This window comes from Spermophilus citellus (assembly GCF_964194105.1).
Source record: "Spermophilus citellus genome assembly, chromosome: 3".
Taxonomy (NCBI): Eukaryota; Metazoa; Chordata; class Mammalia; order Rodentia; family Sciuridae; genus Spermophilus; species Spermophilus citellus.
In genome coordinates, this window is record NC_138184.1 from 84,188,614 (window position 1) to 84,259,313 (window position 70,700).

General features: G+C 49.8%; 1 protein-coding gene across 2 annotated transcripts; it reads right to left on the reverse strand.

The window, feature by feature from the left end:
* Positions 1 to 36,462: 36,462 nt before the first annotated feature.
* TBX3 (T-box transcription factor 3) lies at positions 36,463 to 49,721 on the reverse strand. Of its 2 annotated transcripts, XM_081283788.1 has the most exons (8): positions 48,134 to 49,721; positions 46,282 to 46,549; positions 45,325 to 45,384; positions 44,919 to 45,065; positions 43,015 to 43,091; positions 41,740 to 41,897; positions 39,620 to 40,293; positions 36,463 to 37,920 (listed from the first exon to the last, which is right to left on the reverse strand). In XM_081283788.1, the coding sequence occupies exons 1-8, from the start codon at positions 48,520 to 48,522 to the stop codon at positions 37,459 to 37,461; spliced, it is 2,235 nt and encodes a 744-aa protein (XP_081139914.1). In that variant the 5' UTR covers positions 48,523 to 49,721; the 3' UTR covers positions 36,463 to 37,458. The 2 variants fall into 2 exon arrangements, with proteins under 2 accessions (XP_081139914.1, XP_081139915.1); XM_081283789.1 differs by lacking the exon at positions 45,325 to 45,384 and having other exon boundaries at positions 48,134 to 49,711.
* Between the last annotated feature and the right edge of the window lie 20,979 nt (positions 49,722 to 70,700).

Genomic DNA, 70,700 nt, shown 5'->3' on the forward strand with positions numbered 1-70,700 from the left:
CGCCTCTGCTATAAGCAAATCAATTTTTGAAGAACCCAGGACTTCTGGAATCAGATCATATTGGCTGGTCCTTAGTCTCCTTGACTTTAAAATATGGATAATGGGCTATTTATCTGCCTCGCACATTGTTGTAAAAATTGAGATCACATAAAGTGCTGCAGGCAGGGTAAGGACCCCCCCACCCCACCCCCCCGAACAAGAAACAGTCATTAAAGCCAAGCATTTGGGGCTGGGCTTGTGGCTCAGTGGTAGAGTGCTTGCCTCACATGTGTGAGTCACTGGGTTCAATTCTCAGCACCGCATATAAATAAATGAATAAAATAAAGGTCCATCAACACTAAAAAAATAATAATAATTAAAAAAAGCCAAGCATACAATGAAGTTTTTCACCAAAAAGTTTTTTTTTTTTTGATAACCTCTGCTTTAGATCATAAGTGCTTTTTAAAAAAATTGTATTTTTTTTTATTGGTTGTTCACAACATTACAAAGCTCTTGACATATCATATTTCATACATTAGATTGAAGTGGGTTATGAACCCCCAATTTTACCCCAAATGCAGATTGCAGAATCATGTCGGTTACACATCCACAATTTTACATAATGCCCTATTGGTAATTGTTGTATTCTGCTACCTTTCCTATCCCCTACTATCCCCCCTCCTCTCCCCTCCCATCTTCTCTCTCTACCCCATCTACTGTAATTCATTTCTCTCCTTGTTTATTTTCCCATTCCCCTCACAACCTCTTATATGTAATTTTGTATAGCAATGAGGGTCTCCCTTCATTTCCATGAAATTTCCCTTTTCTCTCCCTTTCCCTCCCATCTCATGTCTCTGTTTAATGTTAATCTTTTCTTCCTGCTCTTCCTCCCTGCTCTGTTCATAGTTGCTCTCATTATATCAGAGAAGACATTTGGTATTTGTTTTTTAGAGATTGGCTAGCTTCACTAAGCATAATCTGCTCTAGTGCCATCCATTTCCCTGAAAATTCTATGATTTTGTCATTTTTATTGCTGCATAGTACTCCATTGTGTATAGATGCCACATTTTTTTTATCCATTCATCTATTGAAGGGCATCTGGGTTGGTTCCACAGTCTAGCTATTGTGAATTGTGCTGCTATGAACATCGATGTGGCAGTATCCCTGTAGCATGCTCTTTTAAGGTCTTCAGGGAATAGTCCGAGAAGGGCAATAGCAGGGTCAAATGGTGGTTCCATTCCCATCTTTCCCAGGAATCTCCAAACTGCTTTCCAAATTGGCCGCACCAATTTGCAGTCCCACCAGCAATGTACAAGTGTACCCTTTTCTCCACATCCTCGCCAGCACTTGTTGTTGTTTGATTTCATAGTGGCTGCCAATCTTACTGGAGTGAGATGGTATCTTAGGGTGGTTTTGATTTGCATTTCTCTGACTGCTAGAGATGTTCACCAAAAAGTTTTAAGACTTAAGAAAAAAAATGTACTAAAGGATTATTGAGAGATTTAAACAAAGGTCTACACACAAGGATGTTCACTGCGGTATTGTTTATAATCCCAGGGAAAATGGAAAAATTAAAAGTCCCCAAATTCCCAGTTCAAAAGGAATTGGCTACAGTAAATGGCATAAGGCATGCTAAGCTAGGGTGGCTAGCCTTGACCTTGATGCTGGCAGAAGAGAGAAATAAAGAATAAGTGCTACAAGTCATTGAGCCTAGTACACACAGCATCCCCTGGGTGTGTGATCGTGCATGTGTGCACACGTGTGTCAATCCTTAAAGAGCTGCGTGGGCAATTGACCCCATGTAATGCTGCAACTTCTTTTGGGTAATGGGATTTTGAGGTCACTTTTAACTTTCCACTTGAAAAAAAATGTTTTTTCAGATTTGAAAGAGAAGTTGTGGGTATATTTCCAGGGACTCCTGTACCCGCTTCAACCAGATCTGGCTTTTACCAGCACTGTGGGCATCTGGACCTATAATTCATCTATACGTGTGTTAAGATGATGATTTTTGTGAGGCCATTTGAAAGTGAGCTGCAAAATCATCAAGATGCTTCTCCCCTTAAGTTTTTTAGCATGAATCTCCTAGGAGCAAAGGTTTGCTTTTACAAAATCATGAAGTCATCTCTATTATCAAATGCAAATGTCATCGATAATATGTATTACAGACACAAACACATATGTACACAGATATACACCTAACATACATATATATATGTATATATACACACACACATGTATTTCTGATATTTACTATCAAGGTAACTGCTATTTTCCTTCTTATATGTTTTAAATATGTTTTATACTTTTAAGAATTCTATGGCTGACTGGGGGCGGGGGGGGGGGGACGCACACCTGTGATCCCAGCACCTTGAGAGGCTGAGGCAGGAGGATCTCGAGTTCAAAGCCAGCCTCAGCAAAAGCAAGCAACTCAGTGAGACCCTGTCTCTAAATAAAATACAAAATAGGGCTGGGGAGGTGGCTCAGGGGTCAAGCGCCCCTGAGTTCAGTTCCCCGTATTTACCGCCCCCCAAAAAGAAGACTTCTATGACTTTTTTGTTGCTGAAGACATGAAAGTCATCCTCCCAATAGGTCCCTGGAGGTGTTTGCAGCTGAGGGTGAGAAACTAGAGCTCAGACCCCAGGTGGGCCAAAGGCATCCTCAGGACTGCCCACCCCCCAGCTGCCCAGCAAGGTTGCTCCTCGAGATTACTGTGCTGCCTGGGAGCGGGAATGGGGCTGGGGCCTCTCAGCTGGGATCTTCCTGGCTGAGTCATTCCCAAAGCCCCAGAGACATCCACCCTCATGATAGGCCCACAAACATCGGTTCCTGCTGTCCTGCAGGCTCTGCCAGTACCTGCCTCAGCAGGTCAAAGGAAAAGCCCTGCAGCTATTTGGGATTAAAAGTTTTCTTTCTCTTTCTCTCTCCTCCCCATTTTTTTCTAGTTTTTTTTTTTTTTTTTTTGGTACTGGAGATTGAACCCAGGGCACTCAACCACCCAGCCACCTCCAAAGCCCTTTTATTTATTTATTTTTTTTTTTTGTATTTTATTACAGACAGGATCTTGCCAAGTTGCTTAGGGCCTCACTAAATTGCAGAGGCTGGCTTTGAACTTGTGATCCTCCTGCCTCAGCCTCCAGAGCAGCTGGGATCACGGGTGGGCACCACCTTATTGCCTTTTTAGAGAGGCTGAGAGAGCTTCCAGGAGCTCCAGTTCTCAGCCAGGAGACCAAGAGTCAGGCACCATGAGCATGTTAGAGGACCGTGTGCCTTTAGGTGGCAAAGCTAAACGCTAGCCTCCTGATGACGCGGCAACTCTACTCCCGGATCTGATCTCTAGAGAGATCCAGGCCCAGGGCCCCAGGGAGCACAGCCTGGCCTTAGCTCTAAACCAGGATGACCCTTGAATCGAATCAAAAAAAACAGAGAGACAGGGCCAGGTCCCTCCAGCCCCTGTCAGCATCGCAGCTGGATCTCGGGAGCGGAAGGTGGAGGGGAGGAAGCCAGACCCCCAAACTGCAGACAGGGAGCATCACTTTATGTGCACAAAGCTTAAAAGCGGCAGAGGCCAAATTAAACTCTACATTTAAGGATCCTTGTGTGACAGTTAAACCATAAAAGGTGCCAGGGGCACAGTGGCACACGGCGCCTGTCATCCCAGCAGCTTTGGAGGCTGAGGAAGGAGGATCGAGAGTTCAAAGCCAGCCTCAGCCATAGCGAGGCCCTAAGCAACTCAGTGAGACCCTGGCTCTAAAGAAAATACAAAATAGGGCTGGGGATGGGGCTCGGTGGTCGAGTGAATACAAACACACACACACACACACACACACACACACACACACACACACACACAAGGGAAGCCAATGATGGTCCCCAATGCAGAGGAAGCTTTTCTTAGGGCTGAGGCTCCTGTTGACCCAGAGAACACAGATTCTGTCCTGAAGGAACTTAAAATCTAGAGGGGAGATAAGTCCACAGGCAGGCGTCGCAATGTCCCATGATAAGCCCTGCATGCTGGGACAAGCTCAAGGGACAAGCTCAAAGACTTCCTCAAAGAAGGGCCTGAAAAAGAACAAAAGAGCAAGAAAGATGAGTCCAGGGAGACAAACAGCCTGCTCCAGGCGGTGACCGTAGAAGGCAGGGTCCCAGGGGCAGGGAGGGATGACGACGCATCGTGAAGTGTGGGCTATGGTAAAGGAGCAAGATGAACCGGGAGGCCACAGAGGGCAGAGTCCAGGAGGGGGAAAGCCACATGGAGAAGTTAATATAGAGCAGGGGTGGCGGCTCTGTAGTAGAGCACTTGCCTGGCATGTGTGAGGTACTAGGTTCGATTCTTAGCACCACATATAAATCAATTAATTAAGTAAAGGTCCATCGACAACTAAAAAAAAGTTAATACAAAGTCAATAGGGAGCCATGGAGGGATTTAGAGTGAGAACATGTTGGATTGGTCTCAAAGGAGCTCATGATCTGGAGTTGTCCTGACCATAGGCAAATGAAAACCAGACTCCGCTCATACCCTGCCTGCATTGCTCACCAGCCCCTGGCCTTGGCTAAGTCTTGTGACCACATTCAGCCTTGGTTTCCTCGCCTGTAAAATGGGTGAGCTGGTACTCGTCCCAACTGGGTGACTGTGGAGGCTAAACTCAGGACTTGGCAGACGGGAGCCCTGAATTTTCGTCTGCTCCAGTCTGTGATTGTTTTCTGTTAAACCAATAGGATCAGCTGCTTCCTCAGCAACCTGAGCCAAGTCAGTAGGCAAACAAAACCTCATCAAACTGACCTCAGAGCCCAGAGTACATGACCCGAGACCTGGGACCTGGGACTACTTGGGGGTCCTCTGCCGCGCTGCCTTCCTGCTGAGGCCAGGGATCTGATTAGGGAGCCTCCAGGTTCAGGAGGGTCAGGTCAGCTTGGGCCATTGAAGCCTCTTCTGCCTTGGCCGCAGGGGCTTCTTGGGGTCCTCTCCGGGGCACTAGGTGACATGGCTGTCCTTGCTGCGGGGAAAAGGAGATCTAATCATCCTTCCATCCAGGATTTTTTTTTTTAAAAGATGTCCATTTATTAGCTTTGATCTTCTTTTCATGTTAAAAGGGCCATAATGTCTGCCGGATGCAAATGATGTGATAATGACTACCGAGCCTGGACTCCCTCCAAACACTTCAATTCTCATTTCTTCTTCTCCTCAGCGTCCCCCAATCCTACCTGCTGTGCAGGGGTGAAGCCCCGGGCTCCTGCATGCTCCACCACAGAGCCACCCCCAGCCCCCGTTATCACTGCTCACCCCTACAAGGGGGTCCCAGATAGTATCTCATTTTGCACAGGAACAAGGGGATCTCGGGAGATGACCTTGCTTGCCTCAGGTCACACAGCTGGTGAGCAAGGCGGCTGGGCAGGCCGGCCCGGTGGCCCCTATGGCAGAGAGGCACCTCCAGTGTGTGGCCCAAGGACTCCTGAGCCATGTGAAGGAACAAAGGAAATATTTTGCTGCTTTTCCCCAAGTGTCATTGGGTACCGATTTTTTTTTCTTTAATGTCTTTTTTAAGCATATTATGGCTGTCTTTGGAAGCATACAGTTGGTCTTGTTTAGAGCCTCCCTAAACTGCAGAAACTGGCCTTGAATTTGGGATCCTCCTGCCCCGGCCTTCCTTCCTGAGACTACAGGCCTGCACCACCACAAGGACTTGTCCATCAAGGGATCCTTTTATTTGCCCAACAGATTTGCACACCTGTTCTGTGCCCCGCCTTGGGCTTGGCTATGGGATCCAAGATGGGTAAGAAAAGGGCCTTCCCATGGTGCAGCTGGGGCTGTAGCCAAGGCCACAAAATCACCTTAAACCCAAAGAGATAGATGCAAAGGACAAAGTAAAACTCGCCTGCTTTGCTGTACCAGAGGGAAGGCCCACCCCGGGGGGACCCAGGGTTTGTACAGGAAGGGAACGGGGAGTCAGGCTTTCCCAGGGAGGAGAGAAAATCTCAGGAATGAGCTTCAGATGCTTCCCAGATTCCACCACCGGGTGGAAGAGACCTGGGGATGAGAAGCCGGCATCAGAGTGGGTGCCATTTTTTATTTTTGGGGGGAGGACTTTGTCACTCCCTGGACACACTACTTTAGTGTCACACCCAAGGATAAGGGGGTGTTAATTTGCATCCTGTGGGCACAGATGAACAAATCAGCCTCACGCAGCGCAGAACCATCCGCTCCAAGAGGCCAGGAGCGCCCAGCTGGGGAGCCCGCGGGGGAGGTGGGTGAGAAGGGTGGGTCCCCTGGCACCAGGTTCCCGTCAGCCCTTCCCCCAAGGGGGCCCCCCAGGAAAGCCCTCTGCCTCTCTAAGCTCAGCTGGAGGCGGATAATGGGGAGTGTAGTGGCCCTGACTCAGGACTCTGAGAAGGACCCCTGGGTGAGGAGGGCCTGCCTCAGTGTCCGATGCCGGGCAGGTGCTGCATAAATGCTGGGCGACAGGCAGCGTGGGGGTAACAGGGGCTTGGAGAGGAATGGGCAGCGTCTGCAGCGCCCCAGGAAGATGCTGCACGTCGTGTTCTTCGAAGGAGGGAGGTGGGGTGCTTGGACAGGGTCCGGCGTTAAGATACCGCATCTGATTTTCAAAACCCCCACCACAAGGCTTGATGCGGCTCCCCTACTAGGGAGGCTGAAGCAGGAGGATGTCAAGTTGGAGGCCAGCCTCGGCAATTTAGGGAGTCCTGGTCTCAAAATAAAGTTTAAAAAGGATCGAAGGTGTGGTTATGAGGTAGAGCAGTTGCTTGTGGAGTGGGAGGCCCTGTGTTTCACCCCTAGCATTAATGATAATAAAATAATAATAATAATGATAATAATAATCTTTAAACACACACACAAAACCCTAAGATGTGGAGTATGGAGACTAAAGATAAGGAGCATGTTTAAATTTTTTTAAACAAGACATATATGTATAAATGTATTATATATTATATATGTATATGTTATATATTATGTATACATATATTATATATATATATTATATATATATATAACTTTCAATTAAGGCATTTAATATATAGGTATATATTATATATTACATCTATTACTATATATAACTTTTATTACATATATATATATATATATATATATATATATATATATCTTTTACAATTAAGGCATTTAACTTGAAAACTGTCCAGTTGTGGGGGGGGGGGGGAAATCTGTGAATGGAAAACAAAAACTGAATATGAAACAAAAATAAGATTAAAATAAAATAAATTAATCTCTAAAGGTTTTTCTTTTTTGGGTGCTGGGAATCAAACCCAGGACCTTGTGCATGTGAGGTAAGCACTCTACCACCTGAGCTAGATCCCCAGCCCCTAAAGGTATTTATTTTTTAAAATATCTTTCGGCCAAAGAATTCAATTTTTCAATAATTCGCCATCCCACCCTCTATCTCTGTGACACACAAACACACACACACACACACACACACACATACACACACACATAGATATTAAGCTTCAGGGCTATTCCAACCTTATTTCCAAAAAAAATATGGAGTTCTATATCCATGGTTTTTCTCCACTGGGCACTGAACCCACCTCTTGCCCACTCAGGTTTTGGTCATGTCAAAACTGACTGCTTGCCGGGCACACACCTGTCATCCCAGCTGCTCTGGAGGCTGAGGCAGAAGTATTGCGAGTTCAAAGCCAGCCTCAGCAACAGTGAGGCCCTAAGCAACTCAGTGAGACCCTGTCTCTAAATAAAATATTAAAAAGGCTGGGATGTGGCTCAGTGGTTAAGTTCCCCTGAGTTCAATTCCCAGTACCAAAAACAAACAAACAAAAAACCTGATTGCTTTGCCTTGCACGCCTGTAATCCCAGGGGCTTGGGAGGCTGAGGCAGGAGGATTACGAGTCCAAAACCAGCCTCAGCACCTTATCGAGGTCCTAAGCAACTCGGTGAGATCCTGTCTCTAAATAAAATATTAAAAGGGCTGGAATGTGGCTCCGTGATAAAGGGACCCTGGGTTAAATTGCCAGTACCAAAAAATTTTAAAAACACAAATAAAACCCTCACTGCTTTGCCATTTGAGAAAAGGCTCTGGAGGCTCCTGTGGGCGAGCCCAGGTGGCAGGGAGGAGAGCAGCTTGCTCTAGACGTCTAACTTCTGGGTTGCTGTGACCTTGTAAGCCTTCCCGCAAGCCAACTGTCAGTCACAGGAGCCCTCAGGGACCTCCTGCTTCCAACTTTCCCATCTCTCCTGAATCTCTGGGTGGGTGCCCGTGCCCAGAGGCCCATGGAAAGCACTCCACCCCTGGGTCCCTTTCACCCACAAGCAGCCTGGGACCTGTTTACTTCTAAACCAGCAACCGGCAAACAGGTCTTTCCTGAAAGATCTCGTTTCTAGCAGCAGATTTTAAATATAGGACAGTCAGGTCCGCAGGTGTTGCTCGGTGGGACAGCCCTTGCCTTGTGTGCTCCAAGTCCTCCGTCCAATCTCCAGTGCCCGCCACATGCACAAAGAATATAAATAAATATACGACAGTTAGTGGAGCAGGGGACTCACGCAGAGAACGGAAGACCAAGAGGTGGAACCGACCAGTGTGTGGAAAGTTCTGGGTCTTCATTCTGGTTCCACCACTTAAGCGACCTTGGGCATCACTTAACCTCTCTGAACTTTGGTATCTTCTTCTATTCCAAAGGGCTCATTGCCTAGCAGCCCTGGAAAGCTGCTGGGAACGTCAAGAGAGATTTAAAAAAAAAAAAAAAAAAAGCAGAGAGTTCTGGAAAATGTCCAGTGCCTAGGAAGAAGGGGGTGGTCACTGTCACGTGGGAGGCTGAGGCATGAGGGGGTGGTCACTGTCCTTCAGTGTGCCAGGCAGCCTGGGGATCCCTGAAGAACCACCAGCCCCCCACAAGCTCTGCCTCCTGGGGAGGCTGCTTAGGTTCCGAAGAGGTGACTGACTCCTTATCAGACAGGAGGCTGATCAGGGCACGTCCCCAAGTAGCACCACCTCCCGGGCTTCTGAGGTCGGAGATGGTAGATGATTCCAGGATTCGATCTTGATTTTGTCTTGAAAGGGTTGGCGGCGGCAAGATCGCCTATCTGGAGCCCCGGCTGGACACACCAGACCAGACCGCCCTGTGGGTGCCTCAAAAGTGGGTGTCAGGGAAAGATGGAGACAAGGAGAGAAGGTTCAGGAAGCTTTTCCCAGGAGATGATTCACAGTCAGGAGGGTGGGAGCCCCTGAGAGGCTCCGGGGTCGTTGCAATCCCCAGCAGGATGCCTTTCTCTAAGGCAGGGGCTTTCTCCCAGTCTGGCCTCAGCGGGGAGCCACCTGGTGGTCACTTGAGTACTGCCTTCCTGATGGTGTGCCTCTCCACCTGGCCTTTTTTCTTAAAAGAGAAAGCTTCTCCCAGACCACTAGGAGGAAGCTGGGTGTAACTTTTGTTGTGTGGGTCAGAAATGTTATGGAAACGGGGGTGGGGGGGTGGGGGGGTGGGGGTGGTGGTGCATGCCTGTCATCCCAGTGGCTTGGGAGGCTGAGGAAGAAGGATTGCAAGTTTGAGGCCAGCCTCAGCAATTTACCATGGCCCTCATGGCTTAGCAAGACCCTCTTTCTATTTCTTTATTATTATTATTATTATTATTATTATTATTATTATTATTATTATTTTGTTGTTGTAGATGGACAGAATACCTTTATTTTATTTGTTTATCTTTACGTGGTGCTGAGGATCAAACCCAATGCCTCACACGTGCTAGGCAAGCCCTCTACCACTGAGCCACAACCCCAGCCCAAGACCCTGTTTCTATAAAAAAAAAAAAAAGGTTGGGATATGGCTCAGTGGTTAAGCACTCCGAGTTCAATTCTCAGTGCCAAAAAAAAAAAGAAAAAAGAAAAGAAAAGAAATGTTACGGAAACTATCCAACAAATGTTATCAGCTGCAACTCCTAATTAGCCAATCCAGTTAGTGCTGTTCCCTAACAAGTTAGACGTGTTACTCTCTTAACAACAGTAACCAAGCAGAAACATGCCTTTTGAGCAATACGCTGTTCTTTAAATATATGTTGGGCAGGGGTGTAGTGGTGGAATGCTTGCTTAACACTCTGCAAAACAACAGTGGTAAAATATATATATATATATATATGTATGTATATAATATCACTTAGCCCTCATCAGAATTTCTGACTGCAGCTAGGCACGGTGGTGCACACCTGTAATGCCAGCAACGTGGGAGGCTGAGGCAGGAGGATTGCCAATTCTGAAAAAAGGCCACTGTCTAGGAAGAAGGCCAGCCTCAGCAATTTATCAAGGTCTTGAGAAACTTAGTGAAATCCTGTCTCTAAACAACAACAACAACAACATTTTTTAAAAGGGCTACAGACTGTAGTTCCAGGGTAAAGCACCCCAGCACCAAAAAAATCAATCAATAAAATAAAATTCTGAATGGAGAGCCAGGTCCACCTGTCCTCTCAACTGCTTGAAAGACTGACACAGAAGAATCACTTGAGCCCAGAAGTCCAAGGCCAGCCAGGGCCACTGCACATAGAGACTCTCAAAACAAAATCGCATTCCGTTGCAATAAATTTAAATAACAAATAAGGACTGGTTAATGCCCTACAAGGCAATCACATCTTATTCTTTGAGGATCTCTATTCTCCTGGACAGAGATGATTTGTATTTGTCCAGGGCAAAAAATAATCAATCTCAGCTTCTCAGTCTTCCACAGTGTAACCCCAAACTTCCCAGAAACTGGGTCCTAATCAATAGCAAATGGGCTGGACTGTAACCCCAGCCACTTGAGAGGCTGAGGCAGAATCACTGGAGTCCAGAGGCAAATCTGGACACATAGGGAGACCCTGTCTTCAAAAATAATAATAGCGGGATGCAGTGGTGCATGCCTGTAATCCCAGCGGCTTGGGAGGCTGAGGCAGGAGGATAGAGAGTTCAAAGCCAGCCTCAGCAAATTAGCGAGGCCCTAAGCAACTCAGTGAGACCCTGGCTCTAAATAAAATATTTTCAAAAAGGGCTGGGGATATGGCTCAGTGGTTAAGTGCCCCAGGTTCAATCCCTAGTACCAAAATAATAATAAGAAGAACAACAGCAACCTGATGGTATTCTCAGTTTTGAGGCAAGGAAAGTGCATTTTTACTAGGAGATTATGGGTAGTCATGGTAGGTCACTAAGAAGAGGAGGGAGAGGGGCACAGGGTGTCCCGGATGTGAATTTGGTCCAGGATCAGGTGGGTTGAACTGTGCCGTGTCTGCCCAGCCCCCTCTGGAATAGAATCTGCAAATGTGAGATGGAGAAGCTGAGGTTCAAACTGAAAGTTTTAATGTATCTCCTGAGGTCGTAAAAGCAGGGTGAGCATGAGAGCCTTGACCTTGTACAAACCAAATAGCTCACTAAGCTCTAGAGGCCTGATTGGGGGACCTTGGAGTCAGGAGCCGCATAAATAAACCAAGGATCCTGTTCTGATGTCCATGCAAACAAAGGGATTAGCACCTGGAAGGCCAGTGTCTGTGTCCTTTAGTGGCCCTGCGAGGGAGGATGCCAGTTCAGAGATCATTGGCCTTCACTCCCTATCCGCTCTGTGACCAGTGACAAGTTACCTAACCTCTCTGTGCGTTCATTTCTTCCACAAAATGGGTATAATATAATACCTACCTTGTAAACTTATAAGGATAAAATTAAAATAAGGTTGACTCTCACTGAGTATTTACAAGGTGCCCAACACCAATCCAAGTTCATTTGTTGGGGCTTGGAGTGTAGCTTGGTGGTGGCACTCAACCCCGGGTTCATTCACAGCGCCACAGAACAGCAAAACCAAGTTCATCTATAACACAAACTCAGTTCTCACGCCTACTAGTGTGTTCAATGGAATATTATAGCTGGGCACAGTGGCACATGCCTGTCATCCCAGCAGCTCCTGGGGCTGAGGCAGGAGGATCACCAGTTCAAGACCAGCCTCAGCCAGTTAACGAGGCCTAAGCAACTCGGTGAGAACCTGATGATTAGCGCTTCCAGATGCTCATCCCTTTGTTTGCATGGACATCAGAATAAATAAAATATAAAAAGGACACCAGAATAAATTTAAAAATATATATAAAAAGGGCTAGGGGTGTGGCTCAGTGGTAGAACGCTTCGCCCCTCAGGTGTGAGGCACTAGATTGGAGCCATAGCACCTCATAAAAAATAAATTAATAAACAAAGATATTGTGTGTCCATCTACAACTAAAAAAATATATTTTTTTAAAGGAAAGGGGGTGGGGATGGGGCTCAGTGGTTCAGTGGCCCTGAGTTCAATCCCCAGTACCAAAAAAAAAAAAAAAAACAGGAATATTATATAAGAGAGTGTACCATTCAATAACAATTAAAACAATGGATGGGAAATCTATCTGGCAACCTGGGAAACACATTATAAGGAGTCATAACAAAAAAAAAAATAGATAGATCTCAAAATGGCAGATACTCTTGAGCAATGCCTGAATTCCTGAACACGGGTCAGGAAAAGTGGTCCAGTATGTCATTGATTGTGGTTATGAAATTGCTTTGGCAAAAAGCAAAATATGTGCAGTATCTATAATATTTTTAAAGAGATTTTTAAAAAAAATAATGTTTGTGCCAATTTGATTGAGGTACAATTAACATACAGTAAGATTTGCCAGTTTTTGTGTGTGCATGTGGTGCTAGGGATTGAACCCAGGGCCTTGTGCATGCGAGGCAAGCCCTCTACCAACTGAGCTCAATCCCCAGCCCTATAATATTTTAAATAAATATATAGGAGTTAGCCAAGGGTGGTGGCATGTGTCTACAGTCCCAGCTATGTAGGAAAGTCCCTTAAACCCAGATGTTGTAAACCAACCTGGGTGACATAGCAAGACTCTGACTTAAAAAAAAAAATCTACACATATGTAGGGCTGGGGATACAGCTCAATTGGTAGAGGGCTTGCCCCGCGTGCACAAGGCCCTGGGTTCCATCCCCAGCACCAAAAAACAACAACAACAACAAAAAACAAAACTCATTTTGAATCTAATTGCATGTAACCAAATAGCTGTATATATTGCTCTTATCACTGCACATACAATTGTTCTAGAATTAAACAGCAGCAAGTGTTCATGCATATCACTTTATTACTGTGCCCCTTGAGGAAACTTTGCCAAGGAGCAAATTTCGTGGGCAAACCCTGCTAGCAGGACTCCTCCCACATTTTAATGAGGCCTAGACCTTAGGAGGCCCCAGTCCTGCTATTCACCTCCTAGGAAACAGCACAGCCCAAAAGGTAACTGGCCTCCCAGTCACAGGAATTCCTAGACCAACCCCCAAGATCCAGGTCAGTAGCTCCTGGGGTCCTGGGGCTTGGAACCCAAGTGATCTCATTCATGAATTCCTCCCTCCCTCCCTTCCTGTAAATATTTAGAAAGACACTATGCCTGGGGACAGGGGAGTGAGATGTTAAAATGTCACCTGCCAGCAGTTGGCCCTTCTGGTCCCCTGGTTTACAGCCCCTTTTAATCTGCTTCTGTCCTTCCTTTGTGAAAATAGCAATAGAGGTCGGAAAAATAGCCGGGAAGAGTTTGTTGATTATAGGATGATCTCACACACCACCCCCTGGTGTAAACCTGTGACCACTGTCGTACCAGTAAATATTACTATTATCTTGGTGTAGCAGGAGGGACTCACAGATGCAGGAATGAATGGCAGGTTTGTCTGCAGAAAATGGAAGCCACATTCTGCACCTAGGGGTCTTTGACTGCAGAGATCCCAGGAAAACTGATAAGTCTGAGCTCTCTGACTCCAATAATGCTGTGTGACCTCAGAGCAGTGACTTCAACTCTCTGAGCCTGTACCCTTCTGAAAGCCATAAAGATGAATATCCTTGGCTTGAGGATAGAAACAGCAGAACACATACATGACTGAGAGTTTTCAGTGCCAACACTGGACCCCATGCTGTTGGTATCAATGCCTTTGATAGAATGTGATCATGAAGAGGACAGCATAGTTAATTAAAGGGGCAGGCAGGGAATATCCCTTTCTTTTCTTTTCTTTTTTTCATTAGTAGGGAAAGTTTGCCTGAATCTCCAGCACCTCCTTCTCTGGCCCCCGGGTCTCCAGTCCCCCTGGGTCTCCAGCCCACTGTCTTAGGAAATGTTCCCAGAGGGAGTGCTGTTTTTTATGGATGTAGGTGTGATTCTTGCATATCTAAACCAGGGCCAATCTAATCTTTGGGCACAAAGAACAATCTCCCCCAGATGACTCAAAGCGACGGGTAGGCAGTTTGCCGGATTAAAACTGATTAAATAGCAATGAAATGTAAACATGCCCAAGGGTCCCTGGCTCAGTGCTCTGGGCCATATAAAATTGTTATTGTGGGTGCATTTTGAGATGTGGGGTAAAGGGGTCCCCAAAGTCAGAAAGCTTGGGACCTACACAATCTTTAAAAAGCCTCTGTCCCAAACTATGATAATTGTTGAAGCCGTAGGCTGGGAGGTGGGGGATGGGGGTGGGGGGGAGGTCCTTATATTTGGGCTTGTTCAAAATTTTCCAAAACCTGTTTTTAAAGGTCCTTATCCCCCTAATTCCACCTCTGCTCCGGTTCATCTTATAAAGTGCTCCTTGTCGCCTGGAATTCCTGTCTGAAGCTTCCCTGGAGCCCCAGCCTCAGATCACTAGATCTGGAGGTGGTGTGAGACCTCAGGAGACAGCCCAAAGAATGAATAAGCAAATGTTTGTTTTCCCCTCTTTTCACATTCCTGCAGGCACGAGGCGGGAAGCGCCTCAATGAGTCCATCTCAGGGGCCCAGGAGGCCCCAGGGCCGCTGCCCGCCGGCTCCCAGCTCTTCCTCCCTTTGTTTTTCTAAGACTCTGGGGCTGTTGTCCCGGATCCATTGAAAAGCCGTCCCCTCCCCTGTTTTCAAAGAGAGGTTGCATTTCAATGTCGACTCCCCAGACTGGGATTCCCCGACCCAGTGGCGTCTGGCTGTCCCCACCAAGACGGAGAAATCATTAGCCCTAATTAAGTCCAACCCAGCAGGCTGGCCCGGGCCTCTTCAGGAGACTCCACGACCTCCCTTCCCGGTGGGGCTCCCTGGACGGTCTCCTTGGGGTCCTTGTGTGAGTGGGGGAAGGTCAGTTTGGTGACCTGTATCAGCCACCTTAAAACTAGGCTTCATGGGCCTCCTGCCCTCCCTCCCTCTTCTCAGGATTTCCCCATAAGATGGGAGGAACCAAGGCCCTGGAGGGTTGTAAGAGCTGAAAGTGACCAATTAAAGTGCAAATTAGGTATCTAGGCTGGCCATAGGAGAACTGGTGACAGAAGGTGAAAGGCCTTCTTTTGGCCAAACTTTGCATATATCGAAAGAGTGGGGAAGGGGGGTGGGGTGCAGCTCAGTGCACGCTCAAGGGCCTGGGTTTGACCCAGAACTCCAAGCCCAAGAGAGAGAGGAGAGAGGCGCCCAGGGTCGGGATAGGGAGAAAGAATATTGGAAGGAAAAGAAAACTGGGTGACATCCCATCCTGAGCACCTGGTTGTGTATTCGCTTATTTAAAACATCTCTCTTTTTTACTTTGAGCCCTAATTCCTTTTTAATATTTTTTTTCTTTCACTGTGTTGTGGTGCTGGAGAGGGAAACCCCGGGCCTCACAGGCATTGAGCAAAGGCTCCAACACTGAGCCCAGCCCCCTGATGGCATTTCACTGTGACAACAGCAAAGCTATTGGGAAGGGTGGCAGAGAGCTCTGATTGGGACAGTCCCCCTGGCCATCCACCTCTTTAGATTGCTTCTCCAAGGTCACCTCCTAGAGCCCCTTCCTGGACCGCCCCGTCTGAATGGCCCCTTTCTGGCTCTGGGTCTCCTGAGTTTCTTTGTAGTCTCTTCAGCATGCTTATCACCTGTGATATATATATATATATATTTTAATTTGGTTTCCACTCTCCTTGTCTCTGCCCCTAGAATATGCAGGGACCTTGACTGTGCTGTCCCTTAGCTGCCGGTCCCAAGCAGCCATGTGAAATGTCCTGAGAAGCAGCTCGTTGAATGAAGATGGTGAATGGATTTGTGAAGGGCCAAGGTGGCCAATGAGGCAATTGGGGCCGCCCGTGGGAGGCGGGGAATGAATGAACGAGGAAGTGAATGGATGCATGGGTGGACGAGTGATTGAGCCCGTGGGGAGCAGATGAGTGGGTGGCCAAATCCTGGGTCAGGCATGGGGGAGCAGGCCGTGAGCGAGCGGGTGTGCGGCTGAAGGGGGCAGAGTGTAAGCAGGACAGGAAATCTGACTTGGGCTGTCCCAACTTGGTCACCCTGCACAGTGACAACCGAGACCAGTGGGCCTCCCGGGAGTCTGCAGGCCCGGTCCAGCCCCGGCCTCTCCAGTCCTTCAGCCCACCCTGCTGAAGGCTCCAGAAACATCCTCAGAAGCGGCCCGTCTTCCCACATGTTTCTCATGAGCATCTGAAGCATGAGCTCTTCCTTTTGCCTGATGCGATCATCCCTGTTTTTACCTGGTGAAGAGACCGAGGCCCCGACAGAGACAGAGGAAGGGCTTTGAACTCACAGAGGCTCTCCAGGCTCTGCCTGCCTGAGGGAGAGAGGGACAGCACTGTCACGGCCTTTATCTCATCTGATTCTCACTTCCCAGCCATATTTAGGAACTGCAGGGAAGGGGTGAGGGATGAGAAATCAAGAAAGAAAACCCCTGAACAGACAGACCACAATTGGACAATCTCGGTGTCTTAGATTCTCACTGCCGATTTGCTTGAAAGAAAAGAAAATGGGCCGTGTAGGTGACCCAGGCCCATCATCCCACAAACTTTGGAGGCTCAGGCAGGAGGATCACAGGTTTGAGGCCAGACTGCGCAAATTAGTGAGACCATGTCTCAGAATTTTAAAAATGAAAAGGGCTGGGGATGTGGCTCAGTGGTAAAGGGCCCTGGGTTCAATCCCTTCTACCAAAAAGAAAAAAAAGAAGAAGAAATGAGCCATCAGAAGCACACTCTCAGGGTCAGGCCTGGATGAAGTCCTGTCTTCCCCACTTCCCTGGTGTGTAATCACAGGTAAATGACGTTTACTTGTGTGAGCCTCAGTTTCCCCATCTGAAGAACGGGAACACAGGAATGCCGTGCTGACTGCGCACTCTGAGCGCCAGTCCTGCAGCACCCTGTGACTTAGAGCCACTCTGCAGTCTCCACACCCTTTATTTTCTATATTCACCTTCAGTTGGAGGCTGCCCTGTCTTGAAGACACAGCTCTGTCGAGAGCTTTGGAAACAAGGAAATCTGGACTCAAGCAGGTGTCTGCAGGGACGGACTTGGACTCCTTGTGTGGTGGTGGAGACCTCAGGCGAGTGCCTCACCCCCACCCCCTTCCTCACCTGCCCATTGAGATTCCACCCCACAGGAAGTGGTAAGGTTTCCAGAGAACACCTCCAAAGCACCCAGCACAGAGCTGCCTGAGGGTCAGGGTTTTGGAGGTTCTGTGAGGTCCTCAAGAGCTTCGCCAGGGGGTGGACTGGAAATGCAGCCAGATCCACAGGAGGAGGAGGAAGACAGAGCTGAACTGGTGGACCCAACAGCGGTCTCAGAGGCCTTTCCTTTCCAGCACCTCGTGTTTGATAGGCATGGAGGGCATTTGATGGGCCAGCATATAGGTCATTGCATAGGACTTTTGGTGGCCTGTGGCTCTGAGCCTCAGAAGCAGCATGCCTGATAATTAAACCCTGAGTGAACCAGTTTTCTAACAATCACCTCGTAGCCAGGATCTAACAATCAAGCTGTTGGGGCAACAATGTAGGATTCAAGTTAAGTGTTATTAGAAAGCTTAACCTCAAATCCTGGAGGAGGTCTGTCTTGGCCTTGAAGAAGAAGTTGATCCTGTGAGTTCCTGATGATAAAAATGACTCATGGTGACAAAATGCTTGCTATAGATGTCACACATTGGTTTAGCCACAATGGACATTAAGAGTTTTTTTTTTTTTTTTTTTTTAAGAGAGAGTGAGAGAGAGAGAAATTTTTTTGATATTTATTTTTTAGTTTTCGGTGGACACAGCATCTTTGTTGGTATGTGGTGCTGAGGATCGAACCTGGGCCGCATGCATGCCAGGCGAGCGTGCTACCACTTGAGCCACATCCCAGCCCGATATTAAGAGTTTAAATCCATAGACAGCATTGTATTCTCGTATCTATGTTTCATGTGAAAACGTAGCTCAGAAGGGTTAAGTAACTGGCTCAAGGATGCACAGCTAGAAAGCAGGAAAGGTGGATTTTGAATGTACCAGAATCTATATGCTCTAGGTCAGAGTTTCTCATCCTTCTCATTATTGTACACCATAAGAGACCTCTTCAGACATTTTCCCCCTAATTGCTCAAACCTATGAATATTTTTTCTTAGATTTTTTTTGAGGGGTACCAGGGATTGAACTCAGGAGCACTCAACCACTGAGCCACATCCCCAGTCCTAGTTTGTGTTTTGTTTAGAAACAGGGTCTCACTGAATTGCTTAGTGCCTCCCCTTTGCTGAGGCTGGTTTTGAACTCTCGATCCTCCTGCCTCAGTCTCCCAGGCGGCTGGGATTACAGGTGTGTGCTACGGTGTCCATCTTTGCTTAGAATTTTTAATTGAAGTATAATGAGTATGCATTTTATGGGGTGCAGTGACATTTCAGTACCTGCATACAATGTTGCCGTGAGTGATGATCGGATCAGCGCAGCCCGCAGAGCCATCGCCTCAGTCATAGAGCACGCTGCTGTGTCAGGAAGGTTCCACGTCCTCCTCTCTGCAAGCTTTTTTTGCAATACAATTAATGGTGGTCAGCTGGAGTTACCCCACATGCTGTTCGAAGTGGCCCCCGATCTGCCTTGTGCAATGACATGGGTGAGCCTGGAGGACCCTGGGTCAAGGAAAAGATGGGGGGCACCGAGACATGGCCAATGCAGGCCCCTGTGGGAGAGCGGGAAGTGTCCACCTCCAGGAGCAGAGAGCTCAACAGCGGCTTCCAGGGGCCACGGCGGTGGAGAGAGGGGGCCCGAGGGAGGGCTGCGGGAGACGAGGAGTAACTCGGTGCAATTTTATTATCCGCAGTGCACTGTGCATGTGTGCGGACCCGTGTCTCTCTTGCTTTATGCACAGAGTCTGATTTTCAGCATCCCCAAGAATCAAGTTTCACCCCATCTAGAACCTTCGCTATCGCCCCACCCCTCCTCGCTACAGCCCCCCCCCCCCCAGGTGCTCTCTGCCTTCCCATCCTGATGTGAGACTGGCTAAGGGGCAGGGGGCTGTTGTGTCCCCCTAGATTAGACAGGCCGGGGGCAGCTGGCACGGCGTGCAGAGCGTTTCTTTTCAAAAAAATTGGATTTGTCCCTAGTGCCACCCCTGGGTGGCTTCCCAGTCTGTTTCTTGGTTGCAATGCCTCATGCATGGAGGATGGGCACCTTCTTTTTAAAGTAAATGTGTGGCTGCTTCGTGATTCCCCAGTCAAAGCCTCAGCCCTGACCCGAGCTGGGGAGCGCAGTGCGCAGGCTCTGGCTTCCCACTTGACTTTCAGCAATCTGCAGGACTCAGGGGCCTGTCTGAAGTGGGGGTCAAGAGGCTCCTCCAGAGCCTGCGGGGGCCACTTTGGCCTCCCCGGCCTGCGCAGGGACGCTGCATTCTTCCCCCACTTCCGCCCAGCCAGGGCCCTCTCCTGACCCTCAGAAAAGAGAAGGACATGGAGGCTCCTTTTGGACGTTGTCCTGCCAGCTCCGGTGGTCTCCCCGGTGTCAGCAGGATCTGCCTCCACACCGCCCCCGCTCCATGGCACTTCCTCCCCACTCCAGTCCCTGATGTCAGTTCCAGAAAGAATAGATTGTTCTCCAGCCCGTTGGATGGTCCAGGCCTGGGGACAGGTGGGTGTGGAACAGAGGAAGCACCCAGATCCCTGGAGGCTCCTTAAACCTCATGCCAAAGACCACCCCCCCCATCGAGGGGTGCCCATCCTGCCTTCGACAACAGAGCAGGGGCCTGCTGGTATTCCTGACCAGGGAGGGGAACCTTTGTTGTCCCTTCTGAGCTCGTAAAATGAATCCTGCCACGGGAAGGAAATACGGCTTGTGTATGTTTTGAAGCCCAGAGGAAAGAACAGAGGATGGTGTTGGGGTTCTCTGGCTATAAATGTGCCACTTCCTTTCATTTATCATTTTCTCTGAAGTCCCACGGTTTTCAGACAATTAAATATCATTCAAGAGTTGGGTGCTCACCAGCAAAGAATCTTGTAGAAGAAGGAGAGTCGGAAGTTTGAAGCCCCCTGAGCCTTGAATCTGACCTTGACGCTTTTGGCAAGAGCCTTGGGTATTTTCCATGGGTCCAAGGTGCCCATTTCCCAATAATAAAAATAGAGGACCCAGGGAGAGGAGGGAGCTTACCCGAGGCTCCTACAACCCAACACAGTCATTCTGGGGTCCTCATGGTGATATCTGTTTCTGCGACTGGTCTCTCCCGTCCAAAGGTTTCTATTGCATCTTGTATGAAGGCCAAATCCGGATTCTGTCCTCCTTAGAGGATGCACAGGGATACAGCATAGAGTCTCTGGGATTTTAATCCACTTATTCACTTTGTGAGCTTGGATGATCATTCTAGCTGCTCAAATGTTCTGTCTTTCCACCAAGAAGGAAAGATCAACCTCATTATCAGGTCAGTGAGATAATTAAGAATGGCAATGTATCCAGGTGCAGTGGTACATGCCTGTGATCCCAAAGGCTAGGGAGGCTGAGGCAGGAGGATCTCAGGTTCAAATCCAGCCCCAGTGCCTTAGCGAGTACCACAGGAAAATAAAAAGAATGATATTGTATGAGGATGTGCCCAGCACACAGCATGTGTGTTTCGGGGCTGCCCTTACAACCTCACAGACTAGGGGGGCTTACACAATAGACACTTATCTCCTCCAGCCTCCAGAACTGAGATCAGGTGTCATCAGGGTTGGCTGGAATCAGCTCTCCTGCTTGCAGTCTCGATGGGCTCACGTGAAGGCCTCCCTGTGCATCTGTTCTGACTTCCTCCTACAATGGCACCAGACATATGGATTAGAGTCCACCCCAATGACCTCATTTTAACTTTTGTTTTTCTTTTGGTACTGGAGATTGAAATCAGGGGTGCTTCACCACTGAACCACATCCCCAACCCTTTTTTTGTATTCTATTTAGATACAAGGTCTTACTAGTCACTTAGGGCCTCAATAATTGCTGAGGCTGTCTTTGAACTTGTGATCCTCCTGCCTCGGCCTCCTGAGATGCTGGGATGCCACTATGCCTGGCTTAATTCCCTTTTTAAAGACTGTGTCTCCAAATAGACACATTCTGAGGTACCTGGAGTTTAAATCTTCAACATACGAATTGGGTGGGGAATGAGTGGCAGACCCTGGCCTGTTACTTCCCTGGGCCTGCTGACTTTATTTGTAAGTCCTTCAAGCTGAGAGTGGTTCATACCCCTTTTAATGGTTGGAAAAAATCAAAAGAAAACTATTACTTAATGTAAAATTTACAGTGTCTTTAAGTGGTCACACATCTTTGTTTGAGCCCAGCAGTCATATCAAAGCCTGGGTGGAGTGTGGCTTATGAAACCTGGAGTATCACCTACCAGGAAGCCTGCAGTATCAACTAGGGGCCCTTTGTAGAAAATGTCTGCAGACCCTTTCTTTAGAAAAGCACCAATAGAACCTAATTTAAAATTCATATCCTCAAGCCAGGCATGGTGGTGCATACTGTAACCCCAGATACTCCGGAGGCTGAGGCAGGAGGATTGCAACTTGGAGGCCTGCCTGGGCAACTCATGAGGCCCTGTCCCAAACACACACACACACACACACACACACACACACGCACACGCACACATACACACACACACACAACATGGGAGTCAGATGTATCCAGTAGAAATCCAAATTATGAAATCACAAGGAATTCTACAACTGCCAATCAGTTCCTTCAGAGTCCCCTGACCAAGGCATCCTCTTCTAAAAAGAAAAAGGAGAAGGAGGAGAGAAAAAAATTTCAAAAAAGAACCAGACAGCCATTTCTTTAGAAAAACCCTGTGGGAACTGGGTGCAGTGGCTCATGCCTGTAATCCCCACCACTGGGGAGGCTGAGGCAGGAGGATTGTAAGTTCGAGGCCAGCTTGGGCAATTTATGGAGATCCTGTCCCAAAATAAAAAAAAATGAAAAGGGTTGAGGATGCAGCTCAGATGGACCCTGGGGTCAGTCCCCAATACAAACAAAACAGAGGAAGGAAGGAAGGAAGGAAGGAAGGAAGGAAGGAAGGAAGGAAGGAAGGAAGGAAGGAAGGAAGGAAGGAAAGGGGAGGGGAGGGGAGGGGAGGGGAGGGGAGGGAAATAACTCGGGAAACATGCAATGCATTCAGCGTAAGGAATGACTGACCTGGAGTTTGTCCAATAGCCACACATCTGGAGCAGGGTGTGGAGTGCATGTTGTCAACCTACCGTGGCTTGCACCAAGGACTTGACCCCTCATCTGCGCCTTGGAGATACAGTCATCTTCTAAATCCAAGCAAAGGCCAAAATAATCCATTTTCTTTGAAATCCTCTGTGTTTAATGTTATTCATTTAAGAACATTCATCAGGGGGCTGAGCTGTAGATCCTGGCCTCCTATGCCCAAGGCTCTGGGTTCAACTCCCAATACCATGAGAAAAAAAAATCCATCCGCAAAGGGTGCTATTGATTTCCTAAATCCATCAGACGGGTCGATGGCTCAAAAAAAGGTAAAGGAATTCCAAGAGGTGGACAGTCCTTCCCTAAGTGGGAAGTGACAGCAACAAACTCCCAGGAGGAGAGTCTGATCATCGCTGTGGCCATCAGCCACAATGAAAGGCATACAGTAGGTGCTCAATAGCCATCAGGGGACAGGTGATGGGCTCTGTCCCATCCATTTGTGGCTTCAGCCAAACTCCCTCTGGCTCTGCGCGAGGCATTTGGCTTCTCCACTTCCTTCGGCTTTCCCCCAGGATGCCCGATGGGTCAGAGGCTGCTCCAGGGTTCCTGGGTCTGCTGACCACCGTATGCTTCATCTTTTCAATACCTACTCATCACCCACTGAGCGCCCATTTGTCATTCACATCTCAGCCCTGAGGACAGACACATCCAGGAAAGCTTCCCAGGCCCAGCTTATTCTTAGATACCTCATGGATGCATCTGAGTTCAGGGGGCTTGGGCATCAGTCTGGGTGACAATTTGACCTGAATCCCATTGTCCCATTTTTGAGATGAAATCCTCATAGCACATGGGTGTGTTTTCATAGGGGTGTGTTTTCCTGCTTGGAGACTCTCTCCTCCTGCAGACTGGGAACTCCTTGAGAGCAGGGGTCTATCTGTTTGGGACATTCCTGAATTTTTTTTCTCTCTCTGTGTTGGGAATGGAACCCCGGGCCTCTTACAGGTTGGACAAGTGCCCTGCCACTGAGCTGCAGCCCAGCCCCCATCCCTGGTGTTCTTAGCACTTGGCACAGGGCTTGGCACGAAGGCGGGATTCTGCAGATACTCGCTGGATGGATGGATGTCAGTCAATAATGGAAGAATGCAGAAGGGCAGCATTCAATTGGAAATTCAGCTTGGAAAGGAAAGACAGATTCAAGCTGATTGGGCAGTCCTCTGTGTCTGTGGGCTCCCGGGCGGGGATTTGACCAAGCTCGAATCGAAAACCTTTGAAAAAGAAATCACATCTATACTGAACACATAAGGACATTTTTAGAGAATAACAACTAGACAACACAGTGTAACAAATGTTTGCTTAGGGTTGGCAGTGTCGTCGGAACTCTAAGCAACAGATGATTTAAGTAGGCAGAAGGGTGTGTAGGTTGTATGCAAATACTATGCCATTTTTTGGGGGGAGGTACCAGGGATTGAACTCAGGGGTGCTTAACCACTGAGCCACATCCCCCACCCTTTTTTCTATTTTATTTAGAGACAGGGTCTCGCTGAGTTGCTTAGGGCCTCTACAAGTTGCTGAGGCTGTCTTCAAACTCACAATCCTCCTGCCTCGGCCTCCCAAGCCTCTGGGATTATAGGCTTGTGCCACCACACCTAGCCCTATGCCATTTTATATAAGAGACTTCAGTGTCTGCAGATTTAGGTCTCTGAGGGGGGTACCTGAACCGGTTCATGATGGCTATCATGGACTACACTGGCTTTGAGGGTACTGAAAGGACACTACGTGGTTCTGGAGGTCAAGAGAAAGATCTGCCCAGATATGGACCTTTAGAAATGACCGGCATGGTGACGTTTCTTTCAGGAGCCCTGGGAACAAGGAGAGCATGAATACTGAAAAGACAGGGGGACGAGTCTCGGCTAACTCTCTGCACCTCCACGCCTTATCTCTGCTCACGAGTAGGCCGCCAGCTCCGGCTGCCCGACTGGTGGGTGCAGTCATAAATAAACAAGAACAGAGACAAGAAGTTTATGCCCTTTGGGGCTCCTGGTTCTACTTGATGTCATTGGACACCAGTTTGCTTTTCTCTAGAGCCTGTTTCTTTTGAACTGGCCGCTGCAGTCTATAAAATTTTAATGCATGGATTTCCCATTGTTGGAGTGTCCGTGGAGCACCAGGCTTCCTGTTTCCCCGTGGCATGCCTGCGCCAGCCAGGAAAGGAGCTGGCTGGGAGGTCTGGGGGTGGCTGCTCTGTTTTTGGATATGCAGATGGAATCTCAATCCCCATAAATAATAGCAATGACAGGCGTGCGTCAAACTTACTGTGTACCCGGGCTGTGCGCCTGATCTGTATTATCTTCCAACAACCCTATAAAGCAAGGATCATTATCGGTCCTATCTGAGGGAGGGACAGGGTGCTGGGGATAGAACCCAGGACCTTGTATGTGCTACCATTGAGCTATAACCCAGCCCCCTGATACTGTTTTAAAAGGAAGGTAAAAAGTTCTGGAAGGGTCCTACAGCTGGTAAGCAAACTGCAGGTGGGGGTGGGGGACACAAATATTGGACTCCAAAATTCCCTCTCTTTTTTTTAAGAAATTATAGAAGACTTTTTTTTCAGTTGCTTAAAATTCTGCATCTGTGCTGGGCATGGTGATGCATACCTGTAATCCAGGAGGCTGAGGCAGGAGGACAACAAGTTCAAGGTCAGCCTGGGCAACTTAAACTGAGTTGCTGGATATGTCTCATTGTTACTTTGAGATTTGGGAGTGTTTTCATGATGCAGAATGGCTAGGGGCTGGGGGTGCCTCCTGAGTAGGGTTTTGTGGAGTTACAAAGGTTATTGACCTCCAACTGCAAATTGGCTTGGCCCTCTGGGGTCCAGCCCCTCCCTCCCTGGGGTTTTGTTCTTGTCCTTTCTCCTTAGCTACCGGGGGCCTTGTTCCACAGGGACAAAACAAACAGGGGCTGTCAGGGCAGAATTGGCCTCTTCAACTGCACAATGATAAGTAGGGGTGAAAACAATGACCCCAATAATTCAGACACGGATGTTAAAACACTCAGGACACAACCCTGAGGTTTACCTAAATTATCTGGGTAATTGCCTCCATTTTCAGCTTGGATTTGGGTTCTGAAAATCCTAGGCATTCAAAATGAAAAAAAAAAAAAAAGAAAAAAGAAAAAGAAAGAAGAAATAATGAGATTCTCATTTAGGCCAAAGTCGGGAGGGAGCCGGAGCCACGTGGTCATTAGAGAAGGACAGGCCCCTGGGCTTTGTGATGAAGCCCCAGGGATCCATGGGTAACTCTCCAAGCCTCAGTTTCCCCTGCCTGACCCTCCAGGCTGTTATCTGGAACAGGGAGGGAGGGAATCTGGGAAGGAAAGAAGGAAGGAAAGGAGGGAGGGAGGGAGGAAAGAGAGAGAGAAAGAGAAGAAAATTATTGCAGCCTCTTTTGTGCGCTCAGTGAATTGCTGGGAGAATTAGTGACCTTATGTCTCCTCTATTCAGCCTAAAGAAAAGTAAGCCACAGAAAAAGCCATTCAAAAGGGCACGTTGGCCTTTGTCACCCAGCTTTAGGCCTCCTGGGTTTTGCTGGGGGGAGGGGTGGAGTGGAGTCTAAAACAAACAAATCTCGCTTCACCTGGAGTCTCTGCCCTCCCCTTCCTTCCACTCTGCCACCCTGAATGTGGGCTGAGCTGCTGTAAACCGAGGCCACCTCCACCCTGTGCCCAGCAGAGCCTTTCCTCAGGACCCTGTCTCCCTGCCAGGCACAGTGACACATGCCCATCATCCCAGTGACTTGGGAGGCTGAGGCAGGAGGATGGCGAGTTCAAAGCCAGCCTCAGCAACAGGGAGGCGCTAAGCAACTCAGTGAGACCCTGTCTCTAAATAAGATACAAAACAGGGCTGGGGATGGGGCTCAGTATCAGAGATAAATGCTGCTAAGAGACTTAGAACAACAGTGGGCAAACATTTTCTGCAAGAGGATGAAAACTAAATATTTCCTGTTTAGGGTATAAACGGCCTCTTGTTTGAACAAGACAATATGTAAATGAGTAGGCGTGGCCGGATTCCAAATAAAATTTGGTTTATGAATCCTGAAATTTGCAAAGCAGGCCATTTTCAATGTCATTAGGTATTGTTCTTTTGATTGTTTTTCCCATTGTAGCCTTTTAAAATAACGGAAACCGCTCGGGTTGAGGCTCCGTGGTACACAGCACTTGCCTAATGTATGTACAGTCCTGGATTTGATCCCCCACCCCCAGATAAAAATAAAATAAAGTGAAATAGTAAAAACCTTTTCTTATCTCATAGGCTGCATGAAAACCGGTGGGCGGGGTAGGTCTGCAGGCTGCTGACTGATGCCACCTACGTCTGTTTGTGCCCCTTGAGTCCTTTGAGGACTGCAGAATGGGCTGCACACAGGCAAAGCCCAAAGTGACCCGGGAGCTAAAGGAGACTTGGAGGGCAGGCTTGGCCCCCGGCTCCTCATCCCATCCAGCGCCTCTCCTTTGCAGTCCTCCCCGTACCTGGTTTAGTGAAGCTGGTGCAGGAGGCCCCTACCCTCCGGTTGCCTGTATGTACTCTTGTAGGGACACACTGGACACCTGGTGCTGTCTGCTCCACAGAAGAAGTTAGAGAACCTGAGAACCTGCAGTGGGAGACCCAACCCAGCCTTGGAGGTTAGGGAAACCTTCATGGAGTGACATGGACATCCAAGTTGGAGTTAACCAAGGAGGGTAAGGGGAAGCTGGGGGTGGAGCTCAGTGGTAGAGGACTTGCTTATCGAGGGTGAAGGCCTGGGTTCCATCCCCAGCACTGAAAATAAATGAAAATTAAAAAGGTGGAGCTGGGGACATAGCTCAGTTGGTAGAGTGCTTGCCTCACATGCACAGGCCCTGGGCTCAATCCCCAGCACCACAAAATAAATAAATAGATAGATAGATAGATAGATAGACAGACAGACAGATAGATAATTAAAAAGATGGTTTGGGGATTCGGGCTAAGGCAGTGGTTCTCAACCTGGGCTGATTTATTTTACCCCTCCTACTCTTCCCCCGGCTGGACTCCTGACAATGTCTAGAGGCATTTTTTTTTTTAATTGTTGCCAATGAACAAGAGGATGGCACTGACATCTGACAGGTCAGAATCAGGGATAAATGCTACTAAGCGACTTGCAATCCCAAGTCAGCACTCTGCACAGAGAATTATCCAGTTCAGAATGTCAACAGTAGCCAGGAGTGGTGGCATGCACCTGTCATCCCAGTGGCTCTGGAGGCTGAGGCAGGAGGATCACAGGTTGAAGCCAGCCTCAGCAATTTAGGGAAGCTGTGAGCAACCTAGTGAGACTCTGTCTCAAAATGTAAAATAAATAAATAAATAGATAGATGATAGATAGATAAATAAAATAAAATAAAAATGGGGTGGGGATGTGGCTCCAAGGTTAAGCACCCCCTGAGTTCAATCCCTGGTGTAAATAAACAATTTAAAAAATAAATAATTAATTTAAAAAATGTCAACAGAGTCCTGATCAAAACACCCCAGTCTAAAGGAACAGTATGAAGAAAGATCTTGAGTTGGGGAGGAGGAAAATGTTGACTTGGAGTTGATGGTGTGAACCCAAATAATTGGGCAAAACGTGATTGGGCAGAATGAAGCAGCGGCCAGATCAGACAAGCCTTAGGACCAGGGAGAGGGAGTCACTGAAACTGGAGGCTAAAGAGGCCCTGAGATCAGTCTTGCTGTGGGATGACCAGCAGATCTCAGGGGAGGACAGCAGAAGGCCCATCAGACCAGAATTGCCAGTGGTGAGCAGAAGCTGGAGCCGGCCAGATCCCTTGAGACCCCCTCAGGAAGTGTGTGACCAGGAGAAGGGCTCCTAGGAGGACAGGCAGCTGGAATGCCAACTTCCTCTTGTGCATCTGGGAGTGTTAATCCATATCCTAAATCCCTGTCCAGTTGGTTGAATTAAATTGCTGGGGCCGGCTGAGGCAGGAGGATCATGAGTTCAAAACCAGCCTCAGCAATTTAGCAAGGGGCTAAGCAACTCAGCCAGACCCTCTTTCTAATAAAATATAAAAAAGGAATGGGGATGTGTCTCATGGTTAAGTGCCCCTGGGGTCGATCCCTAGTACAAAAAAAATTTTTAAAAATAAAAAATAAAATTGCCAGGGATTGGTGCAGTCAGGGTGAATGAGAAAGCAACTCACCAGGACCCTCAGGAGGAAGGAGAAGCTACCTAAGCAAACTCTGCCCTTATTGGAATTTAGTCTCAAAAGTCCAAAAGGGGAAGGAACAGGAACTATTTTTGCTCTTCACAGCGTATCTGCTTGCAGGTTTGTAGATTTCATTGTTTCTACTTTTATTTTATGAGGAATTGAGACCCAAAGCAAGCCAAGAGCTGCACCACGGCTATGTCCCCAGCCCCTGTATCTTACCTTTATTATCATTATCAACATCATCTTCATCACCATTATTATTATTATTATTATTATTTTGAGGTGCTAAGGATTAAATCCAGGGGCTAAGGCATGCTAGGCAAATGCTCTTCCGTCTTACATCCCCAGATAGCTTACTTTCAGAGAATGGCCTTAATTTTTGCTTCACTGGAATGCAAAATCCATGAGAAGAAAAATCATTTCTCAATAACTGTTGAAGGAAGAAAGGATAATAAATCAATGCGACAGATTCCCTGGGTTGGAAAAGCCCCATGCACTTCCCCCAGACCACCAGCAGGTGACACCAGAGGAAAGGCCTAGCCGAGGTGCTCCAGGCTGGCTGGCAGTCCTTGCCATTTCTATACCCCTCCTGCCCTGAGCTCTGCAGAACAGGTAGCTCCAGCTGATACACTGCAGTCCCCCCTTCCTGTATGACTTCTCTACCCCAACTCGCAGAGAAGAAGGTTTCAAGAAACCAGGAAAATAACACCAGGAGGACTTTAGTGTCAACCCAAACCATCACAGAAGTGACATGTGACAATTAGAGGAAAGGCACCAGGTCCCCTACTCCCAGCAGGTCAGACAGTCACATTTTCTTTGTGATCTCCTTTCAAGACATGGGGGGGGGGCAAGTTAAGAGTAAAATAGAGACTGGTGGTAAATTTGTTTTGGGGGGCTAGGATCGGTGGGAGGTTGATTTAGAGATAAGTAGGTAGCTTAGCTTACATCAGCTGTTCCCAATCAACCTGGCCTTGACCCCAGGGAAAAACAATGCATCCCTAAGTGGCCAAGCAGGACCCAGAGGGGTGTACTAAGACAGGCGTTAGGGTTCCTATTTTTATCAGAGGGGAGAAAAGAGGAATGAGCCCTACTTCTGGAACATTCTGCAATGTCTAAGATGTTTCTTTTCGTGTTTGTGAATGTTCGTGTGCTGTTCATATGTTTTGCTGAATAAAAAGTGAAGGAGTCATAAGTCAAGAGAACGACAGAAAATTCACCCACTGTCTGTCACCTCTGCTTTCCTATTAGAGGGGTCACCTTCCAATCAGAGTGGTGGCTAGGCATGTTAGGATTCAACCCATAGGTGTGGTAGGCTTTGTTGGGTGATAGAAATACAAGGAATTATCTGCATTGAAAGAGGTACCATTCTTCACCTTGTTATTTTTTTGCCCTGGGGAAAAAGAAAGATTCAAGTGACCCTCAGACCCCAAATTCTCCCCTTCACACACACACACACACACACACACACACACACACACCTACCTTCCAAAATTCAAACCCCCAGTTACACCAGGGGGCTTCTTTAGTCAAAGAACTAAGATCCAAAAATGACCCCAAAGAGGAAAAGTGCCCACATTAAAACCATACTGTTATGATGTACGTAGAGGCCAAGGAAGCCCCAACCTTGGCCCCTGTCATCCTCTCTCCACGAGGGGGGGCCTCCCCCCACAGCTCCTTTTACCCTTGATCTTGAAGTAGGAGGCATCTAGTAAAAAGTAATTTTGTTTTATGAAAAGTGGTTCCCTTTTATTACCTGTGATATGGAGGGAGGGTGACCCCAGTAACAGGAAATTAACACAGAACGCAGTGGGGGCGATAATGACTGTGCATAATCATCTGGTTGATAAGTTAATATCATTAGTTAATCAAGCAATTATATAGTGCCTGAGGGCCCTGGGGTCTGTAAACTTAGCTTCCAAATGTGTATTGGGGGTGGGGGGTAAAGTTAAATTCTACCTAGGGAGGACCATCCCAAATGTTCCCCCTCCATCATTTCTTATTGTCCCCTGAGAGTAGAGTGGTTCTTAATTTGGTTAAGAATTTGGGAGAAATTATAAGGTCCCCTCAAAAATGCACGTATGCACAATAACCACCTTTGCGTTTTCGGGGGGGATTCAACTGAGCAACCCCACCCTGGAAGCGGTCCATGAATTCCTTGCTGCGGGCCTTTGGGACAGGGGGTCCTGTGGGAGGAGGGTGTGCTATTTGGCCGCCGCCGCACTGTCAGCGCTGGCTCTCCCAACCAGCTCGCACCTCGGCTCTCCGCCAGGGGTAGGAGGGTTGGGGGCTGGGAGTAAAGACCGGAGGCGGTTGACAGTACAAGAGTAAGGGGCTCCTGGTCCCCGGCATAAAAACAGATAATAAGCTACATCCAAGATGCCGGCTCTGGGGACCCGGGTGGAAGACGTCGTGCCAAAAGGGCAGGAAGGAAGTTCGCTTCCAAGGGTCACTTTGGTGCCGGTAGTGTCCTGGACACTTGGGGGGAGCTTAGAGAAGCCAGGGACGCTGGTTCCTGGACCCGCTGTGCGGGCGGGAAGAGCACCCGGGCGAGGGTTGGTTGAGGCGCCCGGGGAGGCAGCTCCGAAACCCGAAACCACAGTCCAGGTCCTTAGTGGGAAACCCAAGGGGCACGGGGATCACATTTCAAAAGCTCCAATAGACTGGCTCACTGGGGTCTTGGGACCAGGATGGCTGAGGATAGGGCAACTGGAAAGCCCGACACTTGGGCGGTACCCGGTCAGGTTCTGACGCCCCTCTTCAACCCCTACTTTTGCCCCCCATTCCAGGGACTGCACCAAAGTGGCGAGATCCGGGGTGCAAAGGCCAGATATCATCCCAGCCTCTGGGCACAAAGAGCCCTGCGTTCGGGATTTAGCCAATATTTCCTACACAGGCAATTAGTTTTCACCCCTATCCAGTGGGCACCCAGACCCGGCCTGGGCTCTCCAGGTGTGTGGGGCCCCGGCTGCGCGCTGCGTGCTGAGCACCCCTTCTGCACTTTCCAGGGAGAATCCATCTCTCCACTAGTTGAGTCTTTGACTTCCAGTTGGAAGTAAGGAGTTGGAATTAATAGGGCAGGAAAAACTATTTGCTTAGGTTCCTAGAAGCAGGTTAGGGTCGAACCAGAAGAAAAAAAAAAAGCAAATAATCCTTGTGCCTGGAGAGTCCCCACCTGCAGGCCACATATAGTGCTCGGCCTTCCCACCTGGTTAGATAGAGCGCAGCAAATGCTGGGGACTTAGGGTAGGATATGAAGCGGATGGAGGAAAGCCCGCGACATCCGCAGCCAAGTCTTGCTCCCCGACCTGGCAGGAGAGAGAAACCGTGTATTAGCATGGTCACCTCGCTGTCCCGGCGGGCGCCGGCGCTATTCTCATTCCCTCTCGCTCGCAGCTTCCCTCGGGCTCAGAACCAGCTGCAGGCATTTAAAAATGGGGTTTTCCGGACACGACTCACCTCCGTCTTAATCTACCTGGGATCGAAGGCCCCAAACCCCAAGATCTTCACCTAATAGGTGTTTCAGGACGCAGAGGAGAGTGGGACGCCGAAATAAAAGATGTACTTCCACACTGCACGACAGATTCACGAAGAAATTAAAATGTTCTTTTAGAGAGACAGAGACACAGTCTCCAAAATCCAGAACACACCCATATACTTCTCTACATCCGGGACATACAGCGGGTAAGTGTTTCATCTGAATTAGGAATTGTGATTAGAGAGAATTCTAGTTCCATAATCCCCCCCCCAACCCACCGGTGTGATCTTGGGTAAAGTGACTGAACTCTTCTGAGACTCAGTTTCCTCTCTTGTAAAATGGGGATAAAAAATCATACACAATTTATAGGGTTAATAGTGAGATCACTTTTGCTGGGTGCTTAACCGAGTGCCTGGCGCGTGCACGTGGCCCTCGTATGCCAACTATTTTTATTATCGTTGTTCTGTGTACTTTGAACGCCGACATCTGCAACATATACTTCTTGATTATACGCATCTTGATTATAAAACAACCAAATGCATCTACAACCGGAACTGTCTTGCGCATGAACTTCTAAATCCAAATTGGAAGAGACGGCGACAGATGGAGCGCTCACAAGTACACGCAAACACACACGTATCCTTTCTAACACCTGCAGTTCCTGGCCTCAGAACGAGAACACCCCAGGAGCTACCCAAAGGTACCTCCAACTAAGGCTACGTACATAGAGCCCAGGTCGCCGCTTGGGCTCAAAGCTACACACTCCAACAGTCACTCTCTTGGCTGGGTGCCGTGAGGTCAAATTTGGAAACCAGCGAGGCAGAAAGTGCGCGGACGCGAAGCGTTTCAAGCGTCTTGCAGCGCCCGAAGGCGGCTGCCTGTCTGCTAGCTTAGGGGAAAGGTCTGAACCCCGGTTTTCCTTCTTGGGTGGAATTTTTTTTTAGGGCCTACTCGTCGGGAACTTTCCCCACACACAGAAAGGGCGGGTCCCAAGGCAGCGTAGATCCAGAGACAGGCCCTACGCACGCACACACAGTCGCCGGCTTGCACACACCCCTCGCTCCTTAGGGGCTGCGGGGACCCGGGGGGCGGGGGGGGAGAGAGCGCAGGGTCGTGACCCCAGCCTCTGCCCGAGCGCGCCCTTCGGCCCCAGCAATTAGCGCCGGGAGGTCAGCAGGAACCCGGACGCCTTTGCCCGCGGCTCAAAGCACAGCCAAAGGCGACCCTACCCCTCCCCTCCGCGGGTCTCAGACGCCAGGGCGCTGCCCGGCTTGGAGCCGACCTTTCCAACGGGCGGGGACCCGAGGGCTCTGGCCGGCACCCGCATTTGTCACCTTAAATCTACACATCACGGAGTCGCTCGGCCCTGCAGGCTTCGATTGCTGACCACCGCCGGGGGCTATTCGAACTGCTGCTCCCGCGAGCCGTGGCCTTTGTCCCTGTAGACGCTACCAGGTTAAAGAACGAGATTTTGCTGTGGTTAAAGTAAGAAAGCCGAAGGAAGTTGGACCCAGGGTAGAGTTCGAGGTGTGAATATCGGGGAGAGGGTGTCCTTTCTCTATCTGCTCATCCCGAGTTCAGGTTATTCCCTGCCGGGGTAGGTTTCCACTTGGCGAGAGAATTATGAGCGACGGTCCCCTCGCTGAATTTCCAAACATTCTTTGGAAACCCAAAGGACAGGGCTGTTTTTCTCATCTGAGGCCCAAACAGGAATGAAAGTGATATCCAGGAAAGAGACGACGGCCGCTTCTTCCGAGGGGAGTGGGGTCGGCGTGGGGGTGGGGTTGCGGGCTGGAGGTGGCGGGGACGAAAAGGGGCAAAGGTGAAGCGCCCAAGTTCCGGAACCCGGGAGGCGCTGGGGCGCCTAGCCAGAGGCGGCTACCAGGGCGCATTTGTGGGCCAGACAGATAGGTGGCACTCGAAGCCCGGAAAAAAAGGCGAAGGCGCCTGCCCCGAGTGGCCTCGGCGGCCGCCGCCGCCACCATAAAGCCCGCGGCGAGATTGCGACCGGCGCCAGGTGAGTAATAGGCAACGAAATCCAGAGAGATTGCAAGCCGTTCACCCCAGTCCATCAGCGCCAGGAGAGTTACTTATTAACATCGCTATATACAAATAAGATACTCAGGAGATTAAAAAACAGTAAGGAGGAAGGAAAGCCCGCAGGAGAGGCCAGACACATGTTTGAGCACTGTCCCTAAATTTGGGGGGCGGAGGGGGGTTGGGAGGAGGCAAGCGATCTGGGCTGGAAAAGGAACGCATTTTTCTCTCTTGGAGGCTGAGTTATTTTCTCCCCAATTTGGAAGCGCACAGCTGGGCGCAACGAGCCCACTACCACCTTGTCAGGCGCGTGGGCACCGAGCATTTTTGCTGCGCCGAGAACCAGCCCCCTTGGGCACCAGCCACCGTGTATCCGGCTGCACACCCTGGGGATCCCTGGCCCGAAGGGGTTGCTTTAACCCCAAAGGTCTTTAGGCCCTCTAAGCCCCCTCCCCCCCTCCACTCTGGTTGTCTTCCTGCTCACACCCTGAGACAGCTCTGGAGAGGCCGTGGGGGTCCCCACGTGCCTGACCCGGGATGGAAGGGGTTTTGCCCCCCTCTCCAAAAGGTCTCGACCTCAATCCTCTTCCAAGTACAGGACCGAGAGGAGCGGGGCGGGGGATGTCCTCTTCGCCGGCCGTTCAAGAGGCCTGAAGGTGATAGGGACTTGGGGCCGGGCAGGCGGGCTCCGGAGGGGGGGAGCGAGTCAGCCGCCAGCCAGGCTCCAGTTGGGTCCTCGCGTCATGGGCCCCGGGGCAAGAAAAGGCCTAAGGACTAACCCTCGAGAAACTTCCCTTACCTCCCCCCACCCCCAAGACATAGAGACAACTCCGAGGTGAGCCCGGGGGGTGGGGAGATTAAAATTGACTGCCCCCCCCTGCATTTTTTTAATTGAATGTTTTAAAGATAAATTGAACTTCAAAAGGCAACTTCCTAAACTCTTGGAGACGGGTGAGAAGTAAGGATCGCCCTCGGGGGCGACTTTTACCTAGGAGGAGGTGAAATAGGCGCCTTTCAAATGCAAGGAAGACTTCCCTCCTCCCTCTGGAGACACAGCTAAGTGTGCGCAGAACTGTCGGCGCCCTGCACGCACAGCCAGAGGATGGATGGGGCCTCGTAGAGGCGCCCAGGGTCAGCCTGGTGGGGTCTAAGACACCCGGTGGGTGGGGGCGAGAAGCCTTCCTCTTGATCCATTTCTCCTACAACCTGGAGGAGTCACCGGCTGGCCAGCGGCTCTGGTCGCCTGGGGATTCTGCTAGTCTTTTTTTTCCCCCCGCGCCCAATACATTGTGCAGGAAATATTTTTGACTTGGAGTTCCCAGATCTATGTCAAAAGGGAGAGCGAACTTAAACCGGGGGAAAAAAAAAAAAAAGTTCCTTGAGCTCAAACTTATTTTTGGTCGAATTCCTGTGGGAAGAGCTGACTTCGGGACAGGACGGGTCTTTTTCTATTAAAACTTAAGTATCTGAAATTACTATTCTTTCGAATTCAAATCAGGCTCCTTTTTCTCTGCCGTTTTGCCCCCTAATTTAAAAGAAAAGTATTTTCAGATTGAAGCGGCTCCCTCGGCTGTAGTAGGGGACTTTTGTTCTTAGCTTTGTAACTTGAGTGACATCTCATTTTGGTTGGCTGGGGGCGGTCTTAAAATTATTTAAAGGCAAGGGAAAGGTGGGGGGAGGCCAAAGAAGAGACAGAATCCTCTCCGGTTCTCTACCTTCAGGGAAAGTTGTGAGAAAGCATTTAACACAAGGCCCAAAAACATTTCAATAAAAATTTATTGAAATTTCAGTGATGTTTTAAAGAGGAAAAAAATACAGAAAACCAAAGAACTCACCAACTATAACACAAAATATACCTTCATGGATTTTTGTCTTTAAACCATCCCTCAGCACCTGACTTTTGAACTGAGACTCTCTCTATAGGCACCAATTCAAAACGCCATCAAGATTGACAACAGTAGTTAAATTCCACTTCATTTGGAGGAAATCAGAGACTAGCAGATACAAATATGAAAGGAAAGTTGGGAAGTCAAACCATAGTCTCTGCACTCCCCCCAGCCCACACCAATCCCAGGACCACTCTCAGGGTGTTATATTTTCAGGAATTTCAAGTGGAGCTGGAAAGTGCTAACTCCTCCCCAATTTTGGCTAAAATAGGAAACAGCATTCCCCCCCACACACAACCCAAACTCTTGACATTAAAAAAGAAAAATAAATTTTGCAGACAACTCTTTTGAAAGTGTGTAGATGTCGGTGCAGAAAGTCTGTTTTCTAGTGTGAACAGCAATTTTGTGACCTGGAAATAAAATCGACTAAAAGAAAAACAAGAACAAAAACCTGACAATTGCAATCATATTTACACAGAGCTATGTACAATGTCAATAAATTAAAGTTTAATTTTCCAAGCATTTTCATATTCCACCTATTTACATGAGTTATCAAATAATTACATAAATACTTTGTCTAATAGTCTCGCTTCTTCTTTATTTTTTTTTAAAACCTTGTTATTGCATATACAGGAAAGAACAAACTGACGAAGAGGGATGTCAATCCAGCTACAGAGCTCAGATAAAATAAATTCAGTTTTTATTTCTCCCACCCTTCTCTGTGTCCCCCCCCACCCCCCACTTCCTTGGGGTTGCAGACTTGAGAGCACAGGTTGAGAGGGGATGGGGTTGTGTTTTCTCTAAAAGCAAGCTTTCAAAATAAAAACCACAAATATACTACTGTGGAACATGCAAGAAGAGACCTATAGTGGCTCTTAAAACATCACAAGAATATTAAAAAGACACAGATTTCCTTAATATAGACTAAACAAGAATGGCAGGGACCTCCCTCCCCAAACAAGGCTGCTCAGTAATTTATTGAGAACCAATATGCAAGTCACTATGAAGTTTTTCACTCTTCACAAACAATCATGTTTAATGTATGCATTTACCCCGATTTTTAAAAATTTTATTTGTTTCCACTTGACACGGTGAAAGGAAAAAAAATAGATCATATAAATCCACATTGAGGGAAATGCCTTTCAATACCTCTCCCCCCTGGAGGGCTCAGCTACCTCTTCCTGGGGCCACAGCTTCCACCAGCCTGGATAGCAGTCTCAGGACACAGATTCGATGCTTCCACCGGGTGGTGGCTGGATGCAACAGTGGTTTCTGAGCCCCCCCGAATCTGAGCCAGATCCGAGATCTATAAACCATGCCAAGACGACAGGGTCTGTCTCTAGGACATTCTCTCAATGGAGTCCGGCACCCCTTCCCAGACACCACTGCAAAAGGAAGGGGGTAACCCCACGGCCGTGGTTTAGTTTACATCCAACAAAGTGCGCTGCAGATTTGACTGAACTGGAATGAGACTTTTCTGGAGGGGGTCTAGGGGGACGCGCTGCGGGACCTGTCAGGCTTTGCTTCCAAGCCACTGACCAATCGCTGGATACTCTGAAGTTCGCTGGTGGCCGCCTCCTTCTCGGAGCAGAGTTTGGGCGACAAGGACACAGAGCTAGAAGAGAGCGTGGAGGAACGGCTGTTCAGTTCCGAGCCTGAGTCCACGGCCACCGAGGCGGGGCTGGAGGCCAGGGCAGCGGCCTTGCCGTCCAGGGGCCCCGCGGCCGGCGCCATGGAAGGCAGCGCGGTAGCCAGCAGGCTGCTGCTGTCGGGGACCGGCACCGGGATGGAGTAGGGGCTGTAGCGCAGCCGCGGGCGCATGCTGTTCAGGCTGAGGAAGGGGTGGCGGTGCACGGAGCTGGAGGCCGCAGCCGAGGAGGCGGCAGCTGCTGCGGCCATGTACGTGTAGGGGTAAGGGAAGAGGCTTCCGAAAGGCGACATGGCCAGGCCCTGGGGAAGGAAGAGAAACCACACTGAGATCAGGGACTGCGGGACGGGGAGGAGCCAGTCTCCTCCAAATCCTCCCCACCAACCGGGCAAAGCCTTTCCTTTGGGGGCACTGGGATGATATGACATATTTAGATTCCAGTCTTAGCTATGTCCCCCTAGGCAGAGGAATGGAACCACTGCTGATATGAACAATCAGGGAACAGCAAAGCATCATATACTGATTGAGGACTGGTGTTTGGAAATAAGGTAATGGCCACAGCACTCACACATAGTACCTGGCCCATAGCACCTAGTTTCCCCCCCCACACACACACACACAAATTGCTGCACCTGTTAAGTGGGCTACGGATTCAGTTGAACCCACAGAGATGGCTGAAGGAAAACCAGGGGACATGTTATGAGACTTTTTTAGGGGGTGGGGAGGCATTCTTATCCTCTCCAATTTTCAATTCCAATTGCAAATTTCCCAGATGAGACCCCCAAATAAGTATGGAATATGTGAAGCAAAGCAAACTGAGTGGGGTGGCATTTGGCTATCCGAGACAAAGAAATCACCTGGCCTAATTGGAGTATCACAGGTGGGAAACTGAGGCAGGTTTCAGGGGCCCAGGGATTTATTCAGCTAATAAGTGGCAGAAAGAGACTTTAAAATGTAGGGAGCCTGGGTCTGCACCATGCCTAGAGTGTTTGAATGCCCAGGCTGGTGCACAAGCACCTATTACTGCCGCCTGTGACCCAGTCTCCAGGAGAATCCTTCAGGGGACAGGGGAGGAACTGAGAGAGGCCACAAGCCAGCCCTTTTTCTGGGCCCCCTCCTCCCCAAGAGGGGAGGCCAGTCCTGCCTAGTGGCTCTGGCAAGGGACACAAAGTGCTCAGACCAAACAAGGGCTTGCAGAAAATCCCAGAGAACCTTTTCAGCAGGTTCAGAGCATTCTGATCGGCCTGAGCCTGCTCCCCAGCACAGCTGTCTGACCATACAGAGGCCTGCCGCAGCCCCTGCTGGTCCCTCTCCTCCGACATTTCCCAAGTGTGCTCAAACTGTTAACCCTATGGGGGACAGGCTGGCCGACTTGGGGCGGGGGTAGGGAGCAGAGACTGAACGAATCCTCAGCCCAGAAGTCACTCCCCACCCCCCCCCCAGGCCTCAGTCACCCTCTAGTCCCTGGAGTTCTGGGGAACGGTTGGCTCTCTGACACTAGAGATTTTAGCTCCAAAGCTAAAATCCAAAAACCATGAAAAAGGCCCTAGAGTCAGATAGTCTGGGACAGAGTCTCAACTCCACCAAGTACTAGCTGTGTGACCTCAGACAAGTTACTCAACATCTGCAGGCCTCTTCCTCTCCAGCTGAGAAGTGGAGGTGTCAAAAGTCCCACTGAAGGTTTAGATCAAATGAGTCAGAAGAGATGAAGGGCCTAGGAGACAGCCTGCTGCTCAGTGAGCACTAGGTCCCGCTGTTATCTCTAGCACTATCTACTCTGCAGGAAACAGCCCCGGGGAAGCCTTTTTTGGAGGGGGGGGTTGAGGTCATGATGACTCAGTGAGTTAAGTCTTGCACCTAGTAATGGGTCGATTAAAAATAATAGTTTGTAATGACTGTTATTATACATTATTATTCTAAGGCAAGGGGGGCTGCTGCGAGGGTCTGGAATCAAAAGGTGGGAAAACCGCAGCTGCTGAGGCAGGAAGAGGGGACACCTACCTGAGAGGCCAGGACGTGCTGCTGGAGGTGGAAGGGCAGGGTGGCCGCGGATGCCCCAGACAGTCCCTGCGCAGCGGCGGCTGAGGCCATGGCGGAGGATTCCAGGCCCGAGACGCCAGTAGAGGCCCCGGACACTGTGGCCAGCAGGGGCCCCATGCCCGCGGCCATGCTGGAGAAGGCGCCCCCCATGGCGAACTGGCCGGGATGCAGGAACAGTGGGTGCCCGTTGAAGAACTGCTGGCTGGCCAGGCCCGGCGCGAAGCCCAGGCCGGACAGGGGGCCCTGGGCCAGGTGCGCGGCCGCGTCTGTCTGCACGGTGAGCGGCGCGAACGCCTCCTTGCCTGGCAGCGCGCGCGCCTCCTCGACCTTGGCCGTGGCCGCGCCCTCGCGGCCCGGGCTCCGGCGCTCGTCAGCGCCCAGACCGCGGGTGCTGGAGGAAATGGTGGCCGGACTGTGGCGCGAGTCCGGGGACGCCTTGTCCAGCCGCCCGCTGTCCCGGGGACGGCCGCCGGGCTCCGCCGCAAAGAGGTGAGCCTTGATGGCCGGGCTGCCCTTGTCACGACACGGCTCCTCCGACGTGGTGGTGGTGATCTTGGCCGAGTCGCAGGCCTCGGGGCCGTGCTCTTCTTTGCTCTCGGCCTCCGCGTCGCTCTCAGCCTCGCTGGGACACAGATCTAGCACAGAAAGAAAGAGGGGGAGACAAAAAGCGAAGCGGAAGGGCGTTAGCTTCGAAGTGCACCAGGGGGGTCCAGTTCCTAATCTGAATCCCAATTGGCTGTGGAAGCCGGGGCAGGCCCCTTAGCCTCTGGCACCTCAGTCTTCTCATCTGCAAAACGGGGAGGGAGGATACCTAACACCTTAGCTTTTAGATTCAATAAGCTAACAAGGAATTTAAAGTGTTTGGAAGGAGCTTAACCCACCTCCTGGAGAAATTCCCCAAACCAGTCAGTAGCTCTTCCTATTCTAATGAATTGTCCTTCCCCCTCCCCTCTCCCCCCACCAGAACCTTCACTAGCTTTCTCCATTCGATTGCAAATTAACTTTTTTAAAATAAAAACTAAGTTACTTTAAAAGTCACTGCTGAAGCACATTCCAATTATCACCAGTCTTTGTTGGGGGAGTGAGATGCAGAGCAGCACCTTCCACAAATTTGTGGATTACTTTGGAAGGATTTGTTTGGAAAGAATCCTGACATCTGAATTGGTAATGGCAGAAGCAAACACCCCTCCCCCAGCACACACTCAATGGAGCCTTCATGGTTTGCCCCAGTGCCTGCCACAAAATGGGTGATGGGCAGCTCCCCCCACCCCACTACCCCAGGACAATCAGAGACTCCTTCCTTTTTCTTTCTCCACACCCTCTGTGGGTGTCCTACAAAAAAAAAAAAAAAAAAAAAAAAAGGAGGGGGATCCTATTTTATGTTTAAAGGTTAAATGGATTGAAGACATTAAGGATTTCACTTAGAAACAGGTTTCCTCCAGTTGAGAGGCTCTGTGTGTCTTTTCAAATAAATAGTGCTTGCTCTTTAAACACAGGAAACCAATTGGGGATTGGAACCATCTCATCCACCCCCAACCTCAGCGGCTGCAAGTCTCCAGGGCTCCACCCCCCCACCCCAGGTGAACTGTTGTTCTCCGGTTGAGTGTCTCTTAGCCACCTCCTGAGTTCCAGGGGCAGAGAATGCCTTCCCTCCTGCCAACCCAACACACTTTAAGGTAGAATTCAGGCCAAGGGTATGTCAGTAGTTGAAGACTGTCATGGTGGGAGGTTTGGGGGTCGGGGATTGGAGGGTAGAGGGTAGACGGAGAGGGAGAGAGAGAAAGTGCTTCAGGCACCCTTTCAACACGGCCCCTGCCAAGAAGTAATATACAAACACACCACCCCACCTGAGCCAAATAAGGCTGTAGAAGAGGCTCTGAGCTTTCCCTCTATGACCTCAGGGAGAGGGGACTCACCTGATACCCCCTTTTTGAACTTTGGTTCCTGTTTCCAGATGTCTGGAAGGGTCTGCAGCTTGCACTAGGTGAGTCTCCAGGTCTAGGCCTCCAGGCCTCCCCACCCCCAACACCTCCAGGCCCAATGACCAGGAGTCCAGGTCCTGCAGAGGTGGCCAGGCTTACCTTTGAGGTTCGATGTCCCTACAGTGGACACTGCTGGTGAGGAGGCCTGAGTGAAACAGGTGAAGGCCGCCTGTTCGCTAGAGGACTCATCCGAAGTTCCTGTCTCCTTCTTGTGTCTTTCATCAAACACCCGCATGGACTGCAGGGTGAGCTGCTTTCTGTGGCAAAAGCCCACACCCAGCGTTACAGAGCACAACACACACTTCCCCTGTGTCCCTCGCTCCTGCCAAAGTGGCATATGCACACACCTCACTGTCTGCCACCCCCCCCCACAACAGATTTCCTTCTCTAAAATCTGATGGCCCCAGGGCAGCCACGCAGCCCCAGCCCACTCTGACCCTTTAAGTGAGATACAGAGTGTGGCATAGGGTGGGGAGGGGGCTTCAGGTGTAGATATTCGAGATCAGGGTTTCACTGGGAAAGGACGTTTGCTTGAACTAGGAAACCTTGTTTAAAACCAGGAGGACAGAGGGCAGGAGGTGGCCAGGGACAGCCGAATGCCAGCCTTATAGAGGGAGACAAGCGGGTGTCCAACCCTGAGAACACAATGCTGTCTGTCCCCAGCCTACCCAACTCCTGGATGGTTGCTAAGGTCGGGAGGAAGTGGTTATTTCATGGTGCACTCTACAGTAATTGGTTCACCAACACGTTAATTGGAGTTAAAATTCATTTAGATGTTAGCAAAAAATAAATAAATAAATAAAAATTCAATGCTCACTCTCCAGGGGCAGGATGGAAATTTGAGGCATTTTTCTGGATTTTAGAAAAAAATCTTTGAAAACAGGTTGGGGGAGGGAGAGCTGTTCTCATATTCTCTGTCTGCTTAATGCAAAATGATACATGTCCCTATTAAAGGGTGGGGGGAACTAGATTTCTCAAGGGGCCTAGCTCTGTCTGATGGTATTTGGAAGGCAAGATTGCAAAAAATTCCAAAGCATTTTGTGAATGGCCTGGTCCTTGTCTGGGATCTGCCCAAGACGAATTTAAATTAATTACAATTAATAGGCATCCCTATGTAATCTGTCATGCTCAATGCTTTTTTTCCAGAGACAACTATGGTATAGAATCATCTGTTTCTTTAAAGGCTACAAGTCATATGTAGAAAAGTTGCAATGTACATTCATAAAGTGTAGTGAGGGGGAAGTCAATTAGCTTCTATCCGCTCTTCTTAGAATAAATTCCTGAATCCCACTTCTAACACTTGAAAGTTTAGTCCTAGAAAAGTAATTTTTTTCTCCTAAATTATCCGAGAAATGAATAATTGTCTCAACCCACCTTTTTTCTCTCCTGCCATTTCCAGTGTCCCGAAAACCTTTCGCAAATGGGTTGTTGTCTATTTTTAACTGAGTTATCTAGAGGAGGAGACACAAGCAAGACAGAGGCATGAGCTTCACTTTCTAGAATGTTCTGAGATGTTTCCCCCAGGTCAACAGCCTCCTAGAAGTCTGGGTGCCAACAGAGGTCATGTGGATGTGCCAGGTTAAAGAGGAGTCTGTTCTATAGGAGGCAGTTGACAGCTTGGGGTTAGAAATGCAAAAGTTTCTTGAAGTTGTCAAGAGGGACAACCTGTTGATCTTAAAATTGTGTCTTCATTTTGAATTTCTATACAATGTGATTAATCATAATATATGTTAAGGCACACTCCTCTCTGCCTTTATACACAATCTCACACACACACACACACACACACACACACACACACACACACACGCCAACCTTTTCCATGAATCTAATAAAATGATTTATGGGATTTCGCTACCCTTGGGCTAAAGTTTGATTTTTTTTTTTCCTCCTAGGGTGGGGGGTGGTTTGAGGAATTACACTACTGACAATCACAGATTCTAAAAAGACTGAAAGATCTCTGGAAACATTTGTTTTCCTTTATATTCTTTGCCACCACAATGAGGTGGAGGAGACCCAGTGGCCTCTTTGTCTGATTAAAAATGCTCTATTTTATTATTACATGGACAACTTAGTTTCATAGGATTCTGGGTCTAGAGGGGACCTGCCCTTTGCACGCTGAGGAAAATGCCATAGTTTGTCATCTTTCAAATCCCTTCCCTTTGGGGGGTGGGGGGGGGTGTCACATATACCAAGTTACCAGAGGTGAGAAAAGAGCCCTGGGTTGGCTTCTGGGTCTTGAAATGTCCCTGCTGGATGCCTGACTTCAGGTTTTGCATTTGACAGGGGGAGAAGGTGATGATGTCCTCTTAGTCTCCAGCCTACGGAAATCTACCTGGAACACCTTGATCATCCCACAGGGACCCATGACAGTCAGAGTGAGTTCTAAATGCAGGATGGATGCTGACAGGTGAGCAGAGGGCTCAGCAGCTGAAGAGCAGGAGTCCCCAGCCCTTGCTCTCACCCCCATTACTGCCTTCAAGTAGCCACAGTTGGCATTGGCCAAGCACTGCTTTCTCTCTGGACCTCTGTGCCCTTAACCTTCAGGCCATCAGAACAGTGCATTTCAGGTGTACTGTTGAGGGCCCTTCCAACACCCAACATCAGGTCCAAGGGAGAAAAAAACTTTCAAACAAAGTGGTGACTTTGGCTACCTCAAGTAGAAAGCCACAGACAACTCCATTCACAGGACCCTGTGATCAAGCTAGGTTCTTCCACACACACGCGCGCGCGCACACACACACCATAAAAAAAAAACACACAGCAGCATAAAAGGTAATAAAAACCAGACCAGCTTCTCGGGATTTCTGGCTAGAGGAGAAAAGCTGGTCTCCACTAGAATTCTTCTCCCTGAATCCCAAAAGACTTTTTGCCTGAAATTTTTAGCTTCCTCACCACCCCCCCCCCACCTTATTTCTGGATCCTTCTTCCTAAAAGGGGAAGTGGACGAACATTGAAACCAACACAAAACAGCCCCAGGGCTCAGGGTTTAGAGTGTATCAGGGACCATGGGTACAGGAGCTTCTTGCTGACAAAAATCAAGGAGGCTTTTCTTGCTCAGCTTTGGGTCCCTAGTTGGTGGAGGAAGGTTTTGTTTCTTCCTCCTGGGAGGTGCTAGAGCCTCTTCCCACAAGGGCTCCAGCCAGAGGTCAAATCACAGAAGAAAAACCGAGGCTCACATCCCAATTCCCTTTAAATGTTCCCACCCGGAACCAAAGCAGTTTTTTAAAGGGGAGGGGAAATATCACCATTAAAATAAGAAAAGCCCTTTCAGTTACCTTATCATTCTGGTATGCGGTCACAGCGATGAATTCAGTTTCGGGGAACAAGTACGTCCGAAATGTACTATAAGGGAGTTTCAAGATGTCATTGGCTCTTACAATGTGGAACCGGGGCTGGTATTTGTGCATGGAGTTCAATATAGTCTGCAGTGGCAGGGAAGAGGAGATACACAATTTTTTTTTTTTTTTAAGGATTAGCAGGACAAATGGGATCTTAAGACCCCTGTTGGGCTGACATCTTCCCCCACGGGCAGGGTCCCACACTTGGATGGGAGTACCTCTTGGGTACAGTTCACTCCACAGATGTAATCTTCTGGAGAATCCAAATCGCTCCTCAATTTCCAACAGGGAACCCCCCCACCCTCGCCATCTAAGGTTCATTTTGCCTTGAACCCTAGCCTACCTGCGTCCCAAAACTATAATTCCCCTGCCACGTTGCGTGATCACTTGGGAAGGCCAAAGTCTTAAAAGATAGAGAAAAACATGCATTTTAATTTAGAAAATGATTCAGTACTTTAAGCGCCCACTAATTGACGAGCCCGGTCCACTTAAAGCCCTGAAAGGCTGAACTCAGAGAGGAATATTTATGCCCTAATCAAATCAAGGGCTTTAAATGCAATTCCTGCCCTCGGAAGATATTTCCGCGCCCTTCACGTCTTCCTGGGCCTAATCTTTCTCCTTATTCCTCGCTTATCACTTTGTTTATTTTATTGAAATGTTGGGGAGGGGTGAAGGAAGGGGCAAAAGGTGCCTGGCCTGACTTTTGCAAGCAATCCCAGTCTTCTGAAAGTTTCTAAGCACGGTTCTCACTGTTTTCACACCGAAAGACCTCACCCTCATTTCTTGTAAACCTGACTGTCACCTTGGCTCAATTCTCTTTTAGAAAAAGAAAACCACATTATCGCAACCATATTCACACCCTTGAACCAACACAATCAAACCTGGGAGACTTAAACTCTCCCAAGAAAGAGGACGGCTGGATTCCAAAGAGAAGAAGTTGCATGTTTGCAAACAGAACAAATCCTGAATGCAATGGATTTCCACTCTCAATTGTGGGGTTGAAGCTTCCCTGTCAGGAGGGCGAGAATCTACCAAGGACCTGGGCTGGCTTACAGAACATGAACAAGGGTGCTTTCTCGCTCCCATTTTCTTTAGAAGACCAAGGCCTTCATTATCCGGAGAGAAGCACCCCGGATCCTCCCCCAGCTCTGCGGAAAACCGCACAAATTGGCCAGGCTTTACCTCCAGCGATCAAGTGAGAACTCTGACCCGAAACGCAGGAGTTTAGAAGGAACTCGAAAGAACTACCTCCGAGAGAGGGGTAGAAAGCACATCTGCAGGAAGCAGCAAAGGAACTTACAAATCCGTGTTTGTCCGAAATGTTGTTGGTGAGTTTCAGTTTGTGGAAAGTGACAACTTTAGACATCCACTGTTCCCCGGTAGCCGGGCTGTCGGGGTGAATGTACATTCTCTTTGGCATTTCAGGGTCGGCCTTACCCGCCACCATCCACCGAGAATTGTGAAATTTATATCGACAGTCATCAGCAGCTATAATGTCCATCAGTAAAATATATTTGGCCTTTTTATCTAGCCCAGAACATCTCACTTTAAATGGAGGAAACATTCGCCTACAATAGGAAAAGAATGAAAGAGAAAGAAAAAAAAAAGAAAAAAGATAAATTGCTCAGAATCTTGAGGTTGGCTTCCTGTTTATTCTTTTAAAATGTTTTATTGTGATAGAGGAGCTTATATTTTTCAGACTAGAGCAACATGGTACAAAATTATTCTCTTCCACATGGAAGTATGAAACATGCCCGATTTTCTATATTTAAATATCTCAAGATTCAAAACAAATGAAGGATGGCACTGCATTTCTCTACAGAGACTAACAATCTCTTTTTTTTTTTCTATGTGCCTGTCCAGATTGCCCTCTGTACAGAGAAATTCTTGCCCCTATCTTTTTTTTTTTTTTTTTCCTTTGTGCATTTAGTTCTAAACAGCTCAGGGTAGGATTCCAGTGAAGTGCTACTCATGGCTAGAATTTTCCACCACCCATTGATGAGAAAATGCTAAACTTATCAAGGAAATAAAGGTCAAGTTGCCCGGGTCCCTTCGGTGCAAGAGCAATCCCGCTGCTGGCGAAAGTGCAAACGGGCTTCAGTTAAGTTCTCCGAATAAATTTTGCAGATTAGGGTAAACTCCCCCATGCCTGCTGCCAGCCCCAAACTCCAATGTTGTGCCACCAAATTGCTGTTTAATTTCACACAAGTGTTGGCATTCTGTACTTCTGACTTAAAAGGAAGCACTCTGCTGGGAACACTGACTAAATGTCTTGTGGGTTTAAGGAAGAGTGTATGCCAAACTTTGGCCTCATGTAGCTTGGAAGGAGACAGAAAGCTACAGACCTCAAGAGGGGGACTTTATTTTTATCCTGATAGAGTCCAACACTGTAGTTAAAAAAAAAAAAACTGATTGATTGTAAATGATAAGCCTGGGTTCCTCTTTTCCAAACATGTTTCGTTCAGGCGAGGACCACTAAACATTATGTAAAATATGGCTTATAAAAATTCACATATACAAAAGCAATGTGCATGTCCTCGTGGACTCCTTAGGTCTACAAACATAATCTTAATTATCCAAAATTGCCTGCTGAATCCTTCCTCGGGTTACAGACATGTGAAGTGGTGTGGGCAAACAAACCCATTTGCCCTTCCATTTCTTTCTGACCCTGGCAGGCTCAGGCCCCCTTCAGACCCGGCTAGGTGGAGGGGCAGAAGACCAGGGGGACAGTGTCAGCCTCCCCCTACCATTCAAAAGAAAGGAGCTTTAAGTTTTTCTCCTGAGAACAAAATAAAACTGATCAAAACACATCAGTAATGAAAGAGGGGGCTACAAAAAAGCCTTGGAGAGTAAATTTCCTGCAATGGGGTGGTTTTCTTGCTTCCTAAAGGGATGTCTGTACTCCCCTGGAATATTTGGTCTATTCTGTAGAGACCTGAGATCTGTATTCCACCTATGCAGACGCCCAGGTACACTGAAAACTGCTGTCACCCGGAGCAGGGCTGTGGAATCTCTGCACACATTTTTAGGAGAACTAATTTTTCGTCCTAGCCGTAACAACTGGCAAAGAGACTTTTGGGAGAGGAGAGAGATAAAGGGAGGGGGGGAAACCTCGGAGAGCTTGGGGGAGAGGGTGGCCACCGCTTGCTTACCTTCCCGACTTGGTAATGACCATCTCGGTGCCCCTCTTGTGGAACTGATCCCAAAGTTCTTTAGCCTCCAGGTGCACCTTCGGATCATCCTCCACCTCTTCTTCGGGCTCAATGGTCTTCAGAGGCCTCAGATGCGCCTGGGGACCCAGGGACGAGAAAGGGATGCCGGTCTCTGCCGCCCCCACCAACTGATCCATGATCGGCTTGGCCAGGGCGCCGGGCAGCGAGAGCGCCGCGGCGCCGTTGGGAGGCAGCGTCAGCGCGGGGAAGAAGGGCGGCTGGTGACCCAGCACCGCGCTCATGGCGAAGTCCGGCGCCCGGTGAGGTAGGAACGGATGGTAGGCCATGCTTGTCCCAGGAATGACCGGATCTCTCATGGAGAGGCTCATCCACTCCAGGCGGGGACAAGTCCGCAGCTGCTGCCTTGCTTTTTTGTTTTGTTTTTGCTTTTTTTTTTGTTTTGTTTGGTTTTGTTTTGTTCAACAGCAGCACATAGTTTTTTAAAAACGCAAAAAGAAAAAAAAACAGGAGGAAGAAATCACAAGTAAATCACTTCAAAGAGGGGAAATTGTCTTTTGGGGAGGGGAATGTCGCTTTTAAAGAGGACAAGGCGACAAATCAGAAGACATAGTCGCTGGGTGACAGTCCTTGTGCCTTGTGATTTTAAAAAGCCGCTCCTGGAAGTCGATTTCCGTAGCCAGACGAGCGAGCAGGGTCTCGACTAGTGCCGGAGCCTGGCCGCTGAGCTCGAAATAGACACTCCAGCCCTGCGTCCCCGGAATCGCTCCCCAGCCCCCAGGTCCTTTGTTGCAAATGCGAACGGTTCTCCTAGAAGACTCTCCCCCTTTTCCTCTTCGTCGTCCCCCGCTTCCTAGCTTCCTCTCTCTTGCTGCAGCTAGACTCGGCTTTAGCAGGGAGCAAGAGTGCGGAAAAAGTCTCTTCTTAAAAACAGAAGAAGAAAAAAACCACACACACACAGACACACACACACACACACGCACACACACTGATTTAAGCCTCTTCTACCAGCGCTATCAAAACTTGAACAGCAAATTGGCTTCCGTTCGCCCTCCTCCTCCTTCCTCTGCTCCGAGCTCCGGAGGGTGTCTCGGTTTCAATCCGAATCTGGCCGGTCTCTCCTGCTTCTCTTCCTTGTCCTTTAAAACGTGAGCGAAATCGCTTCCTAAATCTGTGTCCAGGCGCGCAGGGCAGGGAGGATTCGGAGGGGGAAAATGGAAAGGAGGGAGAGAGAGAGAGAGGAGAGAGAGACAGAGACAGAGTAGGCGAGGAGAGGGAGGGAGTGAGGGAGGGAGCGAGGGAAAGCTAGTGAGAGCTGCTCGCCACCCTCCTCCGCCTCTAGAATTCCCCGGGCGTCTGCTCGGCGGCTCTAGAAGGTCGGGCTGCGCTGTGGGCTGCGGGGAGCCGGAGGCCTCTTGATTGGCTCTTTGACGCTTTCGGACCAATTGTGTTGCTGCATAGGCGTGGTTTTCACAGGTCGAGTGCTGGGGGATAGAGCCGAGTTATAAAAAGAAGGTGTCGGAAACTGTAACGTCGCTGTGCCGCATCGGTACTACTGCCTGTCCTGTGAATATGTCAACATGATCAGAGGGAGGGCGGGAGCCACTGGGGAGTGCGCGCACAGAGTCGCCTCTAGGTGGCTTATCGAGAGATCGCCGCAGACCCAGAGCTCGCTTGCTCTCGCTCAGCCCACGTCTGAAATGCCTCAGTCATCTAGCCCGGGATCGAGGGAGGAGGCAGGGCCTGGGAGGAAGGGGAGGGAGAGAGGGAGGGAGCAAGCCGGCTAGCCTGCCGAGCCGGGCGGAGAGCGCGCCCGGGCGCCGGGCAGGGGCGCTCGCCTCTCGCGCGCTCGCCTCGCCTCGCCTCTCCACCAGCCGCGGCTCGTTCTCTCTCCGGCTCTCCCTCTTCCTCCGACTCCCGGCGAGCGAAGCGGGCGGCTGAACCTCCTGCGAGTTGGCGTTCGGCCTCTGGGCGCGACTAAAGCCGGCGGCAGCCGAGAGGTGCGCGCCTAGACTCCAGGCTGCGGCGCTCTTCAGCCCCACGTGGAGCGGAGCTCCGCCTGGCCGCCGCTAAGTAAGGGTCCCCAAGCTCGTGCATCTTGGTCCGGGTCTCCCCTACATCTGGGCTCGCGGGAACGCGAGCGCACGGTTGCGGCAGGATCTCAGCACATGAGTGCGTGGGCCCCTTTCCACAGTGCCCCACCCCGCAGCCGTATGCGGGGACCCAAGTACCCTCAGTGCATCTGTATTCTAATACGCGCCGAAAAACACGTACACTCAAACATGTACACAGCTTGAGCCCCCGGCCCTGTCTGCGCTCACTCTGGGAGATGGTCTCTGGATTTTATAAAAATGCATTTACCAACCCTTTCAGATCTCGGCTTCCTTTTAGATGCGGGCTCCTGGTATTCTGCCTGGATGTGTGTGTTGGGGGGCGGGGAGGTGTAGAGAAGGGAGACTCCGGTCAGAGTGAGTGCAGTGATGGACTAGGGTCTGGGCCTGTCCCTTTCAAGACGCTACCTTCACCTCGGGGACCAGCTCCTTGTGGAACTGCTGGTAAGGGGTGGACGAGCTGGTTGGGGGAGGTGCGCCAACCTCCTATCGTCTCCAGGCATCGCACTTATCTCTTGGTGTCTCAGTTCTTTCTCCACCCCAGGACTTATCTCACCAGAAGTCGGGGGCGAATTTGTAAAACAAACCGTGAAACGCCCCCACCCCAGAGGAGAGGGGATTTGTTCCAGTTCAGGTAGGGTGGGGGCTTCATTGAGGGCAGCTGGGAGGGAGGCAGTCAGACCTTACTGATCAGGCCTGTCCCCGAAATGGTTACCGCACGGTGACTCCTGTCCTGGTCAGAAGATTCTCCCAAACCCACAGTTCTCGATTTTGGGGTGGGGTGGGGGTGACGAGGCCGTCCCTGATTAGATGAATGGAAATCTTGACGGTGCTCTTTGACTTTTGCTAAGATAAGAGCCTACTTGGTTGGAAAGGGAATGGAGAATGGGCTGGTTTCCGGGCCTAGGGGTTAAGAAACCCATGCCTTGGGACGCGTGTCTGCGTAGACCTGCAGAATCCTCTGCTACATTTTGCTTTGTCCACCCTCCCCCCCCAACACCCCAGCTGCCGGGTCCGAAGTGGCAGCTACTGGAGGATAAAAAGGCAGTGCCATGTGGGCCAACCGCCTCGAGATAGGGGAGGGACTTTTGAGGAGACAAGCTTTTACAGCCGCGCATTTTTGACGCACATGGTTAAGAGCGCTTGGCGCCAGCGCTGAGAATTCCCTGAAGTCACCAGAGAGAATAGAGTCGTTCTGCGAACTTGGTCTGGCTCACCATCTCTCCCCTTTCTCCTCCTTTTGGTCTGTTCTATCTGTGTCTCTGCCCACGGTTAAGCAGAGAGAAAAAAAGAGAGAGAGAAAAGAAAGAAGTGCGGCCCAGAGAGGTGGCTCTTAACACCCCCTTCCGTGTCTCCAGCGCAGGATCCTGAGGGTGCAAGAGGCCAGGCCTTCCCCCTCCTTACACCCACCGCCGAGGTCACTTCAGGGTTTCAGGATTCTCTGGAGGCAAAAAAACACCCCCTCCCCCATAGTGCTCTCAGCCGGGCCTGGGGCCGTTTGCAGCGCTATCGAGAGCGGCCCCAAATCCCCAAGATCTGGTTTTGTCTGCACTCGCCGGCCAATCTCTGCCCTGTCGCGTCCAGTAGAAGGAAAATAATGCTGCAACCTCGTTGTGACTGACCTCCTCCTCACTCTCCCGGTGCCCCGAAGGCCCACAGGCCTGGCAGGGAGAGGTTGATACCAGGTCCTCAGCATTATGGCCTCCCGATTGCTTTGAAAAGAGGAGGGGAGTTGCAGATTTTACTTATAAACATCTCGACCTCCTTTCGGCTCTCTGGTGGACCTAGAGAGATTTCTGACCCTCACCCCGCGTCCCCTCCCCTACACCCGCTCCCCATTTGCCTGTTTTTGTCTGTAGCTCTAATTTAACCCTGGGGTCACCCCAGTTCGCCGCTTCTGGTCCCTGCCCCCACCCCAGCGCGTAAGCGAGGCGGGGTGAGAGGAAAGTTTGCGGGGTTCTCTTAATCGAAAATGTCGACTTCTTGCTAATGGTCTGCAAACTTCCGCCAATTATGACTGACCTCCCAGACTCGGCCCCAGGGGGCTCGTATTAGGCTGGGAGGCCGCTGTAATTCTGGGATCAAAAGCACGAAGGTGCGAACTCCTCTTTGTCTCTGCGTACCCGCCGCGCCCCCCTCCTGGTGGGTGATAAACCCACTCTGGCGCCGGCCGTGCGCTGGGTGATTAATTTGCGAACAAACAAAAGCGGCCTGGTGGCCACTGCTTTCGGGTTAAACATTGGCTAGCGCGTTGCGAAGCCCTGTGCCAGGCCTGGCCTCCGGGAGGACCCACAGGCCCGCGCGTCCCCAGTCCTGGCTTCAGAATCCAGCCGCTGGCTCTGCGCGGTCTTTTTCTTTCTTCCCTTCCTGCTTTAGAACCTGGATCTTCTCTCCCTCGGCCTCATGGTTCATGAAACGCACTTGGGAAACGTTGAAGGAGCCCTTCCCTCAACAGAGTCCAACAAGAGGGCGTCCTAAGAGCTGGAGAAGGGAGAGAGAGACCCAAAATCCAGGTCTAAAAAAGACCCACCTACGAATCTTCCTGGTATCCCCGAAATACTCCTCCATCTTTTGAAAAAAAATTTTTAATTTAATTGTGGGCCTGGAATTTTAGAACAAGTTTTTAAAACTCCCTCTATAATCTGTAATGCCTGCAGCGTTTAAATGGGAAAGAGTAGTGTGTGGACATAGGCGAGGATTCAGGATGGGGGACTCAAGGTGCCTCTGCGGAGGGGGCGGGGAACAAAACCAAACCAACTGCGCCTGCATCAGAGGTGCCAGCCTCGCCCGAGAGATGTCAGGATTCCTGTGCTGTATCCCACATTTTGCCCATGGTTTCTCCTGCCTCAAACTATAATGGAATCCTTTCGTGATAGTGTTTATCTGCAATTTGCAAAAAAAAAAAAAAAAAAAAAAAGATGAGAGGAAGGGGCCTGGAGGGTGGGTAGGCGGAGTCGTTTACTTTGGCGAGTTTGTTGTAAGTACTCTCCGCAGCATGTGTGAGGTCTGGCCAGGAACTATGACACTCCTGTGTATTCCCTTTTCAACTTTCACCCCGGTTTGCCATGAGCTCTTTTCAATCCAAGGTGTCATCTGTTGGGCCTTTCTGTAAATAGAAGGGTATCCATGTTTCTCTTGGGGTCTGAGGCCTAATTAAGAAGTTTCCTACTAGGAGGTGGCGGGGGGGGGGGGGCGCTTCATGTGTAAAATTTATCAGAGAGGAACTTGCTGCATTTGATCCTCTAATGCTGTCAAGCTTTGAAACCACCCGACTGTGGGACTTCCATCCTCTTTCAGGCTCCACTCCCAAATGGGGATGTGATTTTCTTATCACGGATTTCAGCGAAAGAAACTCCCTCCAGAGTACCTGGTTTACAGTTCATGGTTCCTCCTGTCTGTGGTTGCTGGCACCCCCACCCAACCAACCTCGACCTGCATGCATTAGCACCCCTGTGCTACCCAGGCTCTGGCTCGCCCAAGTGCAGTTCAGCTTGGGGGTGGGGTTCAGGTTTCTGGGGCAGAGTTGGAGGGCTTCCTTTTCATCCTGGAGTCTTGGAATCACCATCTCTCCCACCTCCTGCTCCCCAAAGTTTGCACTGAGAACTTCCTTCCTCCCAGGAGTCTGGTGTGTGGTCCCTTTGAGAAAGCAATCAACTTGCCCACCTTTCCTCTGTTCAGGATAGGCACCAGCCTCAGGGCTGGACCAGACAGGGCAGGGCATCTCACCTTTTGTTTATCTGTTGCTTTCTTCCTCTTCCCCTCCTTTTCTTTTCGAATGTAGATGTGTGATCTTCTGTAATCTTTTACTTCTCCTCCCTGATTCTAGCTCTTGCTTGGTTTCAATTTCTCCTTTTCTGCCTCCCTCTCTCAGCCTTAATGTCTTTCCCTTTCTCTCTCTCCCTCCCCTCCCCCTCCTGACTTCTCTATTCTTTCTTTCTCTTTATTTTTCTGTTTTTTTTTTCTGTCTTGGTTCTTTTTGAATTTACTATCATCTTTCTAACTCAGTATTTCTCTTCTCTCCCTCCCTCATCTTTTCCAGTGACTTTGACAGACTGGAAATACTCTTCCTGGGGCCCAAGGAAACATCTTTCCCTCCCTTCCTTGGCTAGGAAGATACAAAGTGTCTTAAGAGATAGAAAAGTGGTTTGGTTCATCTGTCTCATTAGAAGTTTTACCTTATCTTCTTGGCTTTTCCAGAGTCACCTTTTCCTGGAGTTGGCCCCCATCCCCATACTCTCTGCCTGTCTGAGAGCTCTAGCGCTCTTCCTCACCCCAACCCCTTTCTGGGGCCAGAGCCCAGGGTGAGGGGCTGCATTCCAAGCTCCTGCCTTGCTCCAGCAGCACGGAGCTTTCCTGTAACACATATTTCTCTGTCCTCTGACATCCTTCTAAATTATTGATCAGGGCAATTCAGTGCAAGAGTCTGAAGTGTGTGTGTATGTGTGTGTGTGTGTGTGTGTGTGTGGGGGGGGGGGGATTGTCAAAGTTGTCTAGCTTGGGGAAGCAGTATTTTTAGTACAGAGACTCACTTTGGCGCCAGTTGGTTTATGCTGTTTCTAGAGCATCGTTCGTTATACACTTAATCCATGCTCCCCTACTTCCTTTATATGTATGTCTATTTTCCATAGAAGTGAAATGAAAAGATTATGCTCTCCATATTATTCTCATTAGCACCTACCTTTCATCAAAGTCCCTCACCCTTCCAAATGGCAAATTTGTACACAATGATTTAGATAAGTTAGAAGGGAAATGGAGAAGGTAAGGGAGCGTCTAGGAAGGACACTTTTATACATCTGGGAAGGGTTTTTCCTCTTTCTCTTTCTCTCTCTCTCTCTCAGGAAAGTAACTAATTGTGGTTTCCTAATGTCAAGCCAATCTACATCTTCAATGTTGTCTCCGGGTGTGTGTTTTACCCAATTTCATAAAACTGAAAGAAGATGAAAAATATAGTGTAATGGACATTACTTAGTCGAACAGAAATGAATTCACAAGGAAGAGGCTGGAAATTTTCCTTTTTAATTTTTTTTTTAATTTTTCTGATTCAGAATCAGCAAGATGCTGGCTAGAGCTAATTTTTGCCCCAGGTCTTTTGACCACCCCACAGCTTTCTTTTTTCAACACCATCTTCCTAGATTTTTAGCTAAGACAGGTAAGGATGTAAATGGCCCAGCAGAGATTGGTGCCAGGGTTTTGTCTGGTGAGTTTTGGGGCTGGGGACAAAATATTTTCAGAGGGAGGAAGAAGGAGAAATGACAACACTCTCCCAGCCTTACAGAGGGAGGGTGACATCCAGACAGGGGAACATACTTCTGCAGCTTGCAGTTGTTAGATTCTTTCCATTGTGATTGGTGTTATGAGGTGCCAGGGTTGTGGGGGCATTGAGGTCTCACTCCCACGAGTAGATGGGGCAGAGGGGACAGGGAGGTCTGTAAGAGAGAGGGCATGGCAAATTCAATGACCACTACTGTCAGGAAGGTTGACAGGTCAAAGAAAGATTGTCTCTTCCAAATCTGCTGAACTAACTGTCCCCTTCTAGCCTTGGACACGTTTTCTCAATTTGAGCACAATATCCATTACTATTTCCCGTACTGGGTTTCAATTAAAGACGGTGAGAGCCAAAGGTTTGCTGGTGTGTGGGGATTCATCTGTCTCCAAGCAGGACCTATAAGTTTTACTTGTGTTTTTCCTCTTGGTTCTTTCTGTTTCATTCTGGTAGCTTCACCTCTGCTCTTGCCCAACCCACCTGTGCACCCACAGGTACTATGTGCGGCCAGGTTAAGGGAAAGAGGAAAGGTGATCACATGGTCAGTCAGTGAGCTGTCATGCCCAGTGAAGCTCTTAGAGATAGATGTAGCTGACCTTGAGGGTGCCACAGCTTCAGAGAGGGATTTACCTTTTCTGAGTGGCACAGGAATTTGAGAGGTGCTTAGATGAAGAGTTCCAGGTTTCCCTGTCTCATTAAACACTGATAAAAATCCTTCCTGCCATGCACACCCCCATTAAAAAAATCTAATCTTTTATGCAGTTATCTTTTTGCATTCCTAGGACCCAGGATGGTGGTCCTGCTTCTGTGGTGTGTGTGTGGCAGATGGGGTGGGAAGGGGAAATCTGCTGCTGAGACCAGGATATGGGTCTTAGATTCAGGATCTGGAGTCCAGGCCAGGACTGCCACCAATCAGCTGTCTAAAGTCAGAACTCTCTGGCCATACCTGCTTCTCATAAACTCCAAACTAAGCATTAGCTCTTTCACCCCCTCACCCTCCTCTGATCACAGACCCACCCTCCCAGGCAACCAAGCAAAGGTGAAGCTGCACCTTTGTGCCAGTGTTAGTTACTTAACCACACGGAGAACTTCCTCCCTGTGTTACCAAAAGGAACAGCAGCCTCCACAATGTAGCTTTATGTCCAGTCCTGGTATATCCCCCCCGCAGCCCAACCATCCCTCCCTCCCAATAATACATAACAAATTCTGCATATTTTAAATGTCGTAACCCCGGTAGTACATCTAGAGAGTAATTAGTGGTCATTGGAGAGTTGCTTCTCTCTCCAAGTCCCAGGCTGAGGTGCAGGTAGTGGTCTGAGAGATCCCAGAAGCCCTTGGTTGGATACACTGGGGCTTAAGAAGTTTCTCTTTTCTTTCTTTTTAAAAAATGTCGATTGTCTTTTAGGGAAGGGAAAGACCAGAAGGCAGGTAGCTTAGAGAGAGAGTGTTTGGAATTTCGAGGTTGCTTCTACTGAGAATTGCTTTTGCTGGCCTTTCAAATCCCCATTCATTTCATCCTCAAGTCAAAATCCTCCGGCAGGCGGAGAGGAATGGCCTCCAGGACTGGGATCCTGCCCTCCCCTTCCCTAGAAGCGGGCTTTCTCCTTTCCCCTGCGAATGGCAGAAGCTGGGCACCAGGAAGGAGTTGGAAGTGAGGGACCTCCCGGGCGCCCGGTGAGGTTCTTTCGGTGATGGTTTCTGCCCCGGGAGGGGGGATCACCTACCGTGCCCCCTTACCCTGGTTGCAGATAACAGAAGGTGGACGTGCCTCGGTGCAGATCCAGGCCTTGCCGAGCGCAAGGAACCCGAAAAGATGCTCCCGGCCTCGGATTGCACTCCCGAGGCAGCACACGGAAGAGGACAGGGCCCGGATCCTGCCCCAAACGCTACACTGTCCCGCAGGAGAGCATAGGGGTCTGGGACCCGCTGACCTTCCCTGGCCCTCGGTGGCGACGAGTTCCCGACGCGCCTGGAAGCCGGCGAACCAGCAGGTAACCAGCGCTGGTTACCTGCCTGCGCTCTCCAGCTACCGGGGCGGGGCGAGACGGGCTCCCGGGGGCACGGTCGCAGAAACCCAGGATTGCAGGCACTCATTGCAAAGCCGCTCACCTACCCCCGGCGTCCCAATATATTTTTTCCAGCATGATTCCTAGAACAAATCGGGGGTGGATGGTAAAGACCTGGGGCGGGGGGAGTCGTACCCAAAATGAAAGAGAAATATGGGGAATGCAAAAATATATCTCTGACTCCCAAAGTGTTGGAACAGCGATCCATGGCAAGGAACAGCCTCGGGAGAAAAACAGGATCAATCTGACCGGGAGAGAACCTTCGAGTGCGGAGAGCTGGTGGAGGGAGCGTTCTTCTCTCCCACCGCTGGGGTGTGTTTTTACATGTTTTCTTAGCAGCCAGTTCCATAAACAGGTCAGCCCTACTCTGCAAGCCCAGGGAGTTTCAGCCGGGCTCCAGCTTCCAGAGGAGCCCCGCTCTTGGGGAGGAGGGGACACGGCCTCCCACTTCTGACTTGCAGGGTTTGCTTTTGAAATGGCTCCTCTTGTCTTCAGACGGTAAAATATGAGTTCCTCACATGTCACAATCTGGTCTTCTGGTACCTCAAGCATGATTTGGGGAGGGTGGGGGTGGCTGCTCTAATTACCTCTGAGCCGGGTGGGGGTGGGGCGGGGGGATTCTCTCTTTGCAGCCCTGCCCTACTGGGGTGCCGGGGCGCATGCATTATTAAACCCAGACGCTGGGTCCAGGGGTTGGGGCCATGCGGAAAAGATTTACAATTAAGCCAACTGGGGCCGAATACAGTCATCCAACGTTTGCAGGTGTAAATAATGCCTATTTTTTCCCCCTCGTTCCAAGCGACTTCATCTCCCACCCCCACACCGCCCTTCCCACAACTGTAGACCTTTGGAGAAAGGGGGAAAGAAGGGAGGGTGCAGCCGAATAAGAATTTTCTGTTAGACAAGTTCAAATATGACGTGGCATTCACTTTTATGTTCATGTATCAATGCTGTGAGGAACCCGGATGGGCTTCTCTGTTCCATTTCTCCATTTAGAATTTGAGAATAGCTGGAGTCAATGGAAGGCCTTTCTTTCCACTCTAGTTATGGTTTTCTAAAGGGAGTTTTAAGATGTTGCAGTTGAATTGTGAAGCTTTTTAGTCGTGGAGATTGGATGAGAGAGGGGTAAGAGACCCAGGAGATTCCCTTTGGTCGGGGGATCTGAGTATTGTCCCCAGACTAAACCTGGGCCTGGCTTGCTGGGGGAAAGCAGAGGCACGATTCGTTCTAAAGCTTCTATTTAGATCTTCCTAGTGTTTGGAGAGTTTACTGAGCCGTGCATGGGTCCAACTGCAAGCTTCTATTCCACGGCATTATTTAAATGTAAGAGAATGTTAGGAAAAAAAATGTTCTTTGTGGGTACAAGTGTGTACATATGGGCATTCCAAGTAGCCCAGAATATGAAATTAAATCTCAGATTAAAAAATGCATTGCAATCACACCCCACGGGCAGACTCCAATTTGATCAATATAGACAGAGTTAAATTTGTTTTGCAGCTATGCAGCTACTCCTTTTCTCTCGGAGCAATAAAGTCTGTCTGTTACAAATTACCAGGGAATTGGAGAGTATGCCCCCCCACCGTTGTTCGATGTTTTGAGTCTCCCACTAACCCGCTCAATAATATATGTAATATGTGTGTACACAGGCACTTTTCCAAAAAATTAGCGATAACATTCCGGGTGTATGAAGAGTGGCGTTTTCCCTCTCTTTGCATTTAGGATTCGTTGCACGGCTCGGTTACCACTCTGGAGACGCAGCAGTGGTGGGATTGACACCCACCGGAGCCTCGGGGAGGAAGTTTTCCGCCCATGGAGCATGTAAGGGCAGGGCGTCAAGGCGCCTGACTCCAGCCAGGATAAGGTCATAGGTGTAGAATTAGGAAGGCAGGACTTAACATGTTCGAGGCGGAGGGAGATTGCAAGCGTCACCCAGCCTGGATTGAACACCCGCCCCCCCCTCTCCAGCCGCCACAGTGGTGGCGCACTTTTCTTCCTCCACTTTTTAAACAGTCCTTTTCCAAGGCACATGATGTGCATATATCAAGGGGAAGGGGCTCGATGACCCCCAAATCAGTCCTCACCAGAATGGAAGTGCCCAGCTAGGGAGAGGAATGGAAGAAGAGCCAATGCCCCCTTGGGAACCAACAGGATTCGCCGTCTCGCCGCTGGATGGCGCTCCCTCGAGACGCGGCTGGCACCAGTCTGGGCGCTACTGCGCCTGGGCGAATCTCCGGGGACCCATGGGGTTGGGGGAGAGGCCCCAGTTTTGAGCCTCCGAGATGGTAGTTCCAGACACTTGGCGACGTCAAAGTTTTTCTTGGAGGCTGGGGCGAGACAGTCACCCAGAGCCTTCCGTATCTGGAGGGTGGAACAAGGGGACAGGGGCTGGTGAGAACCGGGATGTGGGGAGAGAGCCCTTGAGCAAACCAGCAACTCATAGCTAAGGCTCCACCTGCCCGGTAAACAGGCAAGCGCTCTCTCTCTCTCTCTCTCTCTCTCTCTCTCTCTCTCTCTCTCTCTCTGTGTGTGTGTGTGTGTGTGTGTGTGTGTGTGTTGGTGGTGAAGAAAGCTGGAGAGGAGGCTAGCCAGACAGCTTGGAGATGCAAGAACAGAGTTCCGAAACTTGCCACACTGCTCCCCTTTGCTGGATCCCAACTGCTGGGGTGGAAATTGGAGTGGCTGCGCTTACCCTGGATCAATCTGAATTGTACCTGCAATTGGGAACCACAGGATTGGGATGCACCTCACCTTCATAACTTTGCAATGATAAGGGTGTAGGGCCCCTTGGAGATTGGGCATTACCCACTTCCAGGTGTCAGGGGTCATTAGAAAAGATCTCCACCAAGGTGAACTCACACTGGCTGTTTCTGGGGGAGCTGTAGGCTATATCATTGGGAAAAATAAATTCATTCATTTAACATGAATTGAGTGTGGGCTGCATAACACTACCAGGTTTTGCCTTTAGACTTCATGGTCTTGTCAAAAGTTACTTGAGAAGCTTGGGGAAAGAAAACAATAACTGTAATTTAAAAAAAAAATGTGTGTCAAGGAGAGCTACAGGGTCTGGGTAGAAGAGTCGCATATTAGGACTTCAGGAGGGATGGCACTCATTTCTCCAAATGTGACCACAGTACTTGGATGCTGTTAGATGCTCAGTATATTCATTAGCTGCAAGAATAAGAGTCAAGGAAGACAGGAAGACAAATAGAGCACAGGGTTCATTGTCCCTACATTGGATAGAACACACGGCTGCTTTCAAAATTCATTGGAAGAAAACCAGCATCAAACTTATTAGCTGCTCCTCCAGTGGATTCCGATCCACCCAACAAGACAGGGAAAAGCAGACGTGGTCTAAACTAGGAAGTGATGTTTGGTGTAAGAAACTGAAAATCCCACTCCATCATGCCACATATATTTATTAAGAGGATTCTGAGAGCCAGGTATCTTTGGAAGGGCTGGAAACTCAAGGTGAATACAAGCTGGATGCTTGCTGTTTTGAGTTTTGTTTACCATACTATTCCTCTTTTGAAGATGGGTTAGATTGAGGTCCATCCAGGAAGGGTGGGGAGCTGGGAGGTTGTTTCAAGGTCTTAGAGCAGAAAGGCATAGCTGAATTGGTCCCAGCTCTCTGTTTGTGGAGGTTGTGCTGGGTGGTTCCCACTCTCCAGAAGAGACAGCATTTGAGAGTTTTGAAAATCTTGAGGACATCCCTGACATGAAGGGCTGGGTCTACCCAGGCACCAGGAATGAGCAAGAGTCTAATCCCAACCATGGGTTGCTCAAAGGACTCTCTTGGATCTGCCTGTCTGGGTTCTGAGCTCAAAGGATCTAACCGCTTTGCCTACCAATAGGCAGTAATGCAGCTCTTCTTTCACTGAAAACTATGGGCTAGAGAGCTAAGGAGTGTCTCTCCAAGTCACATCTTTAAGAAATGACTGCAAAAGGATTCGCCCCTCCCCCACAGGGTTTCTGCGGTACAGATCCCTCCCTCCATTAGTACCCCTAAAATTCAGCTCAGTCTCTGGGACATGTTTTGTGATCATCAAATGTTTGCTGATTGAATAAACTAATTCTTGTTTAATTTCTTTTTGAATAGGACATAACTTAAAAAAAAAAAAAGATCAGAGACATGAGGCAGGATGGGAAGAGAAGCTCGATGCGATGCGCGGGGGTGAAACCTCTCCGATCACCCGCGGGTGCTCCCGGCGGGGCTGGGCCACTTCCCACCAGCTTTGCAAAGACGCCTGCGATGATTTCCTTTCGCCTATATTTTGTCCCAGACTTCGTTCATGTGATCGATAAAGGAGACAAGCCAGCCCACCCCGAGGTCAATACAATCGATGCGGACCTCTAAGGCCCCTCCAAGACGGGAGAAGTCTCTCCCGCATCTGTGCGCTAAAGAGTTCCACCCAAAAGATTTTGGGATTTTGGATTTCTCAAAGTTGTTCCTGAACTGGAGACAGGATGAGCTCCACCCAGGTGAGCCTCGGGATACCTGCCCGGTGTGGAAATGTCCCCCATTTCCACACCGAGTGTAGGGGTGAATTTTTCACCCAGTCATTGGGTCTTGGAAGCCTCCTTGCAGAATTCGTTCTTGAACCTCTCGGTCTTGGGATCAGACTGCCAAATCGTTGCGCAGATATCCCACTCTCCTTAGTTCCTGGTTCCCCACTAGAGAAATAGGTTTGTTATAAAATGCAGTCTATTGGAGAGGAAAATCCTCACCAAGATGAACTGTCCTGAGAGTTTCCCCCTAGGACAGTTCAGCGAGGAGAGAAAACCCAGGGGGCAAGCACTTTCCCAGTGATGGCCATTCTGCAGGTGAGGAACACCCAGACAGAAAAACACTGAGATCCAAAGACTTGTAGGAGGTCCCACTTCTTGTGTTTGGGGGAACTGGGCTTCCCCCTGGGGCCCAAGGTGTTGTTTGGCTTTCAGTAGGCAGCAAAGTCACTTCCACAGTAGGTCCACAGCAGCGATCTGTTCTCTTTGTCCTTTAGAGGAGGAGGTGCCATTGAACCCTTTCCCAGGGAGATCTGGAAACAGCCTTCCTCCTCTGATCCCTTCAGGAAGCAATTGGTGGGCAGAGGACGCCATGCCTACACTTAAACTCTGGAAATGTAGATATTTTTAATGGAACAAGGAAAAGATGGGAGTGTGTGTGTGTGTGTGTGTGTGTGTGTGTGTGAGAGAGAGAGAGAGAGAGAGAGAGAGAGAGAGAGAGAGAGAGAGAGATCAATATGGCCCAGACAGCCCCTCACAAAGGGGCTCCAGGCGGGCGCCTCTGCTGCAAGCCTCCACCCACCGCCCTCGGCGAATTAATTGGGCCCTAAAAGAAGGGGCGATGGAGCTTCCCGTTAATTAGTCAAGAAATGAATCAAGCCCTAGCGGGCTGGCAAGGGCTCCTGGGGCTCGGGTTTTGTGCAAGCCGAATTGGTCGGTGGGGCGCTGCGCCTGGGCGGGGTGGGGCACGGCGGGAAACCCAGCGTGGACGCCTGGGTCCTCCTGCGCCCTGCGCTCTCCCGGGCTGTTTCCGTCTGTCCCCCGCCTTGCTTCTTTCTTCCCCTTTCGATCTTGGTCCCTGCCCTCCCTCCCCTTCCTGGTTCTCTTCTGCTCCCTGGACTTCATCGGATTTTCTACCCGCCCGCTATCTGGGTCCTTGGTCTCGGTAAAGCTCCAGCCTCTGACAGACGGTGGGTCTTGGGGCTGGGGGTTAGAGCCCTCGCCGGAGCTGTCGGGAATCCCTGACTCTGGAAGACTGGGTGGGAATGGATACCTGCCTAGGGGTCTGGTGTGTTCTTAATAGGAAGCTTGGCTCTGCTGTCGCCTTGGATCCGGGATGTTGATGGCATTTTGAAAGAACCCTCTGACATTATGCAGGACTGTAAACCGGCTTGGTAATCACCGTGTCCCCATAGCAGCAAGAATGGAGAAGTAAGGCAGACCTGCCACACTGGAGTAATTATTGAGCATCTGCTGTGTTCCTACCTTCTATTCCCTGGCAAGCACCTCCTTCAACCTTTCCTGTTCACTAAGGCAGTGGAGAGCCAGTTTTTCTCTGTTGAAAAGAAGGGAGGAAAGGCACAAATCATTGACCCTTTTGGCTCCATGTGCTGGATGCTCTTCCCTGAACTAAAAGGACAGGACTTGATACTAAGAGAAATGGGGCCATTTTCCTGAAGTCACCCAGCAAAGAGGGGCAAGGTTGAAGGTTCCATCCTCCAGCTGAGTTTGCTGGCTGGCACTGGCCTGGCCAAGGGACTTAAGGGATCATGTGTCCTCCTGCCCTGGCCTGACACCAAACTCAACAGGAGGAGGTCTCTGGAATCGCCTTGCCCTTCAGCTTGGTGCTAGGATCCTAATTTCGCATTCATCTCTTTGTCTGTCCCACAGCCTCTCTTTCCTCCCCCTCCCCCTCCTGGTCCTCCTCCTCCTCCTCCTCCTCCTCCTCCTCCTCCTCCTCTTTCTCTTTCCAGCTGTTTTTCGACTATGCACAGAGAATCTGGAAAGGGAAGGTCAGATCCTCATCCTCTTTCTTCCAGTGGTTCGGGTAGCTGCCCAGGACTCCCGCTTGGAACTGAGTAGACATCCATCTGCGGTCGGTCCCCAGGCTCTGAGAGGCGGAAGCAATCCCGCTCTCGTTCCGTGTCCTCTCTGCCCTGCCGACCCCCGCCCCTGCTCAGTCTGCTTCCCTGGGTCCTTGCAGCCTCCCGCAGATGATTTTGGGAAGGCAGCTGCCCGGAACCACCTTCTTCCTTTGCCCGCTTGACCGACTTTGGCCCCGAGGTGCCTTCCGCGGCTCTCCGGAGGCCTGGCCGGCGCGCAAGGGCTGCACAAGCAAGCATCCCGCCATGTGCTTGAGGCCTCAGTTTCCCGCATCCTTTCGGATCAGCGATGGGAGCAGGGAAGAAGGAGAATGGATTGGGAGTTGTCAGGGCTGTGGCGCGCTTCAAAAATGGAACCACTGCTCTCCCGCCTTCAGAGCCTGGGGCTTGCAGGGGATGGAGCCCGGCGGTAGAGCGCCTGCTTTGCATGCATGAGGCCCTGGATTCCATCTCCAGTGCCAAAACCCTAAAATAAATAAATAAACAAAGCCACAAGCTTCGCACCTCACTCTTCTCCGGAGGCTTTTATCTACCTCTGCGCTCAGGAGACCTGACTGGGAATTTCTCACTTTCACTGAGTAAGGAGCTCTCCAGCTTCTAGACTCTGGTTTCCTTAAGTGGGGCCCACAGCCCAGCGGGGCTCAGCAGGCAGCACCTGTGGACTGGGCTGCACACCTAGCCTAGGACAAGTCAGGCCCTCACCGGCAGGTACATCCTCCTGTGGGGCCAGGATGCTTCCTGTGTGCCTGTCTGGTCCTTTGTGATGCTGTTGGTGATGGCGCCTTTATAGACCAGGTCAGTGGGTCCCAGCTAAGGGCTGGCACATCCCTGCTGAGCTTAAGGGATGGCACACTCAGCCCTGGAATTTGGGGTGAATCCATTAACCCCTCTAAACCTCAGTTACCTCCTCTGACAAGGGCCCAGCCCGAGGACCATTTCAAGGAGTCAATTGGGTCACTTGGGTCACGTGTGGGACATGGCTGGGCCTGACCCCTAGCACATAGTAAATGCTCATTCATCACAGGAGATTGGGCATGCTAAGTTACCAGAAGGGTTTTGGATCTTTTCATACTTTGGAATATTTGCACGTGCGTCATGAGATATCGTGGGCAGGAGACCCAAGTCTAAACATGAAATTCACTTATGTTTCGTATACATCCCATACACAGAACGAAGGGGATTTTATACAATATTTTTCATGTTGCCTGTGTTTTGACTGTGACTCATCGAATGAGGTCAGGTGTGGGATTTTCGATTTCAATTTTGAAATTTTGGATTAGGGCTGCTCACTGTGTATTTGTGTGTGTGTGTGTGGAGAGAGAGAGAGAGAGAGAGAGAGAGAGAGAGAGAGAGAGAGAGAAAATACTCTGTTCTTCAGTTTCTCTCTCTGAAGACTCCTGGCATATACTCAGCCCTCTATGGGCCCCTTTCCTGAATCCCAGGATCTCCAAAACCTTGAGATACCCAGAGATAAAGTGCTCCCTCCCTTCCTCACACTGCAGTGGGTGTCCTTGCTGGGCTTGGAGACCAGGTGTCCTGACTCCAAGTGCAATATGATGTCTTCTCTGTCATTCTCATTCTGCCCAGGTCTCCCCAGGTGAGGGGAAAGCAATGATCAGCAAGAAAAAAAGAGCTTTAGAGAAAGAAGGAACACTGGTGGGTGCTTGGAGTGTCCCTGGGTGGGACCCCCCAGCAGCAGTGAACTCTGCATGATCGGGGGATTTCTGACTCCTAGGCAGGGCCCTGGGGGGCCTCTGTGCATGGTTGATGTCCCCTCCCAGGGTCAGACTGCACCTGGCCAACTCCTAGTCACCTGCAGAAGCTCACTGTCCCTCTCCCCAGTCCTCTGGGTCCCTGCAGATCCATAGGGGCAAGAGACTGACCATTCCTCCTCCGTGAGAGCCAGGGTGGGGGAGCTTCAGGATGGCGAGAAATGACCCAGGACAGTGACAGGGAGCAGGGGAGAGAAAGAGTAAGGCACTTAGATAGAAGAAGGAGAAAACAGGGAAGAAGACAGACGGACATGGAGGGATTGAAAGACAGAGCCTGGGAGGCGTGGTAGCAAGAAGAGAAGGGGGAAGAGACAGGAGTAGTTCATAGGCACAGCCAGGTCATGTCATGCCATGATACCAAGGAGACAAAGGCAGAGAAAAGTACCTAAAGGCAGGGAAAAAGCTGAAAATTTAAAAAAAATGAAAATATGAGGAAGGCGCGTGACCGGGTGTTCCCTAACATCCGCAGGCCATGATCTGGCCCCATAGAAATGCTTCCATTAAATCAAGACTGAGTGGCTCCAACCCCCAATTCCCTGAGTGGCCTCCATCCCTGGGGGAGTGTGGTTTTAAAAACTCTAGAAAGCATCACGTCCTGGGATCTCAGGAGATGAGTTTTCATTCATTAGGGGTTTTCAGGGGCCCTACAGGGCCTCTGGGGTAGAGGGTGGGGAGTGTGTGGCCAAGGGCTTGTGGGGAACGACTCTGCCACCTGAGTCACAATGAAGCACCCCGACACCTCCAGACACACCCACCAGGAAGGTCTGTAGGTGCCATCCAGTTGGCCCAGAGGAGGATGTAGGATCTTCCCAGGGCCCTCAGATTCCCAGAGTGCACTTGGTCAGCTGGACAGCAGCCCTCCCAATCCCCTAGTGCTTCCCTGGAGAGTGATGGGTGGGGAGCAGCCACCCCCCTCCCGCCCCCAGCATCTTGTGACACTTGACAGGAGCTCCCCCCCCCCCCCCCCGCCCCCAGCTCATCACTGATCACTTCAAATAAACCACAGCTCCCCTGGCCTCCCTAACTTACCTCCCAAATGTGTCTGCCAGGAGCGGTGTTTTAAAAGGGACATTTTAATGGTAGCAAATAAAAGGATCTCTTTTTCTTTTTCTCTTCCCTCTCTCTTTGTTTCGAGGCTCCTGTTTGCTTTGCTTTAACAAACAGCTGATGGGGTTTGTTTTAAAGGAGAACTAAGAGAAAAAAAAATGTACCCACAGGGCAGGCCCGTGTTAACTGTGGACAAGCCCATGTGTGTGTGTGCGTGCTCGTGTGTGCAGGCCTCCCGAGTATGCCTGCAGTAATAAATGAGACCTGCTTCAGGTGCAGAAAGCTGGGAGGGGGACAAGAGGAATGCAGGGGCAGATTTACACCTGTCCCTCCAGCTGCTATTGACAACACTTAGAGCCTCCAGAGATGACCCTTGGTGCCGGCTTGTCTGGAAGCCATCAGGGGTAGTTTTGAAGCAGGAATCTTCAAGTGGACCAGAGGGTGAGCTCTGCCCGGCCCTGCCTGCCTTCCAGGAGATGGTGGTAGTGGTGGCCACAGCAATTGTCCTCAAGTGCTGCCCAGTGAGTGGCCTGGCCTCACTGCCTGTCACCCTCCCCGTTTCTTGGTTTCTTCGGTCACACAAATACCATCCCTGACTTGATCCACCCTGTGGGGGTCGGGCGGGGCAAGGGCAGGGCAGGGCCAGGGGTTAGCTGTCCCCTCCCCTCCCCCAGGGCTGGGTCTAGCCCCAGCAATCCTGTGGGATTCCTAGCTCTGCCCTCCAGCCAGCTTCTGCCCCTGCCACCAGCCCCGCTGCACCCCGCCTCACTGGCCAGACACTGGAGTGACTGATAACATCCAGATGCCTCTGGAATCTGGCTTCCAGGACTCCTGCTCTGCAGGAGCGGGGCCGGTGGGCAGCAGCGCCGGCCCTGAGACTTGTTGCCACCTCTCAGAGGCTGATGAAAGCCCCACTCAGCCGGGCCCTTCAGGACGGGGACCCTGGAGCCAGGGCACTCAGAAGGGGTGTTTGACACTCACGCCAGGAACGCCGAGTCCCTGACTCTCCACCCCAGGCCCCACAGAGGTCTAGAGGGCTGAGAGGGGGCAGATGACAGGCCACCAGCCGCCAGGAAGGACAAAGCGGGAGGCCACCGCTTTACCTGGGAATTACAGGGACCGGGCAAGCACAGGCTGTGGCAGCCTCACGGGTTAAACCCAGGAGAGGGTGGAGGTGTGTTGCCTACCCAGTGACATTTTTCGGGGGGGTACCAGGGATTGAACTCAAGGGCACTGGACCACTGAGCCCCATCCCCAGCTCTGTTTTGTATTTTATTAGAGACAGGGTCTCACTGAGTTGCTTAGCGCCTTGCTAAGTTGCTGAGGCTCACTCTGAGCTCCTGATCCTCCTGCCTCAGCCTCCCAAGCCACTGGGATGACAGGCAGGTGCCCCTGCGCACGGCCCCCTGGACATTTTAATTCTGTAACATGTTTTACTAATCATCTCACTTTTTCAAAAGTAACTTATTAGAAATGAGATTCATGGGGAGTTGGTCTCAAGAGCCCCATAGATACCTAAATCTGTGGGTGCTCAAACCACTTATTTCCAAGGTCCTAGCATTTGCACCTACAGATGCAAGACCCTGAGGATACTGAGGGCCAGGGCACAGGTGCTAGAAGCAGAGTGCTTGTTTTTAACTTCTCCAAAGCAGCAGGAAGCCATACAAAAGTGACAAAAACAAGCAGCACTGGAGGTTCTGAGCCTGACGTCCACTCTCTGATCCAAGGGAGGTCAGCCCCTGGGAGAAAGGTGTGGGCCAGGTTAGCAACGTGCCTGTGGCTGGGCTTCATGGGAGCCTGGACCGGGAATGGGGATTGTTTTCATCCACTGGGGTTCAGTGCCCTGGACGCCGTGCTAGCTCCTGTCCTCACTCTGCTTTGACACTGGGCCACTCTGGCCCAGTAGTTACCTGGAGTCTTACGTGCTTCAGTGGGTTATGGATCCTGGGTGGAGATTTCTGTTTTTGCTCTTTTGGGGGACTTTGGCTGCCGTTTCTCCACAATCCAGAAAGCATCTCCTATTTTTCTGTTCCCATAAAGGTGGCAAAGACTTGTGGTTCCTGTGGGTACCTCCTCAGATTTTTTTTTGGGGGGGGGTACTGGGCAACTGAGCTCCATCCCCAATTCCTTTTTATTTTCTATTTTTGAGACAGGGTTCTCCCTAAGTTCTCAGGGCTTTACTATGTTTCAGAGGCTGGCCTCAAACTTATAATCCTCTTATCTCAGCCTCCCGAGTTTCTGGTATTTCAGACATGTGCCACTGAACCTGGTTGAATAATCCTTTAGAGACATAGGATTATAATTTTATTTTATTTTATTTAAGAGAGAGAGAGAGAGAGAGAGAGAGAGAGAGAATTTTTACTATTTATTTTTTAGTTTTCGGCAGACACAACATCTTTGTTTGTATGTGGTGCTGAGGATCGAACCCGGGCCGCACGCATGCCAGACGAGCGCGCTACTGCTTGAGCCACATCCCCAAGGATTATAATTTTAAATAAGAACAACATCAAAATCTAAAAGAATACCCAGCACAGCGGTGTGTGTGTGTGTGTGTGTGTGTGTGTGTGTGTGTGTGTAACCCAGATTCGAGTTATAGTGGCCCAAGCACTCTGTAGGAGTATATTAAATAACCGATTGAAGCAGTGGTTCTAATTTGTGGTTCTAATATTTTTGAAGTCGAGATGAGCAAAGCAACATTTTGGGGTCTCAGTCGTTTCTGAAATGCAACCTGAAAATACTTGTGATTTCTCTTTTTGACGAAAGTCACATCCATGGGTGAGAATTCCCTGCCTTTGATGGCCTCTTTTCCTAATGGAAGGAAATGCTAATATGACCGGGATTAGTAAAATGAAAGTGAGGTCTTCTTTCCCCATCAAATTCAAGATACGTGAATTCCGGTCATAGACAATTCTGGTAAGAACTCGGGAATTGTACAGGGTTCCTATAGGGACAGAGGAGATTCTCATAAGAAATAGGCACAGCTCTCCTTGAAGATGGCCAGTCTTCTGATGTGGCCACCCAGGGCAGAGAGAGGGGGTGTTTAACTAGGAAGGCCATTCTCTCTCTCTCTCTCTCTCTGTCTCTCTCTCTCTCTCTCTCTTTTGGTACCAGGGATTGAACTCAGGGACATTTGGCCACTGAGTCACATCCCCAGCCCTATTCTGTATTTTATTTAGAGAAAGGGTCTCACTGAGTTGCTTAGCACCTCGCCATTGCCAAGGCTGGCTCTGAACTCAAGATCCTCCTGTCTCAGCCTCTGGAGCCGCTGGGATGACAGGTGTACACCCCCACAACCGGCTAGGAAGGCCAATCTCTATACATTTCAATGAATATTTCCCAAAGGGCCCAGGAGAGACCAAGGCCTGGCTGAAGCGCATCTGGGCTCACGGAGGGGGTCTGGGCTGTACCCCTCACACCCCACCTCTGGAACGAGCTCTGGTTAGGTTGGCTCCTCTAGAACCTCAGCTTTCCCACTTGAAAAAAAGGGTCCCCCTGCCCCCTCTCCCAGCCTCACCCCGTAAATGCCCTTGCGGTGCTTTTGCCCCTAAAGTCCTGCAGGAGCCCTGCCCCAGCACCGGGTATCCCCCTCAGCAGATGCAGGCCTGCGCTGCAGCCTTCAGGGACTCGGAGCCCCTGAGATGGGCATTTGGAGGTTGGTTTAAGGGATCGCCAGAAATCAGGAGGC

Bases quoted from the DNA above. Each gene is read 5' to 3' on its own strand.
- TBX3 (XM_081283788.1), bottom strand. From the start codon at position 48,522: ATGAGCCTCTCCATGAGAGATCCGGTCATTCCTGGGACAAGCATGGCC. The intron at 41,898-43,014 runs GTGGGTTGAGAC...CTTTTGCCACAG, and splicing joins AATGGCAGGAGAGAAAAAAG to AAAGCAGCTCACCCTGCAGT. The intron at 40,294-41,739 runs GTAAGCCTGGCC...TTTCTGTGCTAG, and splicing joins AGGGACATCGAACCTCAAAG to ATCTGTGTCCCAGCGAGGCT.